The sequence below is a fragment of the Miscanthus floridulus genome, chromosome 8 (genome assembly GCF_019320115.1).
Source record: "Miscanthus floridulus cultivar M001 chromosome 8, ASM1932011v1, whole genome shotgun sequence".
Lineage (NCBI taxonomy): Eukaryota > Viridiplantae > Streptophyta > Magnoliopsida > Poales > Poaceae > Miscanthus > Miscanthus floridulus.
Genome location: NC_089587.1, coordinates 138,796,325 through 138,868,413, shown reverse-complemented (window position 1 = coordinate 138,868,413; position 72,089 = coordinate 138,796,325). Strand labels below are relative to the sequence as shown.

The 72,089-nt window shown below is 44.8% G+C and overlaps 1 protein-coding gene and 1 long non-coding RNA gene across 3 annotated transcripts; one reads left to right on the top strand and one right to left on the bottom strand.

The window, feature by feature from the left end:
* Positions 1 to 35,366: 35,366 nt before the first annotated feature.
* Positions 35,367 to 55,141, bottom strand: LOC136473580 (serine carboxypeptidase 1-like). 2 transcript variants are annotated; one of them, XM_066471233.1, is made up of 14 exons: positions 54,896 to 55,141; positions 54,295 to 54,443; positions 54,095 to 54,174; positions 53,742 to 53,864; positions 53,556 to 53,658; positions 53,362 to 53,399; positions 48,418 to 48,519; positions 48,243 to 48,323; positions 48,013 to 48,156; positions 47,541 to 47,609; positions 47,335 to 47,456; positions 37,826 to 37,939; positions 36,898 to 36,943; positions 35,367 to 35,502 (listed from the first exon to the last, which is right to left on the bottom strand). In XM_066471233.1, the coding sequence occupies exons 1-14, from the start codon at positions 55,069 to 55,071 to the stop codon at positions 35,416 to 35,418; spliced, it is 1,434 nt and encodes a 477-aa protein (XP_066327330.1). In that variant the 5' UTR covers positions 55,072 to 55,141; the 3' UTR covers positions 35,367 to 35,415. The 2 variants fall into 2 exon arrangements, with proteins under 2 accessions (XP_066327330.1, XP_066327331.1); XM_066471234.1 differs by having other exon boundaries at positions 48,246 to 48,323.
* LOC136473581 (uncharacterized) lies at positions 51,765 to 53,784 on the top strand. The gene is made up of 3 exons (XR_010762678.1): positions 51,765 to 51,850; positions 51,951 to 51,984; positions 53,583 to 53,784. It is a non-coding gene; the product is annotated as an uncharacterized lncRNA (long non-coding RNA).
* Positions 55,142 to 72,089: the final 16,948 nt, after the last annotated feature.

Sequence of the window (72,089 nt, the reverse complement as noted above, 5' to 3'; positions counted from 1 at the left end):
ATACATTCAGAGACAAATTCAGAAGACAATAGCATCCAATGCAAAATGCAAAGCTTACATCAAAAATATATATACTTACAGTTTTGACTTGCGGAAGGATGTGGCGAAGGAACGTCTCCTCGACCGCCCCTGCTCTGCTTGCTCGGCAGTTTCCATCGGGACTTGTTCAACCTCCGGTACGGGCGTCGGAGGATGATGCGGCACGTTCCCTTCGTCTGTGCTCTGTGTTGCCGTGGTCGGTGCTGTGACCACTGCTGGCACAGAGGAGCCACCCTGCTCCGACGGCCCCACCTGCCTTCTCCTCTTTCGGGGGACGAGCCGGAAGATGTCCGCATCCTCTGCTTCATCGTCCGACTGGGAGATGATGGCTTGGCATCGTTTGCTGGCAGCCGGACGCTTGCCGGCGACTCTGGTCGAGGCGTCCTCTATGGTCTCGAGTACCGCCCAGTGAACGCCGTCGGTCCTGGCGCTGGTCTGGGCGGTTGGCCCAGTAGCTTGCGGCCACTCTACACCGGGGGGAGGCGACACAAACACTCCTGCCCGGTCACGGCCATTATACTGAGACACAAAATGAAGGAAAAGACAGTTATTTTCTTGATACAACATGACTTTACAGTTAAAAGGAGGCGTCATTTACCTTTGGGGGAGGGCGAGCCAGCTTGAAGGCGCGTTCAATGGCGTTCAGTGCAACATAATTGGGATCGGCCAGGTTGAATAGCTCTCCAATCCTGGCCTTGATCTCCATCTTGTCGAGCGGCTCCTTTCTGGTCCTCGTCGGATCAGCGCCTCCTTGGTACTCGAAGCCGGGGTGAATCCTTTTCTGGCAAGGCTGAATTCTTCGGCTGATGAAGTTGCCGACAACGCTCGGGCCATCAAGCCTTCCCCACGGGATCATCCCGAGCAGTTCGGCGATCTGCTCCAAGTTCTCGGGCCTCTCCGACCAGCTGCTTTTCTTCTCTGGAATCAGTCCCACATCGCACAGAGTGATGGTGTTCGGCTCTTCACGGATGTAGAACCACTTCTTGTACCACTCGTCCAATGAGGTGTTCCAGGGGCAGTGCAGGTATTGAGCCTTCATGCCGTCGCGCAGGTTCAGGTAAACGCCTCCGGCGATCTTCGAGCCACCGCTCCCTTTCTTCCGAAGACAGAATAGGTGGCGAAAGAGGTCGAAATGGGGTTGGAAGCCGCCATAAGCCTCGCAGAGATGGATGAAGGTGGAGACAAGAAGAATCGAGTTGGGATGCAGATTGCAAATCCCAATCTCGTAGTACAAACAGAGACCCTGAAGGAAAGGGTGCACTGGAATCCCAAAACCCCTTTTGAAGAAATCTTCAAAGACCACAATCTCACCTGGTTGTGGATCGGGGAAGCTTTCTCCTTCCGGTGCACGCCATCCCGCAAGTGCCTTGTTGTGGAGCACTCCCATGGCGACGAGGTCCTCGATGGTCTGCTCGTTGCTCCGCGACTTCCACCATTCCTTCGCCATGACCCCGCCCTTCTTCTGGGCGTCTCTCTTCGCCATTGGTTCGTCCTTACTAAGTGGATGGATGCGGGAGACCGAGGGGATTGGTGATGATTTTTGGGGAATAGGGTTCGGCAGGAGGAAGAAGAAGGTTGCGGCGGTGGATGACAATGATGAATGGTATGAGCAACTTACCAGATCTGCATTATATAAAACAAAGAGCACCGTCGTTTCGTCCGCCCGAGAATATTGGGAGTCGTGCGCACGCGCCGCAGACGGTTGTTCACACAACCTCGAAATCTGCGCCAATAAACGCGCTCCTTCGTTAACAGTGTACGCGCCTCTTCGTTGATGGTGTAAGGGGGCCCACACTGACACACCTCAATACAGGTGTCAACCGGCTGTTTGCAAAAAAAAAAAAAAAAAAAAAAGGGGGGAAGACAGAACGACGTACTATACCTATTTACTTTTTTGACCAGACGTTTCAGACTGGCCTTGGCAGAGAATAGAGAAAAATATACAAAATAATAGTACAAGCAGCGCAAGTGATCGTGGATTTGCCTTGACCACTACTGTGCTTGGATACTGCCCAGACCACTAATGTGCTCGGGGACTGCACAGACCACTACAGTGCTTGGATACTGCCCAGACCACTAATGTGCTCGGGGACTGCACAGACCACTACGGTGCTTGGATACTGCCCAGACCACTTTTGTGCTCGGGGATCGCTCCGACCACGGCCGTGCTCGGGGACTGCCCCGACCACTGCTTGAATAATGGTTCTCCTTGGCTACATGTGATCTGTACTCACATACAGTTAAGAGACTTTTCTTTGGACCTCGCTACAAGGCTCATACTTCGCCTTCCAGCAAGCTCGGGGACTACGTCGATACGATGCACCTGCCGGTGTATTTTGTTTTGCTTGTACGGCAATTGGATTCTTAACCTCAGCGGAATTTCTTTTTTAGACCCTGGCACCACGTGCCTGCGTCACCTACTACCAGGCTCAGGGACTAAGTGGGCACACTTCACCTTGCGGTGAATGTGTTTGTTTAAATCGACCCCTGTGTTTTGGATGGTTATGAGGATTATTAGTATGCTCGGGGACTGCTCAGACCACTGCTTGAATGATGGTTCTCCTTAGCTACATGTGATTTGTACTCACATACAGTTAAGAGACTTTTCTTTTAGACCTTGCTACAAGGCTCATACTTTGCCTTCCAGCAAGCTCGGGGACTAAGTGGGCACACTTCACCTTGCGGTGAATGTGTTTGTTTTTCGACCCCTACGCTTCTGATGTTTAAGGGTGTTATGCTTCAAGAACACTTACATTTCTTTTCAGAAATACAAGTGGGCACACTTCTTAGGACGGAAATCTTTTTCTTTTTTCTTAAGAGCACCATACATTCTTCGGACAACCTACTTCTCCGGTGATGACGGTGGTCGGAGGCGTCAAGAATTCAAGCCTCGCTTGTCGGAGAAGGTTAAAATGGCGTGTCGCAGCATAATACATGATGCTCAGGGACTAGCTGTGGGGGTATTAACCCCTATACCCTTACGGCTAAGCTTGGGCTGGCCCGGATCGATGGGTTCAGTCCACTCGAAAGATGACGTGCGGCCCAGTTAACCTGATCGGAGTCCCGCACAAGGAATCAAGACGGATTTGGCGATCAAGCAGGATCCTGGTCGGTTAGAATAGGAATCCTTATCCGGCCACATATGGCAATTGTAACTGACTAGGATTAGTTTCCAGATCTGTAACCCTGCTCCCCGGACTATATAAGGCGGGCAGGGGACCCCTCTAAAAGATATCTCTCATTGACATACAGCAATACAAATCAGACGCAGGACGTAGGTATTACGCCTTATTGGCGGCCGAACCTGGATAAAACCTCGTGTCTGTCTTGCGTCACCGTCTTGTTTGGGGCTTGCGCATCTGTCTGCCGATAATCTACTACCTTGGGCATACCCCTAGGTAGACTGCCGACCATATTTCGTCGACACTCTGCTTATTTGAGTTCGTAGCCCCCATACTACTTTTGGTAATTCTTCGATCCATTTGGACCCATAGTCCACTAGTTCTTCGTATAACCTTGGTTTTAATCCGGCTAGTATGAGTCCATTAGCCCTTTCTACTTGTCCGTTGGCTTTTGGATGTGCAACAGATGCATAGTCTATACTGAAACCATAGTCTTGTGCCCAGCTCTTGAATTCTGTAGCTGTGAAGGGGGAGCCTAGATCTGTGATGATTCGATTGGGCATGCCGAAGCGGTGCATAATGTCTTGGATGAACTCGACTGCTTTGGTTGCGCTGTATTTCGCGAGTGGTTTGTATTCAATCCACTTGGTGAACTTGTTGATTGCTACAAAGATGTACTCGAAACCGCCTTTTGCTTTCTTTAGGGGTCCTACTTGATCCAGCCCCCAGCAGGAAAAAGGCCAAGCGGGTGGGATGCAGATAAGATTGTGAGCTGGCACATGGGCTTGTCTTGCAAACATTTGGCAACCTTTGCATTTTCTGACAAGTTCTTCTACATCTTTCAAAGTGGTCGGCCAGTAGAATCCGGTGCGAAATGCTTTGCCAACTAGTGTTCTTGAAGCGGCATGATTTCCACAGCAACCTGAGTGTATTTCATCTAGGATCTCTTTTCCTTCTTCAAATGAGACACATTTTAGGAGTACTCCTGATGATGCTGCTCTTCTATAAAGTCTATCTCCTACTAGAATGTAGTTTTTGCTTCTGCGAACCACTTGGGTGGCTTCTACTTTATCTGCTGGTAATTTATTTTCTTTGATGTAGTCGATGAAAACTTGGCTCCATGAAGTGTTGATTACCAAGATCTGAACGCCTTTAGCCTGAATTTCATGGGTTGTTTCACCGGATTGTTTGATAGAGGGAACTGATAGCTCTTCTATGAATACGCCGGGTGGAACCTTCGCTCTATCTGATCCGAGCTTGGCGAGGACGTCTGCTGCAATGTTGGAATCACGCAGGACGTGTAGAATTTCTAATCCTTCAAAATGTTTTTCGAGTTTCCGTATTTTAGCACAGTAAGCACTCATGTTTTCTTTGGTGCAATCCCAATCTTTGTTGACTTGGTTGATGACTACTGCTGAATCACCATATATGAGTAATCTCTTTATTCTGAGAGTAATTGCCACTCGTAACCTGTGGATGAGGGCTTCATATTCTGCTTCATTATTTGTAGCTTGCCATAATATCTGAAGGACGTACTTGAGTTGTTTTCCTTCTGGAGAAATGAGGAGAACGCCTGCACTGGCCCCGCCTAGTTTGAGTGATCCGTCAAAGTACATCTTCCAGTGGTCAAGGATTGTATCTGATGAAGGCTGTTGAATCTCTGTCCATTCGGCCACAAAATCGGCGAGGGCTTGATATTTGATTGCTTTTCGTGGGCTAAAATTGATGTCAAGAGCTCCGATTTCAACTGCCCACTTGGATATGCGCCCCGTGGCATCTTTATTATGTAGGATGTCTCCGAGTGGAAAATCTGTCACCACGGTAATCTTGTGGCTTTCGAAATAGTGGTAAAGCTTGCGTGAGGTGATGAGTAGAGCGTAGAGTAGTTTTTGTACATGCGGGTACCGGATTTTGGATTCTGACAGTACTTCGCTGATGTAGTAGTTGGGACGTTGCACTTTATACACGCGCCCTTGTTCTTCTCTTTCTATGACTATTGCCGTGCTGATTACGGTAGGAGTTGCCGCAATATATAGCATCATATCTTCATCTTTCTTTGGAGGGGTTAGGACAGGCGACGAGGTGAGGTATTCTTTAAGTTTTTTGAAAGCTTCGTCGGCCTCTATTGTCCACTCGAACTTGTCTGTCTTCTTTAGTAGTTTAAAGAAAGGTAACCCCTTTTCGCCGAGTCTTGATATGAAGCGGTTGAGGGCCACCATGCATCCTGTTAGTTTCTGCACATCTTTGACACTTCTAGGTGGGCCCATTTGTGTTATAGCTCGAATTTGCTTGGTACTGGCTTTGATCCCGCGCTGACTGACCAAAAATCCGAGTAGTTGTCCTGAGGGAACTCCAAATACATATTTGTTTGGGTTCAATTTCCATCTCCATCTCTTCAAGTTTTCGAAGGTTTGCTTTAAATCTTCAATTAGGGTGTCTGGGTTCTTTGTTTTTACCACTACATCGTCCATGTATGCCTCCACATTTTCACCGATTTGATTCCCAAGGCAAGTTTGGATAGCTCTTTGGTACGTGGCGCCAGCGTTTTTTAGTCCAAACGACATGGTCTTGTAGCAGTAGGCACCAAACGGGGTGATGAAAGATGTCTTGCTCTGGTCTTGTTCTTTTAGTGTGATCTGGTCATACCCTGAATAGCACTCGAGAAAAGATAATAGTGCAGATCCTGCTGTTGAGTCAACTATCTGGTCAATGCGTGGTAGCCCGAATGGATCTTTTGGGCAATGTTTGTTGAGATCTGTGTAGTCGACGCACATGCACCACTCATCCGTGTTTTTCTTCTGCACAAGGACCGAGTTTGCTAGCCAGTCTGGATGAAGGATTTCCCTGATGAATCCGGCTGCCATTAGTTTTGTTATTTCCTTTTTAATTGATGCCTTTTTGTCGGGTGAGAATCATCGTAGTCGTTGCTTTACAAGCTTGGAGCTTTCATTAACATCAATTCTGTGCTTAGCCAACTCCCTTGGGACTCCTGGCATGTCAGCCGGCTTCCAAGCAAAGATATCTTTATTGTCCCAAAGAAAATTAGTGAGCATGAGTTCCTATTTTGTCGAGAGGTGAGCACTGATGGTTGCTGTCTTGGAGGTATCGCCTGTGCCTAAGTCGATTTGCTTGACGTCGGCTTCTTTTGGTGGTGCGATGATGCTGGGCTTTTTAGCCGATATTTCTAATTCTTCTTGACTTGTCTCTGCAACGATTGTAGCTATTTCTTTTCTTCCCTTGTCGGCTTGTGCCTTAGCTACAATTTGGATCGCCTGAACGTCACAGTCAAAAGCACGCTTCAAATCGCTTCGAAGAGAAAGGATACCGTTGGGTCCTGGCATCTTAAGCAGTAAGTACGGATAATGTGGTATTGCCATGAATTTGGCTAGTGCTGGATGTCCGAGGATTGCATGATATGACGAATCGAAGTCAGCGACCTCAAATTTGATAAACTCTATTCGGTAATTTGAAGGAGTTCCAAAAGTAATGGGTAAAGTAATTTGTCTGAGTGGCATGGCTGCTTTGACGGGTACTATTCCGTAAAAAGGTGTGCTTGTTGGTGTGATCATCCCGGCGAGTTGTAGTCCTATTTTCCTTAGAGTTTCTGAAAAGATGATGTTGAGTCCAGCTCCTCCATCGATTAGTACTTTGGTGACGGTCATACCAGCAATAGTTGGATCTAAAACCAGTGGATAATGGCCTGCGTTTCCCACGCTAGTCCATTGGTCTTCTCTGGTAAATTGGATAGGATATTGTGACCAATTGAGGTATCTTGGTGTAGCCGGTTCTGCTGTCATAATGGTCCGTAGTGCTAGTTTTTCTTGATGTTTGCTTCTGCAATCCGGAGCCCCTAAGAAGATCACTACTACCATTCCTCTGGGTTTTTGGAATCCTTTGTCCTCGTGGTTGTCTTCATCTCTTTTCTGATTGTCCTCTTTGGTGTTTTCCTTACTATCTTTTCTTGTGTATCGATCATTGAAAGTGTAGCAATTTCCGATGGTGTGCCTCCCATTAGGGTGCAATGGGCAACGTATGTTTTTAATGTCATCATATCTTCTGGGTTTGGAAAACTTCTTTAATTTGTCAGCCATTGCCACAGTATTGTCTGGTCTGTGTTTTCTTTCTTGATGTCTGCTATTTCGGTGATTTTGCCTATCCGAGTTGTCCTGGTTGCTTCTGTCCAGGAACCTCTCTCATGTTTTTTCTTCTACGGTAATCATCTTTTCTACTGTTCATCTGAATTCTTCATTGTTTCTCGGATTTTCTTTGCAGAAGTCTTGAAATTGCCACCTAGCCATGATTCCGTGAGAGAAAGCTTCAATTACTTCTCGTTCGGTTATGTCATGCACTTGAGCTCGTAGTTCGCCGAATCATCGATAGTAATTTCTAAGGCTTTCACCTCCCTTTTGCTTGAGTCCTTTCAGTTCTGCAAGAGTGATTGGATGTGTAATGATTCCTGTGAAATTCTCACAAAAAGCTCTTTGCAAATCTTCCCAATTTCTGATGGATCCTAGATTCAGTTTGTCGAACCATTGGAGGGGCATGGCTTCCAGTGCCATGGGAAAGAACAGGGTTTTGATATCATCGTCTCCTCCGGCTAGTTCAATTGATTGTGAATATATTCTAAGCCATTGCCTTGGTTCAGTTTTGCCATCATACTTGGAGTGGTTAGATGGTTTGAATTTATGAGGTAATCGTACCAATGCAAGCCTGTTCACGAAACAGGGGAATCTGTTGTGTGTCCTAGTTTCTTTGAATTCGGATTCGGCACCTTCTTCTGGCCAACTGTCGTTTTGATGGGAATAATCTTGCAAGGTTGTCTGGGTAGACACCCTACTCTTGGTCTTCCTTGGTTGTTCAAATCAGTGGCCTTGGTTATGTTCCTTCCTACTTCCTCCGTCATGGCTTCCACCTAGCCCAAGTCTTTCAAAAGCAGATTTCCTTTGATTTTGATCTTCTTGCCGGTGGGTTGTTGATCTGGCGGGTAGTCTTGATCGAGCTCTCTCTTCATGCGTTCTCGGGATCGTCGAACGGAGCAAGTTCTGGAGCTGTTCATACTTCTCTCCGGGGTGTGAAGTTGCTCTGAGTTCTTCTAATGCTTCTCGAATCTTATCATAAGGCGTATTTGCCGTGCGTCTTCCTTCGACTTCTCGTTGCGATTTTCTTTTGTCGTACTCAGCCAAATCTGACTCATATCTGATCCAAGCTTCCCTGCGCTGCCTAGCACGATGTTGGCACCCTTGCTTCAACTTGTTTTTTCTTTCTCTAGCTTGTTTCTGACTCTCGGTTTCTCCATCGTAGCCCTGGGCAAAGGGTGATATGTTAGATTCTGATTCATCTAATGACCTGACATCGGGTGCTTCTGGGAGATTTAATGGTGATCGAGGATGTCGAACCATGAGCACTTCTCGTGCGTGAGCCGTTCTGTTATTGGCATTAGTTTTCATGCTGTCGGAGTCGCTGATAACTTTAGTAGATGCCTCGATGTCGTAGATCGAGTCTCCTTCTTGGTAAGGTAGAATAGCTGTTGTTGTTGTGCCGACTAGTTGAGTTCCACTATCTTCAGGAATGGAACCTGGCCAGTGGATGATACAGTCTTGTGATGTTATCGTAAGCACGAGACCCTCCTGGGCTCCTGTCAGTGGTATCCCGAACATTGGATTAAAGGATCTTTCAAACTGTCCCTGATAGGATTTTGCCATGTTGTCGAGCCCAAATGGAAAAGGACTCAACTTCTTGAAGGAACTCTGAGGGTAATCCGAGTTGTTTTGGGTTGTGCTCTGGAATCTTGCCAAAAAAGAACTCGGTTTCTTGAAAGCACTCGGATGACACTTCACCTTGGAACTTGAATTCGAATCGGATACGCGCGACCGTGAAATCTGATTTGAATCGGATACTATGAGCTGTGCGAATCTTCTGGTGAGCTAATCCGTCGTAGTTGTTGAAATAGAAAACTCTTTATGATGATCTGGATCTTTGAAAAGATGGCTCTGGAGCTTGTCGTTGTTGTCTGCCTCGTAGACCCACGAGCCAAAGATGAAAGTTGATCCCGTTGGGAAGATTATGTTGTCAAGGTCCATCGAGCTCTTGGATGCAAAATCGCCGAAAGCCCCTACCTGGCGCGCCAGCTATCAATGTTTTACCACCGATAGCCTGCCACGGGAGTACCCGGGGCAGTATGTTCGAGCTTCGGCGTATGCTGAACTCAATGGTTAACGTAAGAGACAGTCGATTTATCCTGGTTTAGGCCCTCGATCGTAGATCGAGTAATAACCTTACGTCCAGTCGGCGCTAGCCTTTGCGTTGGATTGATCGTGATATGTTGTGTTGTACAATTGTCGTCCTCTTCTCTCAGGAGCCCTACCCTCCTTTATATAGTCAGGAGGCCAGAGTCCTAGTCGGTTTACAATGAGATTTCCTAGTAGGATTACTTAATAATTCTACTACTAAGATTACATGGGAAGAATCTTAGTTGGACTAGATCTTCTCTCTCCCTTGCAGGGTATCCTGTGGGTCCCGCATCGACAGAGTCGGTGCTCGCTACCTTCGCCGAGAAGCGGTTTCTGTCACCGAAGGAGGTGGCGCACTAGAGGGCTCCTGCGGGGGAGGATTTCCCACAACCTCAGGCTAGTAAGGTTGTTTCCTTCCTTGCCTTTCATGAGTGTGGGTTAGGATACCCCGTGCACTGGTTCCTGCATGGGCTCCTCAATGAGTGGGGCTTGGAGCTACAACACCTCAATCCAACTGGGGTGCTGCATATCACCGGCTTCATCACTGTGTGTGAGGCCTTCCTTGGGATGGAGGTGCATGTGGATTTCTTCTAGCAGATGTTCTCCAGGCAAGCTTTGTCGGTGGGGAAGCCGCACATGATCGCATTGGTGGGGGGTTTCATGCTGCAAAAGAAACCGAGCGCATTGGGCTCGTACCCCATGTACACCCCCTACCATTCCAATCGAGGGTGGCATGGGGAATGGTTCTACATCAGAAACCCGGTGGAGGCGTTGTTCCCGCCTTTCACCAGCAGGAGGCCGGAGAGGCAGGAGAGCTGGTCGTGGGGCCCCACCAGTCGGTAGAAGAAGAAGGTGGAGATTATCGAGGTGGAGATCTAGAAGCTCGTGCAGCGTGGCCTTGTCGGGGTGCGGGTGTTCCACACCCTCTTCCACTGTCGGGTCGCTCCGCTGGCGAAGAGGACGTGGCTGATGTGGAAGTACAATGGCCCGATGGACCCCGACTGTGCGTCGCTGGACGAGTTGTTGAATGATGAGGTCTAGAGTTGCGTTGACTAGGTGCTGCAGCTGAGGCCTAAAGAGACCCTCGATGGAAAGCTTGGACCCTCAACATCGCGATGGTGTCCAAACTGGTAAGCTCCCCTCTCCTTGCTCCATGTTTTTCCCCTTTTGCTCTCCCATGTCCTGACTTTGAGTCATCCGTTCCATAGGGACTTGGAGTTTATAAGTCCCGACTGCACCTTCTGAAGGGGCCAGAGGGCGTAGCTTGACAAGCTGCCCTGATGGAGGCGGTGGTTGAGAGGAAGAATAAGAGAGCCGAGGAGGCTTAGTGGAAGCATGAGAAGGAGATGGAGATCGCTCGGCCTGTGTGGGCCAGGGAAAATAGGAGCGATGTTGAGTTAGAGCTTGAGTCGGAGGACCCCATAGAGGTGGGCGATGATGTGATCTTCTCCGAGGAGGAGGAAGGCCAGGAGGTCATTGCGACCTCAGTGGAGCGTCGTGATCCTATGACCATGTTCGCTTGCGATGAGCAGGAGGTAGAGAGGCACGATGATGTTCCCACGCTGAGGAAGCGGGCTGCGAGCGTGGACGTCATCGGTGAACGGGAGGCGAAGCAGACGCGGTCACTGCACCCTTCTGAGGTGTCACCGGCCTTGTTCCCACCTGCTCCGGGCGCGGCAGAGCAAGCTAGGTGGTCAGAGGAGTGGGTTCACACCTGTGCGTCATCAAGGCCGGCGCCAGCGCATGACCCATAATGGGAGGATGCCCTGCCAGCTGCTCCGGTCGGTGTGCCCCAAGCCAAAGGTCGTGGTGATTTGCGGGTTAAGCAAGAGCCGCTTGGGTCGACTCCCCCTGATTGAAGTGAGGGGGCATGGGTCATGGCCCAAGAGCGGTCCACACCTGGCTGGCCCATTGATGTCGGATCGGGGCTTTAGAGCCCTACTACTTCCGTCTCGGTATGCCTTCTTTGTTTCTTTTTGATCTCGCTGTTGAGTTTTTTGGAGTATGACTGACCTATACTTTTTTGATAGCGGTTGGATGCTGCTGCCATGTGCGAGGATTAGAGGCCCACCTTGTAGGGCGTCATGGCGAGTGGTGGGGAGAGCAAGGTGGTGGTGGTGGGTCCTTCCCTTCTAGGGGTGGCACCCCTCGGGTCTGTTGCCAGTACGGTAGCAGCAACGATGATGGTGTTGGTGGCGATCCCAGTGGTGACGGCAGAAGCCACGTCGAAGGTAACCTTTGTGGCCCCTCCTCTACCGGCTGTGGTAGAAGAGGAGAGGGAGACCGGGCTCCCTGCCTCGCCGGGCGGAGGGTCACATGGCTCACTGTCCTAGTCAGAGTTGGAGGTGCCGGGGGGAGATGCGGCCGGGCCAGAGCCGGAACGCCTACCATTGGCCCATGAAATCGAGGTGGTGGAGATCCCCTTCGACGGTGAAGCAGGTGATGAGGTGGAGCTACCAGCGCCATCGCAGGAGCTGACTATGGTCTGGTCGTCAACTGGGCCTTCTAGCGGGTTCAAAGTGAGCCATAATCTAGTGTGGCCCTGCCCCAGCAACCCGAGGAAGGCTCGGTTCATCCTCTGCAATGACAAGGAGGTGGCGCTCTAGCACTTCCTGGGGGAGAGTGGAGTGACGATGGAGTTCGATCTCACCCAAACTAGGGTGACGCTTGTGGACGCCTTAGAGCGGGTCAAGTCCGTCCATCGGGCGGTTACGGTTGACCTACCCCATGCTGTAGAGGTAAGTTCTCTGCGATTTGTTCTTGATTCCTTGGTTCCTTGCTGGTTGCTTCAGTGTGTTAGCTCCTTGCTTTGTAGGGCTTGGAGGGGATGTCATGCCGCTAGTCTCGTTTCCTCTAGGAGGAGCACGCCCAGATGGCCGAGCTCAAGCGTGAGCTAGAGTCCACTCGCCGTGAGTCCCAAGACCGAGTGGCAGAGGTGACCGGGGCATGGGTGGTGGAGCAGCTCATGACAGAGCGGGCGACTACCACCAAGCGAGGGCTTAAGGCGGTGAAGGTGTGCTAGGCAGAGACTGAGGCGACACTACAGAAGTCCCTGGCAGACACTGAGGTGGCGCTCCAAAGTGCCCTGAAGACCCTAGAGATGGAGTGGAAGGCCCTAGAGTCAGAGCGAAAGGCCTGGTCAGAGGCCAACCAGGAAGTGCTCGTGCTTCGGGGTCAGGTGATGGGGACAGGGGAGCCGAATGCATGGCTACGTGAGCAGGTGACTCGGTAGGAGGAGGGACTCTCCATCCTCAAGAACACTCACCTCGGTATGTACCTTTTCTGCTTTCAACGTGTTGGTTTCTTCCTTTAGCTTGCTTCTAAGCTTGTCGCCCTTCTTCCAGAGCTAGGTAGAAAGGTGGAGTCATTGGAGCGGGACCTAGAGATGGCCAAGGCGACGATTGGCTGGAATGCTGAGGCGCTGGCCAAGTCCCTTGAAGAACGATGTGCTTTCGGGGGGAACTTGACCAGATACACAATGTTGCCTAGCTCATCGTCTCAAAGGTCTTTGGGTCAGCGCCAAGTACCAGTGCGCCCGCCATCCGGCTGGCGGAGGTTCCGAATGAGGTTTGGGCCCTCATCACCGATGGGCTATTCTACAGGACATCGGGGGTGTTGCTTCGGTGGTGACGTACCACCTAGACCTAGACTTTGCCGCCATCTACAGCGGGTATGCCAATGGCTGGAGCATGGAGGACATCCACTCGCTCGGGGAGAGCTTGCTGCCACACGCCAAGTTGGTGGCCAAGCAAGTCTCCGCGCAGTGGGTGATGGATGCTCACCGTTCAGACATGACCAAAGGCGCACATTAGGAGAACGTCGCCTAGCCTGTGGATGGCGTGGAGCCTGGGTCAGAAGTGGACATCGCCCCACCTCAGATCGAGCCGAATGTTGCCCAGTCAGAGGACGAGCAACCCCTACCCTCACCGATCGAGCCGGTAGCCGATGCCGCTGGGGAGCCGCAGTAGAGTTTTTAGAGTATAAATACTTTAGCAGATGTAAAAGATAATGTAGTGGGGAGCCCCATGTGTGAAGTGCTTTTGTGTTTTCATGAATATAGTAACTTTGCTTTTCTGATGGAACTACTTCGTTCGGGGAAGCTTGTCCCGTCCGTTCCTTGTTTTTATCTTAGCATAACTTTGTTTTTTATTCTTTTCTTTTTTGCACCTGCCCGTTTGAACAATAGGCTGCAACCTTAAGAGCCCAAACATGGCTCGCGAGGCTCAGTTGCTCGTAACCGTAGGTAGAGGTGGGATGCGATCGGTCGGAATATTTAAAGCAAAGTTACGTAAGGTAATTAAAGGAACGGACTACCCTTTCATTCCGGGAAAAATGTATTTGTCATATGATAGTAAAAAGAGAGGTGACATTGCACCCCCCGTGGAGTCCCCGAGCGACCCAGGCTGAAAGTGTTTGGGTTGGGGTGCTTTATAAGAACAAACGTTAAGTAAAAATGGTAAGACTGAATTTTAGGGGAAGAAACGACAGTCCCCTTTCTTGGCTGCTGCCTCCTTGCCTTTTCCTTCCTTCAGCCCGTCAGCCTATCACAGAAAGCGCTTTGAGGAGCTCATAGTCCTTGTAGAGGTGTTTGATGGGGTAGGCATGGTTGGTGCATGGGCTCTCCATGAGCTCGTTGAAGTGGTCCGAGAGGCCCTGCTAGGGCTGCTTGCCCGTGTGATCAGCCACGGCGACCAACACGGAGTTGGTCGATCGACGATGATCTTTCTTGTTCTTTTTACCCCTCTACGTGGAGGGGCCCTCGTCCTGATTCTCGCGCTTGGCCTTGCCTTTGTCTCGGCCTTCGTTGAAGACCACTCCGACCACCTCCTCACTGGAGGCATGGTTCGTGGCGATGTCGAGCAGGTCGTGGGTGGTACGGGGCTTCAGGTAGCCTAGCTTGTGGATCAAGGACTCACAGGTTGTCCTGGAGAGGAATGCGCTGATGACGTCCACGTCGACGACATCAGGAAGGGAGTTGCACCGCTTTGAGAACCTGTGGACGTAATCCCACAGGGACTCGTTGGGCTCCTGTTGGCAGCTCTTGAAGTCCTAGGAGTTCCCAGGGCGGACATACGTCCCCTGGAAGTTCCTGATGAAGACCCTCTTGAGGACCGCCCAGTCGTGGATGCTATCACGTGGGAGAATTCAAGCCAAGCTTGAACATGTTCCCCTACGAAGATAGGGAGGTACTAAATGATGAAGTGGTCATCATCCACTCCACTGGCTCGGTAGGCGAGCCAGAAGTCTTCAAGCCATATATCGGGGATCGTCTCCCCGGTATACTTGGTGATGTTGGTAGGTGGTCGGAAGCGCTGTGGGAACGGCGCTCTTTGGATGCGTCAGCCAAAGGCCCGTGGTCCGGGCCATTCGGGCTAGGACTCCGGTCGTCCGGCCAGCGACCGCGCCTAGGGCATGTTTCACCACTCCCCGCGATGGTCCGGCCAGGGTCTATGTCGCCTACCCTCACTGCCGCTCGATGGACATCATCATCATGCTAGGACCGACGCTGGTTGCTGATGATGCTGCGAGCATCTTGGTTCGGCCCGAGCCGCTCGCGCACAGGCGATCGGTGCGGAGCGGGCACCAGGTCAGACCATGGCGTGGCTGTGGCCTCCTACGCCGCGCTTAGTGGCCGTAGCGGTGAGCGGATGGAGCAATTCATCTGGTGCATCCCCACTCCCCTGGTGGGGAGAGAGGCCACGAGTTGGTGTCGTGATACGGAGCTCTCTGCCTGTTGAACGATGGTGGTTTCCACCAGTGCCTGGAGGTTCCGGTGGATCGCCTGTTCCTAGTGGTCGTTTGGCTCGGGAGGGCCACGCAAAAGCATTGCCGCAGCGGCGATGTTCTGGCCAGCCCGAGCAAACTATGGGGGATCATTCCCCTCATCCATAATGTTGCGCTGGACCAGACGGGCGCGATCCCAGGCGCCAACTGTCGGTGCAGAAAGTGACCAACACGTAAATATTTGTAGTTTTGTTGTACGTTGTGATCGGATGTGGCCAAGCACTCAATGACACATGGTTTATACTAGTTCAGGCAACGTGCCCTATGTCTAGTTTGAGTTAGTCGGTGACTTTATTCCTGAGCCCAGGTGCTCGAAGTTTGCTGTGGGGTTACAAACGGAAGGGAGAAAGATGGGGGGTACAAGAGGTCCGATCGGACTCTAGTCTGAAGAGCTGAGAGTGACGGGAGCTCCGCTATGTGCTAAGTGTTCGAACATTTGTTGTTTGTTGGGATCCTTGGTTGTTCGGATCGTGTGTGTTGTTCGAATTGTTGTGGACTGATCCTCCCTCTTTGGGAGAGAGCGCATCCTCTTTTATAGATGAAGAGGATGGCCTTACAAGAGAGAGAGAGTGTGTACGTATGCTAAGTCTTGTTGCCCACGCCATCGGGTACAAGATATTTGTAGGCGCCCATAACACTGTTAATGTTAGATGAATGTGGGAGGTTGCGTCGTCTTCTTCTGGTATGGCAGACGTCGGTGCCCGTCATACTGTTGATGCCCAGAGTCATGTAAGGGGTTTTACTGTGTTTGTTTGGTATGGGAGTTTGCGGGTGCCCACAACACTGTAGGGCAAATGTTGGCACCCACAACACTGCTTGGGTTCTGACAAGCCTGGAAGGTTGCAGGGCACTCTTCTAACATGTCCTGTTGGTACTATCCTGCAGGTGTGCAGGGTACAGTCCTCGGTATTGCTGTTGACTTTGAGCATCCTGTTTTACTTGCTCCGCTCGTTTCCTGGTCCTCACAGAGCGAGCGTCCCCGGTCGGTTGGTCCCAGTCGAGTCCGACTGTGCTAGTCGAAGAAGAGCTGTAAGAAGAGGTTCGGTGTATCCCTGGTCGGAGACGCGGGTCGGAGTCGAAAGCAGTGTTTGGCCAGACCTTCTGGTTGGAGAGGCGGGCTGGAGTCGAAGGCGAGTGTTGTTCCTCTTTGGCTAGGCCTTCTGGTCGGAGAGGCGGGCCAGATTCAGAAGCGAGCGCTATTCCTCCTTGGCCAGGCCTTCCGGCCGGAGACTGGATCGTCCTTCTGGCCTGTCGTTTAGGTATTTGGGCTGGCCTAGGAGTTGCGCGTCGTTCACAATGTTGTCTGATGGGCCAAACATTTGTTGGGAAGCTGGTCCATGAGGGACCCCGGGTTTATGAACCGACAACTAGTGTGTTGTGTTCATTAATTTTTTTTCAACCTTAATGTCTTCCCCTAAAACAATGTTCTAAACTTTCAAGGATGATTTTCTTTTTCTTTAAAATATCAAACCCACCCACCCCCCATCCCCCCCCCCCCCGCCCCTGGGTCATCAGCACGTGCCCTAGTACTTGGTATAAATTTGTTGACCAAGCAAAAGAGAGTGATCATGGAGACTAGGACCTCGTGACACAGTTCCGCTTCACTGCTGGAGCTGTTTTTTTCTCCTTTAGCTCCACGAGCAGTTTTATTGAAAGAGTTCAAAGCTGTTTTGGTAAACCATTTGCCAAAACATCTCGTGGTAGAAAAAAACGATAAAATAACCAAAATGACATCTCGTGGTGTAGAAGAAAACTATAAAATAACTAAAATGCCTTTCTTTTTTTTGTTTTTTTTTTCATCTCTCCTAGTTTTTCTTCTTCCTTGTCACTTCGGTGCTTCACACCTACATCAGGCCCAGGCCTCCCAAACCACGTGCTCTCAGCAGCTGGTGCCCCTCAACGACCTGCCCCAGCGGCTCGCGCCTAGGTGGCTCATGCCCCCAGCGGTCGTGCCTCGGCAGCCCACGCCACCGATGACAATGGCCCCAACCTGAAGAAGTGTAGCTAGATCGCGTCGAGGCCACCATGATGCAGTGTTGCAAGCTCCCCACATGAGACCTTAGTCTGCTTGATCCGCTCTTTGTGTAACCATCCACGATCCGAGGTCGAGAGCGCACAATTGTCTTCAACGTCGAGATCATCACCAACCGACAAAGTGCTCCTCTTCAACTCCCCTCAATCATCGTGCTCCATATCCATCCTGACTGCGTCTCTGCCGACTGTTGCCATCCATTTGTCGTCCGCACGCAGAGGGGGCGTTTTGGGATGGGCCCACAAGTATGGAGGTTATTAGGCTATCCGCATTCGTCCACCTCTATTTTCATCTCTAAAAAGGAATATTCTATCCTAGTCATCGAGATTCTCTACTCTATACCCATTTCTCCCGCACCCGTGTTATCTCTATCCCATACTCTATACCCATTATTCCATATTTTATTCCCCTCCCTCTCTCTTTCTCTCTCCCACCAACTCTCTCTCTCGCAGCTACAGTGTTGCTACAGTGTTTAGTGTGGTCTCTCGCGTGCGCTGGGTTTAGCGGTTTACTGTGCAGCCGGTACCGTACCAGGGGCTTTGCAGGTGAGCGGTGCAGGAGCGCGGCACGCTATCGCTGGCGTACCGGCCCCTTTGCAGGTCAGCGGTGCGGTCAGTCTTAGAGCTGGATGCATAAAGCTAGTTTTTTCAACTCCACCTCCTCCGTGTGGCTATATATATATATATATATATATATATATATATATATATATATATATATATATATATATATATAGTAACATAGTCAACTTGATTTAAGAAGCTCCATGCCTAGAGTTATTTTTAAAAGACTGTTTAGCAAAAACCTACTCCTCGAGCTGCTGGTGGAGCTTCGAATGGAAGGACCACTGCTGCTGTACATGCTATCGTGCAACACACGCAGTGGATATTTGGATCGGTGTCTCCAAGAGTACCCAATTTGTTCTATCTAAAAACATGAAGTTTTAAGATTCCTAAAAAAAGTATTGAAAGGGATAGAGAAAGTTATCTCCAAGAGTTTCTAATAATCCACTGCTAAAATATAGTTGACAATTTTACATCAGTAATCATATACTATTTCTAAATTATTCTAACCACTTTTATATATTCTCTCTCTGGTACATTTGCATCTGAAACCCTTTCCTACTCTTTATTCTTTTCACGCGCTTCCACCTTTAGATTGGCAGACAAACACATGCGGGAGAGAGAAGATACGTGCGACTCGGAAGCGCGTAACTTTACGCGGAATATAGTGAATTTTCTCAAGTTCTAAAAGATTAGGAGGATGAATTATGAGTTGTTGGAGAGGGGTTTTTTCTCGTCTTGCTAAAAAATAAGGATTAGGAAGGGATTTAGGGAATTCATGGAGATCTCTTAGTCAGTACACGCCATTTTCCATGCTGTATCGCGTACCGGAACATTTATTATATTTGTTTTGTTTATTAGATAGCTAGTATTAAGCAATGCTGATGTGGCAATGAAGTTAATCAGAAAATAGAAAATCTAGAATTCATTTTATTAAGTAGAAAACGAAGTCAGCAGTGACACATCATCCCAGCTGAGACCAAGAAACGATGGTTTGCGCTGTTGGGGAGAAATCTCGCTACGCCTTGGCAACCACTACTACAGAATTGAACATTACTTCGGATTTTGATGAACCGACAGTGATGTACTACCTTCATGCTGGTTCTGAGCTTGAAAAACAGAAAATGATTGGGGCACAGCGAAAACCGACAGTGAAAGGCCACATCACCGTCGATTTGTGATTGACACCGACAGTGAGTTGACGGCCTCATATCACTGCCGGTTCTAACAAGAACCGACAGTGATTTGGTGCTATCACTGTCGGTTTTTGCCAAGAACCGACAGTGATAAAATGATAGTATAAAAAAGCTGCCGCTGTCCTCTCCTCCCTCCTCTCTTCCATTCCAAGCACAGAGGCGCGCGTTTGGCCCCTTCCCTCCATTGTTGCGGCTGCTCTTCACCATGAAGCTAGCTCTTGAATTTTGAAGAATGGCTTGATTTTTTTGCTTTAAGATTAGTGACAAGCATCCACTCCTTTGATTTTGTTGCTTAATTACCGTTGTTTTGATGGCTACATTGCTTGATTCTCATCATAGTTCTTTCTTCATTCTAGAGAGCACTTTTCAATTGGACTTTGTGCAATGCATCCAAGCAAATTGTGGAGAATCCATCATCCAAAAGGTTGATGTCTATGAACCCATTTAAATTCCTAACTAATTACATGGTGGTCAAGATGATTGTTAGTATGTGATGTTATAATTAGTTCTTGTTACGAGTAGAGTAGATTCTTTTATAATTTTGATGAGCAAATTAATCCACTTGTCACCTACAAACACATTGTTTGGAGCTACATTATTGTTCATGATCAAGTCTCCAATTTTAGTCTTTTTTTTAAATTAGTGCCTACATTTTTACGTGGCAAGGAGTAGAATAATTATTCTTGATTATTGTGCAATAATTGTTTTTATGGGGCTTCAATTTATATGGCCCGGGCTACCAATTTCAATTTTTCAATAATTAGTGTAGAATATTTTTTCCTAAAATGGGTTGACTAAATTATATAAGTGTAGAATAAATTGTACTTTTGAGCTACAATTGTTGTTCATGAAGCTCCACTTATTATTAATTTCTCTGTAATTACTGTCTCAATATTTTTTGTGCAGAGACGGATCGAGAGTGGATGCATCTGTCCCGATCGAACGGACAAATGGTACATGCTTGGCGTCAGCAAGTTTATCACCGATGCCAAAGCCGATGCTGGGGATGAAAACCCTATATTCTGCCCATGCAAAGATTGCATGAATCATAAGAAATGGGAGAGAATTGAGTTTGTACGAATGCACTTGATTACCAGGGGGTTCATGCCAAACTATACGTTATAGAGTATGCATGGGTAGGTTGGTGTGAATGTTCCGTAGGAAAACAATGATGATGTGGCCATGCCTGACATAACCCTCCACGAGGCTGTTACTAATGAGTAACGAGGAACCTATGGCCACCGTTAATGATGTGTTTATGAATATGCTTGTTGATGACACCGAGGATGACAATGGCATTTCTCAGCTGGTACGTAATATAGAGAGCGGATTTCTTAGTGATAGACAATTGAGAAAGTTAGAGAAAATGAGACAAGATGGTAAACCACCATTGTATAAGGATTGTCCAGTGAGCAAACGGGAAGCCGACATCATGTTGTTAGAGTTCAAATTTACAAACGGATTGAGTGTGTGGGACTCGAAGAAGAAACCACTTTGTCATATCGATCCTCTGTGCGCAGTGCTAAATGAGTACGTGAACCTAATAACATATTTTTTTAATCACATAGCAGATTCTAATATCTTTATTTTACACTTTATATGACAGTGTCAAGACAAAATTGGATGCGCCCTTGACGCTCCCATTCGAGGTTTTTCATACGAAAATGGATACCCTAGATCAGCCGATGGCGAACAACGAATGTGGGTTCTATGTAATGTGGGCAATGTACCATTACATCGGCGGGAAAACAAAAACCTCAGATGAACTGGTGTGTTTGCTTCCCATCTCATGTATTTCAATAAAACGATCTACTGTTTTGACTTACATTTGTTTATTTCGATATCATCTTGCTTGAACGACAGCGGAATAAAATTGGGCGCCGCTGGCTGTTAGAACCTGAGATCCGACGATTCCAGGATGCGCTAGCAGGCTTCATCTTGGATGAGGTGTGTAGTAAAAATGGGATGTTCTCACTTTATCGGGCCTAGAACAAGGACAACAAGTTATATGCAAAAGCTGCTGCCGATAGATTACTGTGATAGGTATCTTGATGGACTTGTGATAATGCCATCCTCTTTTATAAGTACTTTTTCATTATAACCGTGTCATTTGTAATATAAATCGCGTGGGATTTATAATGTTTAATGTTGATGGATTTGTTGATTTACGTAGCAAATATAAAGCGAAACCAACTCCACAAAAAAAATTACAAAATAATAAAATACGACAAATAGATCACTGCCCGGTTAGCTAAAAACTGGCAGTGATAATAAAGAAAGCACTGTCGGGTTGAGCTATAAACCGACAGTGTTGTTGAAGACATCATTGCCGGCTTCCAATACTATCGGCTGGTGACACAAACCGACAGTGTTGCATAAGGCAACACTACCGGTTAGAACCACAACCAGTAGTGATGCATAAGGCAACATAGCCGACTCTAGCCACAAACTGACAGTGTTGATCAAGACAACACCATCGGTTCAGGCCACAAACTGGCAGTGTTTCTTGGAAGAACACTACTGGATTGAGCAACAAACCGACAGTGTTGTTTGAAAGAACACTGCCAGGTTGAGCCACAAACCGATAGTGTTAACTCAAGCCGACACTGTTGGGTGGCACTAGGAACCGATGATGACATTAGATATCAAAGCGGTTCAAAGTTACCGACAGTGATATGAGTCCCCCATCGCTACCGGTTTGTCACCCGTTCAAATCCGATAGTGATGAGGGTTTTGAACCGACAGTGGTGTCCTGATTTATCTGGGGCAGTGAACGCAGTCGTGGCACCGCCCTATGCACTCACGGGTGCTTGCATGACGTGCCTGGGGCCGTGTCGCCTCGGCTGCTCGCACGAAGCTATTTGCATACGAATCTAAAAAAAATTCACTATTCGTCCATCGCCTAAGCGAGCACTCCTCTCTCAAGCAGTAACGTGCGCCATGAATTTGGGACTTGGGAGGAGGCTAGGAGAGGGGAACGGGGGAAGAGAGACGATGGAAAGGACGAAGAGAGCGTTCAATCTAGATTGGTTAGATGTGGGTAATACGAAAACTAGTAGATGATTTTTGGGTTAGGACTGCCTTAAACAGTGTTTTTGGGTCAGAACAACACAAACATTTCCTCGCGCACGGGACAAAACAAGCAATTATTTCTAAGCTATGAGATAAAACGGGGATAAGATGGAGTCTCTCGCTCCTCCCGACCCAGGCCAGGCGACGGCAACTCCGGGCCACTACTGCCACCACCTCCCCTTCCACCACCACCGCCGTCCCACCTAGACACCGTGCGGCAAGGCTATTTTTGCAAAGAATCAACAATTACTATAACATCAACGTTATTTTAATAGGCTCTTCTACTAATTTACTGTTTTCTATAACCGATTTTTGAACAACAGGAACTAGATGCACACTATCCGCTTCATCAAAGCATAGAATCGATAGCGTCGGATAGAGGAGCAGATAGAGTACCTGAAGATTGCATCTCTTTAATACATCGATAAAACTGGGTGGCTGCCACTCCTGTATCTGAATGATACATTGCTCTGTTTTTTTATAACAAGATAGAAGGGATTTTTCATATACTCACCTAGATTCTTCCATATACTCCTCGCGTAATTCTTCTTCAAATATGCAATGTGACTAGCTCATGTTGTGCCATTGTAGACTTCTTCAAATAAGGCCATGTTTGGTTGAGCTGTGGCTGTGGGAAAAAGCTGCTGTGGGCTGTGAGCTGTGGAAAAGCTGCTGTGGGCTGTGAGCTGTAGAAAAGCTGAAAGCTGTTTGGTTAAACAAGTATAAAATATACCTTTTATCTTTATTTCTCTTGAAACAACTATGGAAGAGCTTTTTATTCCACCAATTTCGAAAAGCAGAAAGCCAAAAGCCAAAAGCAGGGTCAACCCAGCTTTCAAAAATGAACTACGGAAAAGCAGCTGCTTCTGAAAAAGCACCCTCCAAAAGCAGCCCCTTTGGTTGGGCTTTTGGCTTTTGGGGCCAAAAGCCAAAGCCAAAAGTCCAACCAAACATGGCCTAAGTATCCTTGCAGCTCAGAACTTTGCCAACCGTCGTGGCAGCAATACGCAGCAGGTGGAGCCACACCACTAGTACGGTGGCTGAATGTGTAGCAATATCCGCGCAGTGGTTGTAACATCATAAGTGTTAAAAAGCAATTAAAAACTGTCATGTTCATTATGAAGCATAATCACCAAGTATCATGTTATAAATGCACTCCATGTTTCAATTATAGCATTTATATATTGCATATATGGTGTTTTACATGTTACATGAAATGATATCAATAATAGTGTTTAATGTTCTTTGTGATTTTATATATGTGAATTTGCCTCAACAAATAAAATTTTGTTAAAATAAATTTTGTAATATAAAGTGTGCTTTGTAATATAGAACAAAAGTTTGTTTGAGTTTTCAAGTCAAACATGTTTAAATTGGGGCCCAAAGATTGGATTTAGGGCTGATTTTCAACTTAGCCATTTTTGCCTAAGTTCATGAAAATCAGTATTTGATTCAAATTTTGGTGAATTATTAAATGAACTTTTATAAATAAAACTTATGCAACTTTTTGTTCCATGTTTTGATGTGAAGTATGAAATTTGATAATGAGTAATTGGTTGTGATGTTTAATTAAGGTTTAACCTTTAATTAATTAACCAAAGTAGTTAAGCAATGTTGTTTTTAATTTCTGAAACTGAATCCTGTTTGCAGTTCTTTTTTGAAATTCCAAAATTCAAAATACATTAATATTTTGATGTTGAACCTTAAAACAAAGTTGTAGATCACTAATCAAATAATAAGTTTTATGAAAACAGTTTTTCAAGTTGTTTTGAAAAATTGAGAGAAAAAGGGAGAGGAAACCGTTCGGTCAGACGTGCACAATGTTCACCGGTGACCTGCTTACCTGCTCGCCGCCGCCGTCTTACAGCGCCGCTCTTGTGCACACGGCACGCAGCTGCTTCGGTGGCGCGCGCAAGCAGCTCCTGGCCACGCCTGGATGCTTCGCCCAAGCGCTCCCCTCGCCGTTTTTAAGCACAGCGCCGCCGGCCACCCTTTCTTTCGCCCCTCTGCTCGCCGCCGAACTCCTTGGCCGCCGGCGAAATTCGCCATGCCTGCTCACCCTCTGCTCGATTGCTCGCGCACGTAGACTCTCCTAGCCGTTTCCCGTCTCCTGATCCGCTCGCCTCGCCCCTCGCCGCTGCAATCGTCCTCGGCGTCAGTTGCCGCCGCGGCGGCCCGCCATGGCCACCGCGCACCACCTCGCCATGGCCAGCCATCACTGGATCCTCACTCGACCTTTATCTTTGTGTTTTAGCTTCCTTGAGACTCCTCCATGATCATAGTCCTCTCGGTTTTGTCAGACGCAATCCGTACACGCCGGAACGCGAGCCCACCGCCCGGTTCACGCCACCGCCACCGCCACCGTCACCATCCGCATCGACGGCAGCGCAGCTCGGCCTCGTATTCGCCTCTACCGCTAGGTCGCGCGAGTCAGGGTGAGATCCTCCGTGGAAAAATATAACCCCTTATGGTCCCGGATGGGCCTTTATCTGCCGGAGTACAACCGCACCGCCGTGTTTCGCGCCGCCGTGCCGCCATGGCCGCGGTCGAGCACGTACGAAACCCTAAATCGATCAACCATCACATTAGATGCGTGCGCATGAGAGTGGGGAGCTCGAGGGTGCTTTCCCCATCACCGTTCGACTCACCGCCGGCGACTTCCGCGGCTTACCCGCCAGTGGTGTCGTGGTCAAGGCCGGGCAGGGCCGATTTGACCACGGGACCCGCGCGTCAGTCACGGTGGGTAGGAAAGGGGTGGGTGAGAAAAGTCACTGGCGCTGAAAATGATTTTATGTTTTCCAGAAAAGATTAAATGATGTTATTTTTTGTAAAATGCATAACTAAATATTTGAGTGTGATAAAAATATTAAATTTTATGTGTAGCCTTGGTATGATATGCTCTATCTATGAAAAATATTAGTTAGTCATTTTCAGTAGTTTTGGTATGCTTAAAAATTACCTCTTTTAATTATAAAATGGACCTTGAATAATTTTTGTAGACAAAAATATTAATTCTGTGATCATAAAACTTTTTGTGTAAATGTCATGTGTTAATATCTGCCTTCAAAAAAAGTTTGGTACTGTTTTGATAATTTTAACTTGGTAAATTAATTTTGTGTGTTTAAATGCCTTTTCTTTAATTAATAAATGCTAAAATGATTTAGATAAATACTTAAATGGCTTTGGTGAATTTTGGACATTGTTTGTGGACCTTGGAACACCCAAACCCTTGATGTTTGTTGGCAACTTAATTATTTTCTTGATGTGCTTATGATCAACTTGTTTATATAATAATTAAAATGGTTTAATTAAATAATTTGTTTTATTAGTTTCTTATAATGAGCATGAGTTAAGGAAGATGTTAATCACCTGTTGGTCCATGTTAAGTTAATCTTTTCATGATAACAACTAATTAATTTATTAGTTAAATAACTAAAATGCCTTTATAATAATAACCCTAGTTTCTTGGTGAAGGAAAGTTGTAATAAACTTTCTTAACTTTATTTAACTTTTGTTATGCACTTGTATGTCTTTTATCATGCATCATGGCATGCATTCCATCATGTTAAGCAAAGCATCATTTGTTACGTGTAGTACCTACAAGAGTGAGAAGACTCGTGTTGATCAAATTTTAGAGAAGGTCTATCTGCCGGTGGTGTTGGTGCCAATGTCTAATTCAGTGGCCCTTCTATAGAATCTAACCTTCTCTACAATGCAGGCAAGCCCTGGAGCATAAACCCTTCTTTAGTATTTATAAATCTTTATTACACTTTAAGTCTTGTGAAATGTGCATTAAGTAATTAGGAGTTGGTCGAATATCGTTGCTGTATGATTACCTTGATATCTAGGTATCCCTATTGTTACCCCACTAATATGTGTTGGTAGATATCTCTAATGCTTGGTAATGCTTAGACTTCGATAGAAGCCGAATGATGATTTCATCTTTTGCGAGAAATAGGTTTACCTCGGCTCTACTTTTTGGGTCGTGAGAATACCATATGTATGATAATGTTTAAATTGAGACCGGGCGGGACTTGATGTATGGAAAGTGTCCTTAGGCAGACAAGTTCGCCTGGTCGTGCTTGCCCCACCTGTATCGATTAACAACCGTACCGTTGTAGACCTGTTGTGAGTCGAGACTTTACAGTACTGGCCACATACTCCGTTAAACATGATACCTCGGCTATTCCATTATGTGAAAAGACAACTGCGCACTGGGCGTGGGAGATGGTGAGAGTAGAGTGTACACATCCTGTGAATCTGCCAAGAGCGACGCAGGGAAGTGAAGTACTATGCTCTCGAGTAGCGCAGACCGGTTCATATTTTGGAGTATCCGAGTGAAGGTTGATATACGTAGGTCTAGGCCCTACGTATGTCGTGTGGTAAGGAAACCCTAGTTGGGCCCAATCAATTCGAATCGCCGCTGCTTCTCAGAGAAGAAGACTCGATTCTCTGCTCTATATCGTAGTTAATCAATGATACATGGTTACTTTATGGATATGAGATAAAGATGAGATGAGATGGTTAAAGAAGTGAATGATTTAGAACAGGTGCAAACGGATACCGATAAAGATTTAATACGAAGCTAAAATATTGAAAATAAGGATTCACTTGTAGTAAGCTTTTCTATAAAAGTTATTTTTGCTTCTAACTTTTCTTTAAGCCTGCATGTCCTTGGAGTCTTTTCTTTTAGTCAGGTAAGAATTGTTGAGTACCCTCAATTACTCAGGGTTTGTTAACCTTGTTGTAGGTTCTGACTTGTGCTGCTAATCGAGGTTATGTCGGTGGGCTCGACATGATCTAGCCGTCTCTCCTACCTTAGGTGCTTCACCTAAGTTGCTTCTATAGCTTTATTCACCTTTTGATCTCAAGTTAAGTTTTTACTTGAACATGTTTTGTAAACTAGTACCGTAAATCTTCCGCACTCCGATGTATGATATTTTTGTACCAAATGTTGTAATGTTGTGGTAACTCCATGGTTGATCCTGTATGAGTTATAAAATATGGATGATTCAGGGTTCCTCGAGGACACCCGACGGACTACCGGAGTTATCTGGCTCTCGTGTGCAGTAGTCAGAGGTCTTTAGGACAATAACAGGTGCATGTGGGTCATATAATTTGGGTGGTTCTGCCACAGTGGCACAGTAACAACTTGGGACCAGGTGCAGCGGAGATGGAATTTGATAGATCAATTTGAACTAGGGAAGAAAAATTCGGCCGCACAAAAGCCAAAACAATCTCCCCAGCGGAGTCGCCAAAAAATGTGTTGACACCGATTCGGGTCACACACCGGTAGAGGCTAGATCGCCTAGAGGCCGCACACAGCCTAGTACACAGCAGAGGGAGGTTCTAACGGCGAGGCCGACCAACAGGTCGACGAGGCCGATTAAACGCTCGTTCTTCGCCCGATAAGCCCGCGAACACCTTACGGGAAGACCCATCGGGGAGACGCACGGTGGGGGTGTTTTAGGATCGGCAAGGCCACCTAGAACACCAACATATCTCGTCGAGAGATGTGTTGGGCTGCAAGGGGTTGGAAGAGATTGAGGTAAAAGATAAAAAGTAAGGTAGATTGATTTTGAAAATTGAGTGTTAGATCTGTCAATCAGCCGTCACCCCTCGCGTATATAGTGCGGCAGGTCTTTCCCATAAAAGCAACCCGGGACAAGAGTCCTAATCAAGTTCGGCTGCCTGACGCGTTTTAAGATGTACGGGCTTACAACATCTGGAGTCTACGTTGCCGTATCCATCAATCAGACAGGCTTACTCCAGGGTCGATCAATTTCTAAAACTTTTGTCTATGCTGTTGAGGTGATAGAAGATTGCAACAAAAGAAAGTTACCAGCTCTGGCGTTGAAACTAGACTTTGCTAAGGCATTTGACACCGTCAATTGGGAGGGCCTAGATTGTATTCTGCATGCTCACAGCTTTAATGAAACTTGGCACAATTGGATGCAGTCGACTCTCTTCTTCTAGATCGGCTCTGCTGGTGAATGGTTGCTCTAGCAGATGGATTTCTTGCAAGCGAGGGCTTAGACAGGGTGCTCTGATCAAGCAGTCAGCCCAACACATTGGCCACCCAATCGATAAGGATGCTGTTTGTGTCATTCTGCAGTATGCAGACGACACACTAATTTTGATGAAAGGAGAACTATGTGCAGCCCAGGAACTGAAGAACATCCTTGATCAGTTTACTGCGGCAACTGGCTCACAGATTAACTTTGCAAAGAGCACCATGGTCCCTACACACATGGACAATGATTTGATCCAACAAAGCACTGCTATTCTAGGGTGCAGGCAGAAGCATTCCCACAGAACTATTTGGGGCTGCCTTCATCTTGCTCAATGCTGCCTGCCTTTGGGACATATGTGGATAGAACTGACAAATTCCTCTCATCATGGTAGGCATCCCTTCTGAATAATATGGGAAGGGTGGTACTCATTTAGATATTTAGTCTATGCAGGTTCCTCCAGAGGTGATCAAACAAATTGAAAAAAGAAGGGTAGCTTTCCTTTGGGCTGGCAACAAGGAGACATCTCTACAAAGTGTCTGGTTGCTTGGCACAATGCTTGCACAACCAAGGATCTAGGAGGATTGGGTATCAAATATTTTGGTACTCAAAACATTTGCCTGCTGCTAAACCTCCTCCACCGTCTTCACTCTACGGATGCATAAGCCTAGGCTAATTGGATATGACAGAGAGCAAACTTGGCCTCGCTTCAGGATGATCTTGCAGGCAACCACTGGGAAATGCTCCGCTCCATTCTACCACTTTATCAGGCAATAACCATAGTTCAGCTGGGAGATGGACACTAAACTCTTTTCTGGACGGATGTGTGGATCGGGGAGTATGCCCTTGCAGATCGTTTCACGCGGCTGTTCAGCCACTGCACAAAAAAGGAGGCAACAGTCCACAAGGTCCTGACTTCGGATCTTCACTGGAATTTTGTGAATCGACTGTCCAACAAAGCTCAACAGGAACTGCAGGAACTCAGTCTCCTAACTGCCCAAACTACACTCTCTGATGAACCGGACAAAAGACAGACACCGTTCAGTCGGGGACCGGCAAAGCTTGATTCGTCAGCGATCTACAAATTGCTGAAAGCTAGCGAGAGGGCAATCAGCTGATCCAACGTCCTCTTTCATCCTGAACAATGCTACTCCTCCAAGAGTATAGCCCTTCGTTTGGCTTCTTTTCAAGGGTCGAATCCAGTGTCGATCCAAGTTATTCCGAAAGAAAATCGTCGACACACCGGCTTGCGTGATCTACTGGGCGACTGAAGAGGCTCCGGAACACATATTCCTAGACTGCCCCTTCACAGTGAACTTCTGGGCAGCTGCTGGCCTTCAACTTTAACTGGGTTAGCGAGTCCATAGTCTACACTTAATGACGAGGATCAACTCAATCCCTGATGCTCAGCTCTTTCATTGCTTAGTGCTGCTGGTCGCTGTGGAAGCGGAGGAATGGGGTCATCTTTGGCAATGAAACCATTTCCCTCAGACAACTCATGCTTTCATGCAAAACGGAGGCGTGACAATGCCAGGCTAGAATGCCAAAGCGGGACAAAGCGCAGTAACTGAAGACTAGTGTAAGTTATTTGACCAAATAACGGCGACTCTCTCTCTCTCTCATTTTTTCTAATAAAATTAGGTGGGGATCAATCCCCCTAGAATTCTAAAAAAAACTAAGATAAAAATAGTGCAGCGGCATGAATGCAAACAAACACAATATATTAACTTGTAAAAGTTTTAAAACCATATTTTGACTCTTTATATCGACAACAAACTAAATAAATCTTTAAAAAATTAGAAAAATATTTGATTTATTTAGTATTTTTCTATTCACAATCTAAAATGGAAGATTTAGGGTATAACACAACTGTATTATCACAGTCAGTTTTATCAACCATAGGCAATGAAAACTCATTACCTCTGTTGTTTGATTTAAAAACCGACAACCATGTCTTTTTCCCCCTTCTAAATCGATAGTGATAGGTTATCATTGTCAGTTTTTAAACACTCCATAATGGCCCAACAGAAATAGTGTGTTTTGTAGTAGTGATAGGACATTGTCATATTGTTGACAAGATTAACTTATATTATGGATGTCATGTTTATCATAAAACAAATTATAGCTTTTCAATTTATAGAAAGAGTAAAACATAAATAGATATGTATTATTCTTATTTTTTATTTCTCATAAATGTTTGATAGTTTTTTCTCTCCCATTGAAATGTATGGGCTTATTTTTTAGTAATAGACAAATAAAAGGAAAACATGCAAGATAGTCATCAGTTTGTATTTCGAATAACCTGAAAACGTGGATGTACGTGATCTACGTATATGTGTTTGGTATAGATTTGATTTTTTTTTAATTTTAACACTTTTTGATAACTAATTTTAAATCTAACACTGTAAGTTTTTTTTTAAAAAAAAAACTAACACTTTTTGCCGCGCCTATTGCCCTGGCGTGGCCAAATGTCTGTTTCGCGTCATGCATGATGACGCGGCAGAGGTCTGACGTGGCGACGACCGGTTTCGGTGACCGTTGACATGGCAGCTCTTGCCACGCCACCGATCTTAGCGTGGCAGTGCCGCGCCCTGATCCATGGCGTGGCAGAGCCGAATAAATACCGCGTGGCCGGCCGCCCGCCCGCACACACCCTACCCGCCCGCCTACCGCCAACGCCCACCCTCGCCCATCCGCCGCCAGCGCCGCCAGCCACCGCGCAGCGCCCGGCGCCAGCGTCCGCCCGGCCTCGCCCGCCCGACCACGCTGCGCCCGACCACTCCCGACGCGCAGCGCCCGCGCTGGCTGCGCCACGAACGCCAGCGCATCAAGGCCGCCCGCTCCTAAGGTACCTCCTCTCGATTTCATATTTTTTTGCTTATTATTGATTTAGGATAATTAGTGATTTAGGATAGTTAGTAATTTAGGATAGTTAGAGTTGATTTCATATTTTTGATTATTATTGATTTAGGATAATTAGTGATTTAGGATAGTTAGTAATTTAGGATAATTAGGGTTTTACGATTGGTATTGATCTATGATAGTTAGCGATTTAGGATAGTTATGTTAGTGAATTTGTTTGTGATTTACGTAGGTTTGAGGTTGTGTGTTCTAGTATAGTTAGGATTTTAGGTTTAGGGATTCTTTATGTATTTATAATTTAGTTTATAGTTAGTTATTTAGTTAGGAATTTTGGGTATAGATACTAGTTTACTCTAAACCCAAAAGGGTTTAGGTATTTTAGGGATTGATTATGTATTTATAATCTAGTATAGTTAGGATTTTGGGTTTAGGGATTTAGGATAGTTAGGTTAGTGATTTGTTTGTGAACTTACTAATGTTAATTTAAATTTTGTTAATTTAAATACTCTAACGCTTTGTTTATCAATTCGTAACAGGATAGCTCCTCCCACGGAGCACCCGTTGTACCCCATTTTTGAGGTGGAGTACGACGACCAGCACCGAGCACACATCTTGAGTGACAATGATGCAGAGGTGTCCTTGCCTCCTTTAAGGCCCCGCACGCACACCAGGATGCACCAGTGGGATGAGCGTTATGCGCCATACATACGGCGTGCCGGCTTCCTCGAGCTTGTCCGTGTTGTCAACCACGGTCTTCCGCCCCTTGACCCGGCACTACTTACTGTAGCTGTAGATAGGTGCGAGTGCATTCTTTGTACTTAAACTTTCTTCTAACAAATTTGAGGCAACTAACAGTCGTTCTATTCTTATAACAGGTGAAGGCCTGAGACCCACATGTTCCACCTACCTTGTGGCGAGATGACCTTGACGTTGCAGGACATGAAGGCTATTTTAGGCCTTCGGTTGGGGGGACTTCCAGTGACAGATATAGTTGACAACGATCACTGGAGGAAGCTGGTGGCTCAGTTTACTAGCTTTCTTCCACCGGATGATGATGCTTCCAAGAAAAATAAGTGAGAATTCAAGCCTATTTAATACTTGCATTGCTTTCCTGCAGCCATGGGGTCTCATTTTCTTTGGTCAATTTTAGGAAAAGTTCTGAGATTTCGTTGTCCTGGATCATGGAGCGCTTTGATTACTTGGACCCACAAGCTGAGGAGGCTCTGATCGACACGTTCGCTCATGTGTGGCTCTAGCACTTTCTTGGTGCTTTTCTCTTCCCAGACGCCTCGGGCAACACGATCAGCTGGATGTTCCTTAACATACTACGATAGCCATGGGAGAACATAGTGGCATACAGCTAGGGCAGCGCAGTCCTGGCAATGACGTATCGGCAGCTATGCGTTGCCTACTGTCGCACCTCAGGATATGCGAACCTTAGGGGTTGCTTGTACCTACTTCAGGTGTGGTGTTGGGAACGATGGCCCGTTGGAAGGCCCCTTAACAATGGTTTACCGGTAAGTACTTCAGTTCACTATATTCTTGGAGGCAGTTACATATGAATTCATTATTAATGGCTAATTCATTATCGTGTTCAATGCAGCGATGGAACGGGCAGGATACACTCCCTACAGCTCTGTATATCTAGACGGAAGCAGAGTTAGTTAGAGGGAATGCGAGGCGTAAGTACAGAGAGTATACGGATGGTCTCGACGTCCTGACATAGCACCAGGTTACGCTCTCTTTACTATCATACCTATGTCTTGTTCGATATACACTATATCACAACCTAACTCAATTATAAAATTTCAGGTGCATTGGTGTCCTTGGGATTCTCCGGAGCTCTAGGACTATCTCAGTCCTATCACTAGGGACGAGTCAGACGAGTATCGCTGCGACGTCTCTTTTATTTTCTTCCATGTGGTCGAGATTCACTTGCCCATCCGGGTCTGCAGACAGTTTGGGAGAATGATAGACTGCCCACCACCGCTTTACTCCACCAACCAAGAATTGCACGGGTGCGTTATCGATTAATAACAATGCTACAATCTAGAGGTGTGTGGTATAACTATAACATCGTTTTGTTGCAGGTATGACAGCAGGAAGAGGTACAAGACCAAGGATTGGCGCGTGACACACAGCTCGCACATCCATTTGTGGCAGAACAGGGTACGACATCCGGTCCATGCGGGTCCTCCACACGACCAGCACACCTTCGACGAGTACCTGCAGTGGCTTCACAGGTCTACGAGGACACATATCAAGCCCCCGTACACTGACGTGGTGATTGACGAGGACTCAGAGGAAGATGTCATCGAAGATGTGTACAACGTTACCACTAGGGAGGACGCACAGCTGGAGAGAGCCTCGCTTCAAAGATATGTGGTAATATACTTGAATGGTACAATTTGTTATCCTTTTGGTATTAAGTATGTGTACTAAAACTGTCCAACCGCATTTCTGTATCCAGGCGACACAATTGTTAAGGTTGTCCAACGAAGCAGCGTTCCGGCTTCACGAGTCTAGAGGTCAGAGGCCAGGCGTTCTCGTGGCTTTTGTGGAGGTAACATAAACGTGTTCGTTCCAAAAATGTTTCTTTAGTGTATATGCGTTTAGGTAATGCACTAACTTTAATGTCTATTTATGCAGAAGGTGAAGAAGAGCTGTAGGAAGCTAGCTCAGAAGCTGAGCTGCATGGACACTCCTTATGAGGAATCGCCACTCCCAACGCGGTCGAGTGGCACGTCTTCAGCCTCTTTGAAGACACAAGCCGGCTCTTCTCAGCCAATGACTTCGGCGCGGTCGGGTGCCACTTCCGCGGTGCGTACACCACCACATCATAGCGCTGGGAAGGACCTTACAACCGAGGACGACGAGGACGACAATGACGACGACCCCCCGGGCTTCCACAAACAGCACGACCAGTGGGACGATTGGCCGTAGCACGAGATCGGCATGTCTCAGCTAGGTGGTGCCCCACTTGGTACCCAAGGAGCCTCACAGGTACTATCAAAGATAGTTTATTTAAATACGTAGGCTCTATGAACTAACGATCACAAAGAATTATAAGTAATCGTGTATATCATATACTTGCAGGGTACGAGCCGTACGCACCGTCGATGCGACCATACCGACATTGGCTACACTCCCAATGTGTTGCCAACAAATCCGAAGAGACAGAGGCGTCCGAGGGATCCTTACACTCCTGGGTCTTAGTTTGTTAGGTCAAACGAATATTGGCGTCTGAAACTTGCGGGGTTATTTGGTTATGTTATGTCAAACTTATGTCAAAACAATGAAAATGTTATGTGGTAGCTTGTCAACTTGCGCACGGACTTCATTTATCTGTTTTATATTCATTTCTTTGCGTCGCGGCAGCACTGCCGGCGAGATTAAGTACCAACTAGTTCGGGAATCGACTGTCCCGGCGTATCTCGACGTCAGTGGCAATTTTTCATAATCGATTAGTTAAATTGGTGGTTAACCGAATTATGAAAGACAGAAAATAAATCATTGGCTTATCAAATTCTCTATTCGGCCGTGAAAAAAATTCAACAAAAGACAGAAACAAATCTACTATTGATTTTACGTCAAACAATACTTAGAATAACTCCCACTATCGGCAAGACACGTTCGGATTAAACCATTCAGGTACCGCCGGCGGGGCGGCGGGCGCAGCGGCCAGGCGGGCTTGCTGCTTGGACAGGCGGGACTGAGCGCGGTATTTATTCGGCTCTGCCGCGCCACGGATCAGGGTGCGGCACTGTTGCGCCAAGGTCGGTGGCGCGGCAAGACCTGCCACGTCAACGGTCACCGAAACCGGTCGTCGCCACGTCAGACCTCTACCGCGCCACCATGCATGGCGCGGCACAGGCATTTGGCCGCGCCAGGGCAATAGACGCGGCAAAAAGTGTTAGTTTTAAAAAAACTTGCAGTGTTAGATTTAAAATTAGTTATCAAAAAGTGTTAAAAAATCTAGATTTGTGGACTGAACAAAAGAGGGCTTAGAGAGCTCTGTCTCTTCGTGATTATGGAGATATAGACTATACTTACGGTTTGGACTTTTATTTTGTGTAAACAAAGACCAGAGACCTGGCTATAAAAGTACATAGAGAAGTCCGATTGAGATCACCCATGACCGATGTAAAACAAATATATATATTAGTATGGTCCTTCTACTTGATTCTAGTTTCTCGCATCTAGGTCAGTAATCATGCTTTGCTAGTTCTGATCTACAAATCAGCCGCGAGCTCCGGTGAGATTGGAGTATCATCATTTGTTGTTCTTGCTCCTGAAACAGTCAGGATTTTTGCTGTATTCAAACAATTAGTCTTTTACTGGATTGTTCAAAAATTAGTCACAGTGCTTGTATGAAAGTGAAACAATCTAGTCATTAACAATTCCTATATTGATTTTTCAATGTCAGCAACGGAGAGGATCTCACAGTTGGCCTTGGTACTTAATTCAGATTTATTATGCAAAATTTGCAGTAACAGTCAAGCTATTACAGAGAAGCAGCCCCATCTATCCACCTTTGATAGGCAACAAACACTTCAAATGGCAAATAGTCCGATGGAACATGACCAGCCCCCTAAAGTGAATGTACAAAATTCAACCCATTAGTACACAGTGGTAGGGTCCTATAAAACTTGATTGGATGATGTTTGCTAATGAATACATATTCTATAGAGTAAAATACACCACTGGCTCTTGAACTTAGCTCGATGTAACATCTAGGTCCCCAAACTTCAATACAGATTCAGGTCAATAAACTTGCCAATTGCATCATGTGAGGTCATAATCTCCGTAACTTGTGTTAGTTCATTGTTGACTATCTAGAGAAGTGGGCCCAGATATCATGTCCCTTCTTGTTCTCTCCCTACGTACTCCTCTCTCTCTCTCTCTCTCTCTCTCTCTCTCCCTCCCTCTCATTCATCCCGCTCTTAACCCATGCCTACTTGCCACACGTCCTTGCCCGTCCCTCCGGCAAGCTTCGTCACCCCACCTCCTCCCGTGCGTGCCCGGTAGTTTGGCCTACGCCCGCATAGGCATTATTGGCCCTGGTGTGGAACACCATTCATCATCACCAAATTCTTCCATAGCATTGACCAATTCATCCTCATCCCCGCCCAATTTGTCATCTAACCAATTCTTCCTCATCGATGACCGGTTCATCCACACTAGGCGCTCTATGCCCCTTACACCGAGGACTAGCTCGTCACACTTGACTGGCTGGGAGTGCATGCGTGTCGAGCGCTATGTGGCAAACTACCACACCCCCGGCCTTCACATCGAGTAGCCAGAATATTTGTCGCTTGGCTCCACCGGGACATGTCAGTGTGGCACACGATGACCATGGCCATCGTGTCCCTATGCTCGTCGACCACATCCACCGCATATGCCCTAGTGGGGCCCTGTCCTCGAGGCCTGCCTCGTGGTGGCACTCCATGAACCTATATCCCCGACAACCCGCATTGTGTAGACGGTGTACATTTAATTTGCATGGGAGGCAAATACGTTGGCGTGGTGGCCAGCGGGTGCTACATAAGGGTATGCCCTATCAGTGACGTGGTAGCATTCTAGATGCTGGCAACACGATTTAGGACTTTGATAGAGGGATGATGGCTTCATTCCAACCCAAGGACCTGTAGTCACTATACTTGGCAGCCAGGAAAGAGGCCACCAGGGGGAATTTGGGTTGGAGGGCGAAGAGGTAGGGGAGGATGTGCGACAGCGGAAGATGATATCTGCTCTAGCAGGGAGGACACAATACAAGGAGTGAGAGATAAAAAAAAGAGAGTGAAGATAGGGCTAGGGCTATCATGTGGACCCCACCTCTCTGGTCCAGTCCAAGCTATTGCGTAGTTAGTAGGCAAGTTTAATGACCCAAATGTTTTGGATGTTTAGGGACCACCTCCGAGCCAAGTTGGAGAATCAATTGTGGCAGTGCATTTTACCCTATTTTACATGAAGTAGACATGCGTACCTTTATTGTCGCAAACAGTATATTGTTCTCATACCTAATTGAGTACCTATTAAAACAATCAAAGCAAAAGGTTATGTTTTTTTAAATAATAATTATATAAAACTAATTACCATATAAATTCTTTAAGAGATGGCAGATTTGGATGTGGTTTAAGTGTAATTTGAGTTTAGCACCACCATTGATGTGCGCCTATATATGCATGTTCAACCTGCACACATTGTTTGGCTTTGGCGCTTCTGTTAATAATTTTAAGTCAAATTACTATCTTAACTACCCAATGATCGATTCCATATCACTTCGCTGCTAAGCATCCCACTAAGGCCTTATTTGCATGTAGTAGGATTGACATCAATCCATATGTATTGGGGTGGATTGGAATGGAATTTGAACTAAATTCCACCCCAACACATGTGGATTGAGGTGGATCCGACAACATGCAAACAAGGCCGAAATAACTTTTTTTTTGTCAAAGTGATCGCTTTCAGTAGTTGTATTTTGAGAATCCAGCGATCCTCTAGTTCATAGGTCGCTCAATTTGAAAAGTTGTATATCATGCTTTTACCACAAAGTTGTATCGTGCTTTTACTACACTTATGGCAGAACTACAATTGTATTCGGACCCAAATGACTAATGAGATTGAAAGAATAAGACGTTGATTGGTACTAACATATTTAAGTAATATATATTTCAGAATTAGAATATGAAATATAACAAAGTCACTTAAACTAGTTATTATGTTTTTCGTAAAGAAATTTAATTAAGATAAAGAAACTACATGCGAGATATTATTGAGTAGGTTCCAAGTTTATGGATCCATTTTTCAAACGAGATGTAGAATAAAAATATTATTAGTTTTATCTCTCTACAGTTCATGGAGCAAAAATTATTTGGATCTATCTCATTGTCTAGCAAGTGGATGTTACTTACCCAGCAATCTGATTCTCCACAAACCAAGGGTGCCATTTCTCGATTTCCTTGTAGTTTAGTTTCTTTAGCCACTCCATAGTTGAAGTAAAAGGAACGAGCAAAGAATGGTCTCCACTGCATTGCAGTAATAAATAGCATTACACAGTAGATAAATGGAAGTTACTCTAGAATAAAACAATGTTAGTTGCATCACCTTCATGTTGTTGCAGGGGGCTAATCATTCCTCAAATGGGTTTTAGTAGTGTTGTCAATTTCTTATATTCTTGAAACTAAACACATGCTAAAGTTGTTTTAATTAGTTATTTTAGACGGTCATTTACTGGAATACTTACATTCCTTATTATTCTAATAGCTTTGTAGTTATCGGAAGATAACCAATACTATTACATCAATATTTTCACGATATTAATATAGTTCAAACAATGAGCTACATAAATATTTGTGGATGTTCATCGATACTGATCTACTTGGAATCTATTTAACTGAAGAATACACATGTTATATTATTGTTTAGTGTAGCAGAATGCATGAAGCATAATTATTTATCTAGGGCCATAGTTGATTTTGGTGACGTAATAACATGATCATTTGGACTAATTTTCTTTGCTATTATACAAGGTATTTAGTTCAAATGGATGCATGGATGGACTTGGACAAGCAGGCAACATGAGGATCAAGTGATTAACACCTCAAGTATGACCAAGGAGCTCAGTTGAAGACAATAGAATACTTGCATATAGCCTAAGACATCAATCAAAGCCTGAACGAGACGCGAAGAAAACAAGTTAATAGTGTTGCACCGTGATCACCAGAAAGCCCCGGTCCTTCATGCAGGACAGCACTGGAGAAAAAGTCATGCAATACATAGCAACAGCCAAGTGCTAGAGTACTCACTGGAAAACTCTGGTGAGCATCCGAGACCGGGCACTGTAGAAAAGGGTTGCACTATCCATGGGCTGAAAAAAGAGAAGAAAGAACCTTACCTTCTGGTAGTCACTGCAGACCACACACCGGAGGTTTGGTTGGAGGCTCGGTGCAGTGAAGATTGAAGCACCGAAAAGCTCCAGTGAAGCGCAACGGACTTTTATGGTGCACTCCATAGAAGGTTCATAGACTCACTAGAATCCTCAGTGGTCATTGGAGAAGCAGCATCGGAGAATACGCTCTCCAACAATTGCAATGGCAAGTCCGCGTGCTATCACCAGAAACCTTGGGTGGGGGCACCAGGAATTTCGGCGCTTACTGCAAAAGTGCAGTTTAGCCACACCGGCTATATTTCACGGAGAGGCTATATGTATCCCACCCCAAGCCAGCCATTTGAGGGTTGTTGGAGTTGAGGATTGTTGCTAGTGTGATGAGACTCATCTCTAGCGCTCTAGCCACCAAAAGTGTTTAAGAAATTATTAGGTGATTAGCGTACTACTTTGCAAAGTGCTTAGGCTAGTTAGACCTCTATATATTTTGGCGCTTTGCTCTAGGCTTAGGCTATTGAGGTTTGCATATCTCTTTGGCATTCGTTGCTTGAGCGCACCATTGTTGTACACTAGGGGCCTGTAATCTTGTGAGATCACACCAACTGTGTTTGCGGTATTGCCACCTAGTTTGTACTAGAGGGAACGAGGCTCGCAACATTTGATCTAAAAACTCAATAGTGAAGGGAGTGGTTTGATAGAAGACCCTACGAAGACCCACTTGTGCATGGGGAAGGCCCGTGGACTCCATAGAGTTACCTAACCGGGAGGTTGGCCCGTACGAGGGCATCGTTGGGAGAGGCTCCAACGATGACTAGGGGGAAACATGACCTTCTCAACACCTCGAGAAAAATACCGTTGTTAAAGGGACTTTGCATCTCTAACTCATCTAAGCTTTCGCACTTACTTAGTTTTCTAGGTTGTGTGCTTACCTTCCCTAGTTTAGCTTGCTAGGTTTGTCGGTAGAATTGGAACCTAGGTTGCATAACTTTTTTGTGTTAGAGATAGCAACAGTTTGCAAAAACGTAGTGCACATTTAGATAGAAATCTTACATAGGTTTTGATAAGTAGAAAATAGAAATCAAGCTGTTTTTAGAAGCGTAATTCACCACACTTCTTAGACATCACAGTTCATTCAGAACATTTGAGTTCGCATGTTATAAAGTACCACCCAAGTGCTCATACCCATTCCCTTCTAAGAACATGGCTGCTAAGACCCCGCCCTGATGGCGTCTCAACCGCCACTATCTCCATGTGGCGACCATCTGCCTCCCCCACCAAAAAAAACTCCCTTCTATAGTTGCCGATGAGTGAATCCCCCAACCTTGAGCCCAGCCCTTCTTCTTCTCTGTTGGTGGCACCACTACCGGAGACGACTTCTTTGCCAAGTGTCTCAGACTTTGCCGAGTGTTTTTTATCGGGCACTCGGTAAAGAGGCTGTTTGCCGAGTGCCATATAGAAAGCACTCGGCAAACAAATAGCACAGCAAAAAGGTGGTTTGCCGAGTGCCGAACACTCGGCAAAGAATAACACTCGGCAAAGACCAGTTTTGACGAGTGTCAAACAATAACACTCGGAAAAGGGCCGCCGCCGTTAACGGCCGGCAGCCGCCGTTAATCCTTTGCCGAGTGTCTTATCCTGACACTCGGCAAAGAGGCTCCTTTGCCGAGTGCCATTTTTTTTGACACTCGACAAACCATATTTTTTCACTTTTGACCTCCAAACTTTTTATGCAGTCCTCAGACAATACCTGGTACTCCATGTTCCAATGTGGCACATTTCTCGGACTTTTTCTATATTTCTTTAATTTATTTCATTTAATTGAATTTTCTTGTATAATTCAAATTATAACTGCTAGTCATTCGAATAGTGAAAAAAATGAATGGAAAAATGATATTCATGTTATTTAGTATAATGTGAGGCTGTATCCAAGAACAGACCACCAATTTCGAACATCTTGTTCACGAAATATGACCACGAACTTGTGGTCGAGTTGTTTTTAAATTCTATAAAAAAGCAAACGAAGTCCGAAAATCATGAAACTTGTTAAGATGTCAAGATATCATATGTGGAGGCTATGATAAAAAATTAAGTAGGTTTCACGCAAGTTGTCACGTACGATGCTTGCAAACCGAAGTCGGCCAACTTTGGTTTGCAAGCATCGTACGTGACAACTTGCGCAAAACCTCCTCAATTTTTTTTATCACAGCCTCCACATATAATATCTTAACATCTTGACAAGTTTCATGATTTTTGGACTTTGTTTGCTTTTTATAGAATTTAAAAACAACTCGACCACAAGTTCGTGATCATGTTTCATGAACAAGATGTTCGAAATTGGTGGTCTGTTCCTGGATACGGCCTCACATTATACTAAATAACATGAATATCCTTTTTCCATTCATTTTTTCACTATTCGAATGACTAGCAGTTATAATTTGAATTATACAAGAAAATTCAATTAAATAAAATAAATTAAAGAAATATAGAAAAAGTTTGAGAAATGTGCCACATTGGAACATGGAGTACCAGGTATTGTTTGAGGACTGCAGAAAAAGTTTGAAGGTCAAAAGTGAAAAAAATATGGTTTGCCGAGTGTCAAAAATGAACTCGGCAAAGGAGCCTCTTTGCCGAGTGTCAGGATAAGACACTCGTCAAAGGAGTCTCTTTGTCGAGTGTCAGGACCTATGACACTCGGCAAATATTTTTAAAAAAAATTTATAAAAAAACTCCTCTTTGCCGAGTGCCTGGCCAGGTGGCACTCGGCAAAGAATTAAAAAAAATAAAAAAAACTTTGCCAAGTGCCAGATCGGGGGCACTCGGCAAAGAAGGCATTTAACCTCCTGGCCTAGCCGGCCCACACACCGCACGCAGGGGACGTGCTGCCGAAATTTTGTATTGACAGTTTTATGTTTTCTTTTTTTGTAGAGAAGAGCCCATCGGAGCGGAGCCGAAGTACCTCGGTGACCCCGATCGCCTTCCTCGCCGCTGCGGGTCTGCCTGCACCGCGTCGTCTCGCCACTGCACCGACCCGCCATGGCCCCACTAGCCTGACTCCACCGCCACCCTAGGTATAACCCCTCTTTCCGTATCATGGTCGTAGATCACGTAACCCAGTTAGGCATCTCCCATTCGAAAGAGATACGGTTGGAAATATACAGATATTTCCATATCTAAAACCGTATCTGTTTTGAATTGTCCACGTTTTTTGGACAACCCGCGGATGCGTAGGCGGGATTAGTTTCCATGGTCTGCTCTGATCCGAGATAGAGTTTCGGCATCATCTCCCTATTGTTCTTCGGATACACACTCTCCCTGGTAGGACGCGTATTTGGAGAACAACGGGGAGGTGCTGCTGAAATTCTATCTCGGATAGGAGTAGAGCATGGAAACTAACCCTACCTACGCATCCTCGCGTGGGATTAGGACCTATCCTCACCTATTAGAGAGTAGGAATGTCGTGTAGATGCAATTGATGTTTGTATTACTTGTCGCTATATATGTTAGAGGATGGAGGACCGTGAGTGGATGTACATGGGCCGAGCAAGTTAGGGTCAGGTCACCAATGAATGGATCGACAAGACCGATGCTTTCTTGGAACGGGCATTTGGCATGGCCGCTAAAGGAGCGAGTAAAATTTGTTGTCCCTACAGCAAATGTGCAAACAGGAAAAGACAAACGAAGAAGGTCATGGGAGAACATCTTTGGAAGAATGGATTTACGGCAGACTATACCCGGTGGGTCTACCATGGTGAAGCCAATCGTATGAGAGAGGAGGTGGTGAGACCACGCGTCGAGGATTATGATGCTGATGTCGGGGTAGTAGACATGTTAAATAACTATCACGAGGCACAGTTCGCTGAAGGATATACGGAGGAGGAGCTAGAGGCAACCACAAAGGCGTTCTACGACATGTTTGCCATAGCACAGAAACCCCTTCATGGCCAGACAAAGGTTTCTCAACTAGATGTCATTGGACACATAATGGCGTTAAAGTCCTAGTATAGCCTGAGTCGAGACGCCTTTGATGGTATGTTGACAGTTATTGGCAGCCTGCTTCCGAAGGGTCACCTTCTATCAAAGAGCATGCACGAGTCACAGAAATTCCTTTGTGCACTTAAGATGCCGTATGAGCAGATACATGCTTGCCCGAAGGGGTGCGTCCTATTTAGGAAAGAATACGTGGAAGCAAAGTACTGTCCAAAGTGTAAATCCTCTAGGTTCCTAGAGGTAGATTCTAGTGATGGCTAGAAGAGGCAGCTTGACATTCCTATGACAATCCTACGGCACCTTCCATTCATACCGAGGATCCAACGGCTATACATGACCGAGGAATCCGCGAAACAGATGACATGGCACAAAAATGGCAAACGATACAATCCTAACAGGATGGTACATGCATCCGATGGTGAAGCATGGACCCACTTTGATGGCATTCATCATGAGAAAGCTAAAGAGGCTCGTAATGTACGTGTTGGACTGGCAACAGATGGGTTCAATCCTTATGGAATGATGGCTGCCCCATACACATGTTGGCCCGTGTTTGTTATCCCCCTCAATCTCCCCCCAGCGTATGCTTTCAACGACATAACGCATTCTTGTCGTTGATAATTCCTAGACACCCGGGGAATAATATGGGTGTGTTCATGGAGCCTGTGATTGATGAATTGGTCCGTGCTTGGGAGGAAGGGGTATGGACATACGACCGAGCTACAAAGAAAAACTTCAAAATGCATGTTTGGTACCACTACTCCCTGCATGACTTCCTGGTGTATGGGATATTCTGCGCCTGGTGTGTTCACGGGAAGTTTCCATGTCCAGTATGCAAGGAAGGTCTGAGGTTCATTTGGTTGCAGAAGGGTGGTAAGTATTCATCGTTTGACAAACATCGGCAATTCCTCCCTCTTGACCATGCATTCAGACGAGACATTAAGAACTTTATGAAAGGTGTCGTAGTGATAGACCCTGCACCACCGATAATGACTGATGCCACGGTTCGTGAACAGATAGATGATCTCGTGGTCAATCTAGAAGGTGGTTTTGTGGGATATGGAGAGCAACATATGTGGACTCATAAGTCAGGCTTGACTCGGCTCCCCTATTTTGATGACCTTCTCCTTCCACACAACATTGATGTCATGCATACTAAAAAAGAATGTCGCCGAGGCACTTTGGGCAACAATCATGGACATTCCTGACAAGTCAAAGGACAACGTTAAGGCTAGAGTGGATCTGGCAACGTTATGCGATAGACCAAACCAACATATGAAGCCTCCTAGTCGTGACAAGACATGGAGAAGGCCTAAGGCCGATTTTGTCTTGAGCAAGCCCCAAAGGAGGGAAGTACTAGAATGGATGTAGACGTTAATGTTCCCTGATGGGTATGCAGCTAATCTGAGGAGGGGAGTGAACTTATCTACTATGCGAGCCTTAGGGATGAAGAGTCATGATTACCACATATGGATTGAGCGGCTTCTTCCGGCGATTGTTCAAGGCTATGTCCCTGAGCATGTCTGGCTAGTGCTGGCAGAGTTGAGCTTTTTCTTTTGTCAGCTTTGTGCCAAGGAGTTATCTCAGACCATGATTGCTGACTTGGAAAGAATGGCACCTATGTTGCTCTGTAAGTTGGAGAAGATCTTTCCACCCGGCTTCTTCAATCCGATGCAGCATTTGATTTTGCACCTCCCATATGAGGCACGAATGGAGGGGCCCGTGTAGGGCCGTTGGTGCTATCCAATCGAGAGATGTCTAAAGGTTCTTCGAATGAAATGTAGAAATAAATGCAAAATCGAGGCTTCCATTGCAGAGGCATACATTTTAGAGGAGGTGGCAAACTTTACAACAACATACTATGGTGACAACCTCCCTAGCGTGCATAATCCACCCCCTCGTTACAATGCTGGCGAAAATGAATCGAACCTTAGCCTTTTCCGAGGGTAACTCGGAAGCACAAGTGCATCGACCCCCAAGACCTTGAATCATGAAGAGTGGCGCCATATCATGCTATACGTGTTGACCAACCTTGATGAAGTGGCGCCGTACATGCAGCAAGTTCTCAACGAACTTGTTAAATATGCCATCACTATTCTGCATCCAACCCCCTTGTTTCTCGTTGGTATAGGGAATTTCTTTATGAATTCTGGTGTCAATCAAGGGATCCTACCCCGCAGCAGGTAGATACCCTTCTTAGACAGGGTGCGGGAAATGGAATGCCCGATTTCATTTCTTGGTTCAAACGGAAGGTACCATCCAATTTAGCTCGTACTTAGTTTGACATTCCAAGTTAATTGTACGTGCGAATAATATAATGATGTATCCTGCTTGAGCTTGCAGGGCCAAAGGGATGCGTCTATGCATGCCGAGTTGAGACAGGTTGCCGATGGCTTTGCCTATAGGGTTAGGTCATTTTCTAGTTATGACGTGAATGGATATCGCTTTCACACAACAAGCTATGAGCAGAGTCGGCCCAATCGAAGAACCACAAGTTCTGGAGTTTTTACACCCGGCGTTGATGAGGTCGAGTATTATGGAAGAATTGAAGAAATATACGAACTCAAGTTTCATGGTTCCAAACCTTTTAATCCTGTCATATTCAAATGCCATTGGTTTGATCCTAAAGTAACGAGACAGACATATTCTAATCTTGGGCTAGTCGAAATTCGACATGATTCTGTCTTACCAGGAGACGATGTCTATATTGTAGCCCAACAGGCCACACAAGTTTATTATCTCCCATATGCGTGTCAAACCATAAGACATCTTAAGGGTTGGGATATTGTGCACAGGGTATCGCCACACGGTAAAGTGCCTATCCCAAACGATGAAGATTATAACTTAGACCCAAACACATATGATGGAGAGTTCTTTCAAGAAGAGGGACTAGAAGGGAGGTTTGAGATAGACTTAACCAAAACGATCCGAATGGAAGTAGACAATGAAACGGTTATTGAAGAGGACGCTCGAGATGAGGTGCAAAATGTGAAGGACTTACAAATGCTTGAGCGATTACATTTAGACAATGACAATGACAACATTGCTCATTCGGATAGTGTAGATTATTTTGACATGATTGATAGTGATGATGAGACTTATGATCCAGCTAATCCCGATCATGAAGATTATTTCTAATACATGTAATACTATGTTATTTTGTAATTATGTTTTGTTTATTTTGCATCTATTTCTAAGTACTTCTTGTTTATCTGTGCTTATTGGTTTACTCTTTTTAATTGCAGGTGATTGAACAAAGATGGTGGACAGTGGGATGAGGAAGCTAACATCCTTGTACTGAAGGACAAGGACCGCTGCACTGGGGGACAGTGGGAGGAGGAGCAGCAGCAGGAGGGAGTCGTCGCCTGCCGCCCCGTCGCGTGAGGAGGAGGAGGGGGAGCAGGTGCCCCAGGAGGACGCCGAGGAGGCGCAGGAGGATGCCGAGGAGGCGCAGGAGGACGCGCAGGAGGACGACGAGGAGGCACAGGAGGACGACGAAGTGGCCACCTTTGCCGAGTGTCTAAGTCAATGGCGCTCAGCAAATCGGGTATCTTTGCCGAGTGCTTGACCTTGACACTCGGCAAAGCCGCCGTCATGGTGGCGCTCATCGTCATGGCTACTTTTCTTTACCGAGTGCCCAATAAAGTGCACTCAGCAAAGAGGTCTTTGCCGCTAAACTGTTTACCGAGCGCCCTTTGCCGAGTGTAACACTTATCGGCCTTTGCCGAGTGCCTCAGGCACTCGGCAAAGAAGTTGGATCCGGTAGTGCACATCAATGGGTCGTGCGTTTGAGTTTGCACATTTTGTATTCAACATTAAAGGCTGTTGCATACAATAATAGAATTTGAAGGATGTGTGAACGTTGCTCACCTATATTTTCCCATTAGTAATAATTTGAAGCCATTAGTTTTCTAGGGCCAGCCACTACTTGTTGCTCCCTATGGTTAAGCAAATGCCATTATTTTTGAAAAGAAGAATTATGTTTCTCATGTGCAGCTTATATACTCATTAATTATCCACTGGCTTTGTACTTAGTCCATTCTCAAGAAGCCGGATTTGCAGGGTATGGTTCCGGCAGCATCTTAACAATTGGGACAGGCGGTCAAGGATATTTTTTTCTCTTAGTCACATGGGTGACAATCTAGTTTACGGATTGATAATCACTAGAATGTGTTGGGCTACTCTTTTTTGTTGGTTGTGTGCTTGGCCATAGCTGTTTTCAGGATTTTGAATCATCTCAATGTAAAGTGCTTGAAATTTAATAAAACCTTCTTTTATCAAAAAAATATTTTCCGCATGTCTAGTTCTGTGCAATTAGTGGTTACATGTAAAATTAATGTTCCTCAGGAAAAATCATAAGAACAACAAAAACAAAAAAGCTATAGACGTTTTGTGTTGGTGAGCTAGGGGTTCTGTTGGACAAATATGATTTTTCCATGGAATGTTACGTAACAAAAGTTCATAATATGGATGTTAAGAACATTATATCAGGACAATATTAGTTCTAATATGAATAAGAATGAAATGTCACCTCACTAATTTGCTCACCTGTAAAGAAACACTCTGTAACCTTTGGATGTTATGTTCAAGTGATATTCTATCACTGTTAGAATATCCCTCGTGTATAGAACACGCTTGGGGCACCTCTTCCATGTTCCTGATACTTCAACCTAAATAAATGGACACGATGCTCAATTAAGTAGCCAAATTCACCTCATCAATTAACCAAAATTATTAGTAAAGACCTTACTAACCTTTTTTGCATGTAGTTTTTCTCTGCCCAATTCTGTATCAAAGAGTTTCTCAAGGGCCAACTCTTGATCCTGGAATGCAAATACATATAGAAACTTACGGTTCCCAAAAATACTTCATTTGTTGTTTAGATAAGGTATATACTAAATAGTAAATACTACTCCCTCAATCCTGAAATATAATAGACTTGCAGTTGTCCTAAGTCAAATCATCCTAAATTTCACTAAGTTTATAGACAAGAGTAGTAACGTCTACCACATCAAACAGATAAACTACAAAAGTACATTTCATAATGTATCTAATGAAACTCATTTGATATTGTAAATAATATTGTTCTTTTTCCTACTACAAACTTTGTCAAACTTAGCATGGTCTGACTTAGGACAACGAAAAGGCCATTATATTTTAGGACGGAGGGAGTACATACATGACTCAACAAAGGGAAAAGAGGCCATTAGTAGATCAATTACTGACATGGCATTCTAAACCATGCTTGGAGGTTTTAGAAAGGCGCTCAAACATTTTACCAGAATCATATTCCACAAATTCATTGGTTATCCCCATCTTGTATCGACACGGGGGGCATAGAATATGCTCCATGTTAATACCTTTGATTTGCTGCATCTCACATTTTGAATTGTTAGACATGATCAATAATAGAGCTTATAGGTAAATTGGATAAAATAAGAAGATATCTAAATTACGACATAAAATTGCTCCATGTCCCCTTGGCATGATGGATTGGAGTTATTCCAATACTTTCCATTACATGTAGTAACCAAACTCTGGTTACAAGAATCAAAATGTTACCACAGAAAGAAATTTCTAATATTAGATAAGAAAAATAAGACAACAATGCTATGTTTGAAATAATAGTACCTGAAACAATTCATCTGAAATTAAACCCATTCGAAATGCATATGGAACATGTGCATTGTTCTCTATGTCTACATCAATAGCTGGATTGCACAATGAATAGCCCTGTAAAAATAAAGCACGGAATTGAATTATTTGAATTGAAACGATACTTAGAATTTTATTAAGTATGTACTTTGGAGAAAAAGTGTAATACAAATATTGTAAGTAGAATGGCATAGGAAAAGTTGATCAAAGGAAATTAGTGTTTGGATGGAGAAAATGAAATAACCACAAATTGAGTGGTCCATGGAGTCATGGAGGCTTAGTTTTAGGCAATCAAATATTTATAAGTTTTTTAACACACTTCAAACTCTAATTTGACACTATATACAAAAAAAAATAATACAAAACTTAAGAATTAGACCTACACTGGTTAGTATACTTTCATATTAATGTGTACTTACCACTAACACAATAAAATATTTGTATAATATGATTATACTATTGAACGCATTAAGGACCCTAGTTTGTATTTGGATGATTGATGAACACAAGGATATGTGGCTAACTTTGTCACGGGTTAATGAGAAATAGTTAGTCACATTGATACCAACATGGTTTTCCTAGACCTCGATGATTGGATTGGACATATGGTGCAAGGATACCCGTGAAGGCTAAGGATACGAGAGTGCCTAAGTGCATTATTCATGTTGGGAGCAGGATTTTGTTTATCTTTGGTTGTACTATTAAGGGGGTCAATAGCAGTAGCTTTCTCAAATAGTTGTATTCGAGAGCAATTTGATGCACACATGGGAATTACACTGAGCAAAATTGATCAAGAGTGACCAATGGTAGTTGGAAGAGATAAGGGGTAAAAAGTGAGTATATTGAAAGTTCTATTGTGTAGTTGGATACCTTAAGCGGCCGTGTACCCCATATTTTATATGGAGTAGGGTGGTCTTATCCCGTTGGAAAACCAATGCAGTACTATTTTTAGGTCATTTCGTAGAGTTTTTCTTAGACTAGTGAAAGCTCTAGTTTGATTTTGGTGAATTGATGAAACCCTAAGTGCTAACCTAGTTTATCAAAGTGATTATAAGATAGGTCGCACTACTCCAAGTGATGAAGAAATTGTGAAGATCATGATGATGGTGATGCCATGGTGATGATCAAGCGCTTGGACTTGAAAAGAAGAAAGAGAAAAATAAAAGGCTCAAGGCAAAGGTATAAATGGTAGGAGCTATTTTGTTTTGGTGATCAAGATACTTAGAGAGTGTGATCATATTTAGGTTTGATAGCCGTACTATTAAGAGGGGTGAAACTCGTATCAAAATGCGGTTATCAAAGTGCCACTAGATGCTCTAACTCGTTGCATATGCATTTAGGATCTAGTGGAGTGCTAACACCCTTGAAAATGTTTGTGAAAATATGCTAACACATGTGCACAAGGTGATACACTTGGAGGTTGGCACATTTGAGCAAGGGTTAGGAATTTCACCGGCGGAGTGTCCGCCTGTAGAGTGCGGACAGTCTGACGGTGCCACCGACGCCCTATATAGAAAAGACGAAGGTCACTGTAAGTGACCGAACGCTGGCCTCGGTAGGACCGGCACGTCCGGTCAGTGGTAGTGTGAAGACGCTGATGTCGGTCTTCGATCGGACGCTGGGTCACTTAGTGACCAGACGTTGACGGGGTGCGTCCGGTCCCGCTGACATGGCAGTGCACAAAGGAGACGCCGAGTGACCGGACGCTGGGTGAGTCCGGTCGAGCATGACCGGACACGTCCGGTCATGATTTTTTGTTTCTAGATGCTTACTGGAAACGATCGGATGCTGAGGCTCAGCATCCGGTCACTTCGCAGCAGCGCGTCCGGTCATCACTTGACCATTGGAATCAGGCGCTCAGTGTTTGAAGAGAGGGGACACGTGGCGTACATCGCACGACCGGATGCTGGGGTCCTGTGTCCGGTCGATATGACTGGAGCGTCCGGTCACCCCGTGTTGTGCCTAGTGAAGGGGCACAACAGCTCTATTTTATGGGGGCTTCTATTTAAGCCCCATGGCCGGCTCTAGCTCACTCTCTTGGCCATTTGCATTGACATAGAAACCTTATGAGCTTAGCCAAAGCCCTCCCACTCATCTCTATCATTGATTCATCATCTTTATGAGATTGGGAGTGAATCCAAGTGCATTGCTTCAATGTTTGCATCTAGAGGCACTTAGTGTTCATGTTTCGCTGCGAGATTTGCTTGTTACTCTTGGTGGTTGCCGCTACCTAGACGGCTTGGAGAAGCAAGGATCATCGAGCAGAGGTTGGTAATTGTCTTCGGCTCCGATCGTGGTGATTGTGAGGGGTTCTTGACCTTTCCCCGACGGAGAGCCAAAAGGTACTCTAGTGGATTGCTCGTGGCTTGTGTGATCCTCATCTTGTGTTGGTTGTGCGGCACCCTATTGAGGGTTTGGCGTGTGATGCCAATTAGCGCGTGAACCTCCAAGTGAATGAATCGCCACAACGAGGACTAGCTTGCCGACAAGCAAGTGAACCTCAGTAAAAAATCATTGTGTCATCATTTGATTCTGAGGTGGTTGGTCTTCATTGTTATTCATTCTTGTGATTGATTGGCTCCTTCCTCGATACGACGGTATAACCTTCTTGCTCGCTCTCTTTACTTTACCGTAAACTAGTTGTCAAGCTCTTTAGTGTAGCTAGTTGTGAGAGCTTGTTAGTTTAGTTAGTGTGGCTCTTTAGTTAGCTTTTGAGAGCACACTAACTTAGTGTAGTGTCATAGCTATTGTGTGGATAGAAGCTATATAAACTAGAATTGTGGTAGGTGGCTTGCTTTTTTGTAGGCTAGCACAACACTTGCTTCGCCTCATAATTGTTTAACCGGTTTGTTAAATGTTGTTGTAGAAATTTTAATAGGCTATTCACCCCCCTCTAGCCATTAGGACCTTTCAACTAGGCCAAAACTGCATGGGCTGATTCTAAAACCGACCTAGGCCCACTTTAAGTGTCAGCGTATGCTCCCTGCTTTTAAGTGAAGCATATGCGAGGTTAAAAACATACAGTAAATAGCAATGGTGTTCCAACCCATCGGCTATTTTTGCTCTAAGCGTGATGCATGCATTGGCCATTATTGTTGTAAAGACAATACGTGTGTAGCGGCCATGTCTGAGTTTTTACACCCCTCGCTTATCTCGGATCTTTACTCGCTCAACATATTTCGGAGGTGACAGCTTCTTTTTTATGGACCAATCCTTCCAACCGGCCCTCTTTTTGCGCTTTTTGTCGGGGACCTTTGTAACCCCCTCGGGGACGGATTTGTTGGCCGGAGGAGACGTAGTTTATCTGCACTTTGAAAAAAATCACCTCGTCTGTCCCACGCAAAGCACAAGTCTAAGGTCAGTCCAGTCTCACAGGAGCTGCAGTGCCACAGTTTATCTGCGTGAGAAGGTCTTCTTTTTAAGCACAATGCTCGGGAGCTGTCTTACCCCCCGCGGGTCGATTTTTTTTAATCTTCCAACTCCTGATCTCTGTCTGTCTTGGTTTGTAGGTGCGCAGGGTTCTTCGTTCTACCTTTACTAGACGTAGGGTTCTTCGTTCTACCTTTACTAGACTGATTTGAGAAATCTACCGTGCTGTTTTTTGCTGTTTAATACCTTGGACATGAGCAATTTCATCTCCTTTATTTTTGCTCTACAGCATGAGTTTTCACTTGACCCCGAGAAGACTTGATGGAGATTTTAAGGCCGAACGGCATCCTATATTGAGGATGGCCAGCAATAATTTCATATTTCTTTTTCTCCTTGTTTTTATAGCTATGCATGAGTTTGTTAAATTTGTCAAATATAGGTATCGCAAAAAACTCACGGATCATCTTAGGAAACTCATCGCGCGTAACACCAGATGCAGGAGGAGACTGATCTATTTTTACCACAGATGTAGATGTAGCAGGCAGAGGATCAAAGTTGACACCTTTGATCTTCTTGAGAGTTTCCTGCTCATCCATCTCGGAGCATGTTAGAGCATACTCCATATCGGTAGCAGCTTGGGCCTTCGCCCTCTCCTCTAGCATCTTGCGAATCTCCTCAGGCAGTTGATTGGCCGAAGGCTTCCTGTCGACTATCTTAGTAGATTTGTTTTGCTTCGTCCCCATCGGAGTTGCCAAAAAGCGTGTTCACACTGATTCAGGTCACACACCGGTAGAGGCTAGATCGCCTAGAGGCCACAAATAGCCTAACATGCAGTGGAGGGAGGTCCCAACGGCCGACTAGCAGGTCAACGAGGCCAATTAGACACTCGTTCTTCGCCTGATAAACCCATGAACACCTCCTGGGAAGACCAGTCGGGGGGGGGGGGGGGGGGGGACATGATAGGGATGTTCTAGGATCGGCAAGGCCACCTAGAACGGCCACAAATCCCGCCGAGGAACAGTAGGACAGCCGGAGGTTGGAAGGGATAAGGGGTAAAAAGTAGGTATATTGATAAAAGTTCGATTATGTAGTTGGATACCTCAATCAGTCGTGTACCCCATATTTTATATGGAGTAGGGGTAGTCTTATCCCCTTAAAAAATCAATGCAGTACTATTTTTAGGTCATTTTATAGAGTTTTTCTTAGATTGGGCCAAAACTACATGGACCGATTCTAAAACTGGCCTAGAGTCAACATAAACAACTGGAGGCTTTTCCGTATGATGATCATCTGATAGAGTTGGTCGTTGGTGTACTAAATCTTGGCTTGATGTTAGGGTGTTCAAGCAGACCAAAAGACCAAAGTACTAGTGTACTAATAACATTAGGACAAAGATGTCGCTTTGTTGTTTTGATGACACCACTTAAATGTTGGCTTACATTACATTACACGTGCATTATAAGATAGAGAATTTTATAAGTTTCCACATAAGTAAAGCAAAAAATATGTAATTATGCTACAAATGAATTAAAATAGTTGTGCACACATTACCTTGAAGTTTATCTTCATCCCACCGGACTCTTCATTTCCTAAGTATTGCATTATGTCATATGAACAAATGAGAACTATACAAGATTGAGAGACGCGTATAGAAATACCACAATACTTATGTATTTTTAGTTAAAAAAACATCAGTATGTTGTATATAAATAATAAATGGATAAAACTATTGCATTGCAACTTACTATTTACAATTTCTTGTGCAAGTACAGGTACTATCACTCCACTGTAAGAGCATCCAGCTATGTAGAACGGATTCGACAGAAATTCAGTATATTGAGTAAACCACTGGAACAAGAACCACGTCATGAGAATAAGAGAAATTTGGTTGTGTTATATTCAGTATATTGTTGATCATAAACCATTCTAACCTTTGACAGAAAATCATACAAGTCCACTACTCTGCTTGTATCATTTGTTGTGTAGTCATCTTCATTATCAGCATAAGAGTAGCCCACACCTGCTGGCGAGTCAACCAAAAGGAGGCTAGCCATCTGTGATTGGTTGTACAACAAATGTGTCAGCTGCATATTTGGGATAGCAAAACTAATTCACCCAACACCCGCGGCAGGTCTTATGGAATGTAGGTATAAATGTACACAACTCCTTGTTGAGTCTTTAAATAAACATAAAAGAGATACCAACTTGGATTGGTCAGCCTTGTTTCATAACATTAACAGTGCAAAACTGAAAGGCAATGCTATACTAAATTTGGTATGTGTACCTTTGTCCATGAGTAAGGGTTTACGGTTACTCGTGGACCGTCATTGATATGAACTTGGGAGCCCTCCATTTTAAAAGGTCCTGTAAGAAAGATCGGTTGTACATACTGAGAAAGAGAAGAGCATAACCTTTTTTCTGTAACAAGAATAACTATACCAGAGACAACTGAGCAAATACCATCACTGGAAAGTACGTACTTACCAAATGAATGCAGAAATGCACTAAACCCTGAACATGCTGGACCACCATTTATCCAGATGACCACAGGATCTAAGCTTGGGTTCCTTTCAGAAATGGCAAAATAGTAATATAGGTGTCTCTTTTGTTGCTCATGACCAACTGTTATATACCTGCACACAGGAAGGAACGGAGGGGACGGTAGACAACGAACATCTTGTTGGTAAATTGTAGTACACAATTGCTATACATATAGTACCAAAAAAAAATTCACGAGTGGGTTTTAGCCTGTATTTCCATATAGCACTCAAAATGTATGCAATACTGACGAATTTTCTCAGAACTTTGTGTATCTGCAATTGAAGGTACTGAACCAGATACAAAATGTTTCAAAGAACTTGCAATTATTTATGGAATGTGCCTAGGAATTGAAGGCAGAACAGGATGTGATTGCCTATGAACCCTGCCGTAGTGCTAAGGAATTGAAGGCAGAACAGGAATTGAAGGCACTCTGAAATGTGCCTTGGAATTGAAGGCACTCAAAATGTTACAGTCCGACGGCCCCCTGGCGTCAGATCGACATGGTACTCTCTCAGATTTTTCATAGATAGACGACAGATCATACCCGGCGTAGTGCTTGGAGGGGAGGTTGCCTACGAACCCTGGGAACTCTGCAACCTTGGCGCCCAGCGGCGCCGCGCGCCCCGGACGCGTGGACAGGCACAGCAACACCGCCGCCGCCACCACAAGCAGCAGCCGCACGCCGGCCTCCACGGAGGCAAGGATCCTTGAGCGAAACATGGCGAGGCTAGCCAGATTATTGCCGGCCACTCACTCGCCAAGAGGAATTAGGACATGGACGAGCTCTCTGTGTCTGCGACAGGCTTGTGATGAGCGATGACGAAGGGAAGGGGAAAGGGAAAGGCAGAGAGATATAGCCGGCGGAAGGGATCGGAGAAACGTCCGCGTGCACCGTGCGCGTCACGCCGGCGGGCTAGCTGGTTGGCGTGCAGGCGTGCAGAGTGACGCTTGGCGCGGAGTCGGCTGTGCGGATGGTGTGTCACTAATTTGACTGACTCGAATCGAATGCTCGGCCTTGAACCGAAGTGCCCGGCCCATCTCGTGTTAGTTTATTTATGGAATTCCTTTACTTATTAGAATATGGGAAAAGTCCATATTACCTATCTCAACTTTTAAAAAATCTACTTTTCCTCCTTAAATTTTTAAAATCGTTTGTTTTACCTCCCTAACCGGTTATAAGTTGTTTTCAAAGGCGGTTTTCTCTTTTCCTTTTTTATTTATTTCGGCCGCATCTTTGAAAAATCATGTAAATCATAGAAAATTCATAAAATGAAAAAATCCAATTTTGTTGGACTCCACCTGAGTAGATCTACACAGTGAACATATAATATGGTATGCTTTAGTAATTTTTTTGCTGTAGCTTTAGATCTATGCTTTGTGTAATTAATTCATAGCTACAGTTCTATGGTCCAATTGTGGTGAAATTTTTATGGTGAGCTGATTATTGTATGCTTAAATTTTAGTAAAAATTTTATACTCATTGGATAATGTAGAACTTAGTTATAGATTTATAGTAAACAATAATTAGCCCATAATAAAAATTTCACCATAATTGGACCATAGAAACTATAGCTATTAATTAATTACAGAAAAGCATAAATCTAAAGCTACAGCAAAAAAATTGTATTGGAGCATACCATATTATATGTTCACTTTGTATAGATCTACTCACGTGGAGTCCAACAAAATTAAATTTTCTATTTTATAATTTTCTATGATTTACTATGATTTTTTAAAGATTCAGCCAAAATAAATAAAAAAGATATAGACAAAACCGCTTTTGAAAACTGTTTATAACCGGTTAAGGAGGTAGAAGTGGTTTACCCGATTTTAGAGTTCAGGAAGGAAAAATAAACTTTCGCAAAAGTTAAGGAGGTAAGGTGGATTTTTTCCTTAGAATATCTCCCGTTACTTATGTTTATTTGGGCCCTAACCAAATTCCAGCCCAACAAAAGCGGTGGCGTCCAAGAACAGGCAGAGAAATCGTGAACTCAAGACTAAAAGGACTTCCCTATAGCGAATGGGCATGTGGTCCAATGTCAAGTGGAACGCTATCCATCAGGGTTTAAACCTTGAGGATCGCATATTTTTCTTGATTTTTTTCAGAAATTTTAGGATACACATACGCGTCGGTTGTACTGCGCGTTTCCTGCGCACTGAAGGCGACGACGCCTCACAATATCTTCTTTGTATATGTACGGACGCGCACGCGTGTGTGTACGTGTGGTATGAGTATGAAGTGTGTGAGTTGTGTGCATCTAAGTTATACAGGATAAAAAAAAGACTTCCGGAAAAAAAAAAGGGGGACTTCACCAATGCTGCTGTATGTATTGAAACAGTCACGTCAGTTATCTGGGAGAGTTATTAATTTAGCAAAGGCAAGGAATTGATTTCAATCATTTTTTTTTTTTGCAAAACTATAACGTGCCAGATAACAAACCTTAATACATTAAAAACGAGGATAAGTCAAAAAATAATGGAGAAAAATTCAAAAAAAAAAACTTGTAGAGTGATTAACTGTCGTTTCAGTGAACCATGGTATGTCTCAATATGGTTATTGTATTTTATACTCATATAACAGTAGTCAAAGTAGAGTATAGGGACATGTCAATGCCCCAAACAACGCTCTTTCTATGATGGAATTGGAAATCGGAATCTCAAACTTTTTTAGAGTGTTCGCTACTAAAAAAAGATTTTAGGAGATAACATTTTTATTTTTAGAGGTGAACAAAAATTCTGTGTGTCCCCTAAAATAGTTTGGTAGGGGCATTTTACTCATTTACGAAGACAATTTGTCTCTAAAATGATCTTAACAGGGGCTGGCCCCTTAACGTCTTTATCTCTGAAAATATGAGTCATTTTTACAAGCGAACTCCTTACGAGGCTCGCATCTAGAAATACAGTTAGCCGATTTACCCATCGAGGCCCAAACCAATTTAGCATCATATATATAGGTGCCTTAGGGTTTGGGCTTCTCATTTCCGGCCGTCGCCTCTCTCTCCTTAGACTCCCTAGCTCTTCCCCCCTCGAATCTAGCCTGAGCTCGCAGAAGAGGTTGCCCCACCGATGATGGCGGCGCACAGAGATGGTGGCCCTAGTCGAGTTGGAGGCATGCGGATCAAGGCGTCGGGTCCCCGGCGGAGTTAACGGCAGAGAGGCACAGGCGGGAGATGGCATTAGAGGTGTCGGGTCCGCGGTAGATTCATGACAACGCAGGGCGATCTCGTCCTCGATGCCGCAGACTCTTGTGACCACGTCGAGCGATCTCATCCTCGACGCTGTCGAGCAGGTCGAACTCGTCGTCAACTCTATCGGGCAGGACCATCACCGTCGAGCTTGGATCTGCCATGGTTTGAGTAGCTCGAATGGATAGGACGACGTCGGGTGTCTATCACGGTGGAGAAACTTAGATCTGTCACTGCCCGAGGAGCTCGAAGGGAAGAGGATGACGATGGGCGGATCTCATGGTGAGAGCTCAGTGACAGGCGGATCTGATGGCAAAGATCTACTCAATGGACGATGATGGTGGGTGGATCTCCACCATGGCTTGGGTACAAGTGGTGCCATCACACAAGCTTCACATCAGCTTCATGGCAGTCGGCGAGCTTCTTGATGGGCTGGTGGTCGAGCTTCATTAGCGGGCTCAGTGTCAGGATCGCCTCCCTTTTAAGATGTTACTGAGAGATACAAGAGCTATACCAGACTCCTTGAGATTGCTTCTAGACTTTAAGCAAAGCTCCTCTCAATCTAACTCCTACTAGCTCCAACACCACTACTAATAAGAAGAGTAGAGAGCTTCTCTTGTGGTATGTGTTACAAGTGAGGAGAGAGGGTCCTATTTATAGTTCGAGGAGGAGTAGGAGATACTCCAAAGTGGGCCCATGAATTTGTGGGAGAGCATCTCACTGGCCTTGGATGAAACTGCCTCAAACCAACACATGGGATTGCTCCTTTTTGTGCTTGTGTACATGTTGTCCAAAGCTGAGTCGATGGAGCTTCTAGGGGCATCGTGCGACTTGGGGGGTCAGCCAAAGCCCTCCCCCCCCCTCGCTGAGGGTGGGCCTCCCTCTGTTGGTGTGGTGGCCCCTATAGGGTACTTGGGAGCACCAACACATCACTAGTGGGGTCCAAAGATCCATGTAATGCTTTATTTTAGCCTTTGATCTTCCACCGTCATTGGATCCACGATGGAGAAAGCTTGGGAGTGTATTTCCTTGGCATGGCATGGATTAGTGAGGTGGCGCAAGGCGGGGCCAAGTTGGACCCCACCAATTGGCCCCTGGTGGCCCTTCCTGTCCCACTTGCTTCTAGTGCTTGATTTTAGATGTTTTTTCGTATTTTTCCTGCATGAGCAAAGTTCTCCAAGTACAAGTGGAACCATATCAATTAGAACCAAAATACCACTATGGTGTTGATTATTCTATCACTTTTTGGTGCAATGTTGATGATCAAAATTGATGTTTATTGACCATCAACATCCACAAAAATAGCACATTTACCGAAAACAGAGAGGCTCCATTAAATATGCCACTTTGAGTGATGCTAGTACCAAATTCTTCCATGCTAATGCTACAATCAAGTTCAATGAAAAATATTATTACCACCTTCGAAGACTCAGATGGCCAAATTGTAATGGCTAATCAAGCCAAGGCTGATCTTATTTGGTCTTCTTTTAAAGAAAGATCGACTAGGTGACTCGACCTAACTGAAATAGTGATTGGAATGAGTGATTGTGTTCCATATTGTGCATAGGGTACATATATAGGCAGCCATGGTGGCATGCAAGCCAACCGCATAGGTGCACAAGTATAGGACAACCATTGCTATATTTACATCATGCTAACACTACCCTGCAGTCTTATCAGGAGCACATCGGACGTTAAGACTAGATCGAAACTCTTGAAATACAGATGTTGGGTGACCCTTGGTGAAGACATCGGCGTACTGGGATGTCATAGGGACATGGAGAATCTGAACTTGACCGAGCGCGACACGCTCCCGAACAAAGTGGAGATCAATCTCAATGTGCTTCATGCGCTGATGCTGGACCGGATTGGTGGAGAGGTAGACAACACTGATGTTGTCGCAATAAACTAGGGTGGCACGGCAAAGACGGTGGCAAAGCTTGGCAAGTAACAGGCGAAGCCATGAAGCTTTAGCGACACCATTGGCCATGGATCGATACTCGGCCTCTTCGCTAGATCGGGAGACTGTGTGCTGATGTTGAAAGTGCATCTAGCCCTTTAGTGGGTTTTGGATAATTAAATGACAACGTGATTAAAAGTCTAACCCGTTTGCTAATTGTGGACAGGTAATAGGTTATCTCACAGGTACTTAATGAAAGCCAAAATGATGTGTTGTTGTATTAACAATCTAGTTCAAGCATAAGACAACGATGCAAATGGAATTCATGCAAAGGCTTATTTATTGTGGGATTTCCATGTACTATGTGAAAGCAAGCCAGGTAAAAATTAGTTGATGAGACATGAGGGATTGCATATGGAATGGTCTCATAATTGAAGCTTGCTAAATTGAAATGAAAAAGATAACAATACAAATGAATGGATGATTCAACACAAGATGTGACTTGATGGCTTGAGATGGTGAATATAGCAAGGAAAGGCTTCGAGGTACTAAGCAAGGGTGAAGGGCAAGCGATGGCTTGGCGGCCGAAGAACCTAGCTAGGGTGAAGAAGAAAATACTTGCATTTAGTTGAGGTACTAATCAAGCTATGATGGTCATATTGATGTGGAGGATCAAATCTATATTGGACAAAGTGTTGCAAGTGACTTGATGCATTTGGAGTTATTCATATTTGATGAATGGAATCAAGTCACGTGCTCAAGATGGCTATGCTCAAGTGAAAAAGATCAAAGTTGATATGTTGGCACCCTCACTTGATGAAGATTGGAATACATAGCTTCGGTTGAAAGAGATCAACTCAAAAGGTTTAAATTTGTTATACTTTTAAATTTGAGTTAATAGGAATGCCGTACTATTAAGAGGAATGCATCATGTTGATAGATAATGTTTCATAAGTGCTCAAGCCAACCCATGTGAGTTTTGAGTGTTTGAGAGACAAAAGAGCTAACCTATTTTTGCTAGTCTAGCAATACCGGACGTGTCCGGTATTTGCCCAACAATGGTAAAGTTGTTGTTCTCGGGTTAGTTTGTCAGGAGTTCTGACGTGAGTCGAAAGTTCCAACGGTCGGGAGTTCCAATGGTCGGGAGTTTCGACAATGGTCAGGAGTTCCGATGTCTCGCGCGTAAACTGACTTGGAGAGTTCACTGTCCGGGTCATACCGGACGTGTCCGGTATGGACGGCTAGAGGCCAACGGCTAGTTTTCAAAAGCCTTGAGGGTCGGGAGTTCCGACACCTCACATACTTTAACTCAGTTACCGTGGTTTTCAAATGTGCTGAGGGTCAGGAGTTCCGACGGTCAGGAGTTCTGGCATTCATCGGGAGTTCCGATGCCTCACAACGTTACTGTAACTTAGTTACCGTTGGCGCAGTGTAAGTCATACCGGACGTGTCCGGTATGGCAACGGCTATAAAACGACTAGTTTTTCAAGGGGCCTATAAATACCCTCAAGCCTCAACCTTTGGAGGCTGCTGATTCTGCTGATCCTCTAGCATGTTTTTGAGCTTTGCCAACTCTCCCAAACTCTCTCTTAGTGAGTGATTCATCCAATTGCCAAATTCATTTGTGGGTTAAGAGAGAATTTGAAAAAGAGAGCAAGCCACCACTTGAGCACTTGTGCATATTGTCAATCTCGTGATTCACATTTGTTACTCTTAGACTCTTTGGTCCTAGATGGCTAGACGTCGTCGAAGAGCATCCAAGAGATTGTGGTGTGCCTCGCAAAGTTTGTAACGGTCGATTTCGCCGCCTCGGAATCAACTAGTGGAAGGAGGAAAAGGAGTTGGAAAAGACTCCGGCTAGAGTGACCTTCATGGTATCCTCTAGGGCTGACCTTCGCTGGGTCACCCACAGCCCCCTCAATAGAGAGTACGACTCAAACGAGACTGAACTTCGGTAAAACAAATATCGTGTCTCAATTCACATTTTATTCAATATTTATGTTGCTCTAGCTCTTGTATATTGTCATCTCTAGTAGATACCTGTAGTTTGGTTTGAAGATAGAAATTGAAAGGAGCAAGTTTGGGGCTGCTCTACAGAAACCGTGCATACCGGACATGTTCGGTATACATACCGGACACGTTCGGTATTTCCTACCTGTGCTGAATATATTCATTCTCTGTTCTAACTTTGTGTTATAGGGTTGTAGCTTCTAGATATATTCTTTATACCTTGTATACTCTGTGGCTAACTTATGAGGGGTGGTATTACTCTTATTTGGAGTTTCCATTTTGGAAACTCCCTTTACTAATTGTTTTCCGCAATTGAATGTGTTAATTTTTAGAAATGCCTATTCACCCCCCCCCTCTAGGCAGTATCCTAGGTCCTTTCAATTGGTATCAGAATGAGGTTCTCACCTAAAGCTTCACCATCGTGAGAAAAGGATGTCGACACCTATCGAGTTGGAGCCGGTGCTTCTCCAAAATGATGGTTCAAACTTTCTACCTTGGTCAATTCATGTACTCAATGCTTTTAGGGATATTAGTCCTCTTGTTGAGCATATTGTAGATACAAGCATACCTCTTCCTATAGTTGATTGGAGCAACTACAAAAAATTGTCAAAAGAGGAAGAGATATGCGTGCAACTCAATGCTCAAGCTATTAATGTCATGTTGAGTACATTGAGTGTAGAGGTTCAAGATGAGGCAATCTTCAATGGACGACCACCTCCGGAGAGTGCTCATCTCATTTGGACTAGACTTTTTGATTTATATGGAAAATCCAAATGTGATGATGCACTTGAGATTGAGTCAATGGAAAGTATGTCCATTGTGTCTTCATGCAGCGAAAAAGCCTCACAAGACCTCAAGAGTGCCGAGCCAGAGCAAGAAGTGCAAGCAGCGCATGACTTGTTGTCTGCCTACACATACCGAATGTGTCCGGTATGCCTACCGGACGTGTCCGGTATGGCCGAGGCAGCAGAGCAACAAGCAGCTATTTGCAATGATGCTCAAGCCTAGTGGTGACCAAGTGATGAGTCAACCTCAGTATCTCATGATACTCATCACTTGTGTCTCATGGCCAAGAAAAGGAGAAAGCACAAGTAGATGATCAAGATGAGAGTGATGTTGAAGTTAAAGACAACTACAACCTTGATCATCTCAACCGCAAGGACAAGTTCATCACCATAAAGATAGTTGAAAAGAATGATGAGCTTGAAGATGAAATTGAGAAGTAAGAGCAATCACTTCAAAAGCAAGAATTGTTTCTCATCTCCAAGATGGAAGAACTAAAGGCTCTAAGTGAAAGGTATGAAAAAATGTCAATTGAGCATGCTTTAGTTACTAACTCCTCTTCTAGTGTTTTACAACTAGAGAAGGAAAACTTGGATCTCAAGGCAAGGCTAGATGAACTATCAAGCAAGTATAATATACTACAAGCAAACTATGTTCATCTAAAGTGCTCTCATGATGAAGTAGTAGAATCAAGCATCATGCTTGAGGTGGCTCATGAGGTTGTGATCACATCAGTAAAATTTTCTCAACCTCTCACACATTCACTCACTAGTACACAATCTCAATTAAATATTTCTTGTACTAATGAATATGCTCCTCAAGCAAGCCAATCTTCGATCGAGCTAAATCTCATAGAAAACATAGAGCTCAAAGAAGAGGTGGAAAGATTAAAGAAAGATGTGATTTAGTTGAAGGGTAAGGAGAAAGCACAACCTTCTCAAGATAACCGTGATAACATGGAGAAGAAGCTTGAGAAGGGTTCAAACCTTGCTTCCTCCAAAACCCAATAAAAGAATCACATTTCAAGTAAGGCCAACACAACCAAGAGCAAGAAACATGGAAAAAGGTTATGCTATGGTTGTGATTATATGGACATGAGTGGGCCATGTGTCCACATAAGAGTTGGGCCGACAAGTGTGAAGTGGCTAAACACAAGGCCTCAAGCAAGTTGGCCAACCAAAAGAAAAGTGATGGACAAAGCGCTTGTCTCATGAGCAAGAAATTGGGGCATCCTACCAAGAAATGTCCAATGTACAAAGAGGCAAGAAAGGAAGCCCAAGTTGCAACAAGAAGGTGCTATGGATGCAATGAGATGGGCCACAAGGTTGATAGATGTCCATACAAGCAAAGCAAGCATAGAGCAACCAAAGGCTGCATATGCTATGCTTGTAGAAAGGGGCATTTAAGCTATGAATGCCCAAATGGTAACACACCTAAGCCGAACACATTTATTTATAATGATATGCTTAGGAAGACCACAAATGGAGTTAGCACTAGCAAGGTGATATGTTCACCACAAACTAGTGCTAAAGCCATTTGGGTGCCTAAGCACTTGTTGACTAACTCAAAAGGACCCTACAAGAGTTGGGTACCAAAGTGGGCTTAGGTTAATGATGTAGGTACTTGGTGATGTGATGAAGGCTTCGGGGTGGTTGAGCAAGTAAATTAAAAATATTCACTCAATCTATCAACTAATTCTTATCATAATCTCCTTTATGGTTGACCCAAAGGTAATTTAATGAATATATCATCTACTTCATCCTCACCATTGGTAACAAGTACCTAAACCTTATAGGATAGCCACTTTGTATATTTTGTGCTCAATGACTCACAAATAGGTCTATTTGTGAAATATTGAAAGTGACTAATTAGATTCAATTGAAAAAGTATTTTATTTTGCCATATGATGCTTTTAATGGCTCTCTAGCAGAGCAATTTATTTGTTGATATGTAGGGCATAAAATAAATACTATACCTAAAACGAAGAATCACAAGCAGCGGGTTATTTGTTTCTGTCCTACACCTATCAGACGTGTCCAGTATTACTATCGGACGTGTCCGGTATGGTTGGGGATAGAAAGAAAGTGTTTTTATTCTGCATATTCTGGACGTGTTTGGTATTGCAGGAACCAGAACACTAATAGGATTGCAACTGAGTCTTTGATTCATATATTTTCATATATCCTCAATTCACTTAGAAGCTTGTGATTCATGAAATCTTAATGGATTGTGAGCATCTCTTGAACTCAAATTTAAATACGGCAAATCATTTGGTTGTGGTTCAAAATAGAAAATTGACTCCCAAATTCTTAATAGAATAAAGTGCTAGATAAAAGTCATTCAAATTACTTAAAGCACTTATTTAGGGGGAGCTCAGTTTCTATTTTGCACCTTGTGGACTAACAAATTTATCTAGCATTCTTTGTAGTCCTTTGGATGAAAAATTGATTTCGTATCTAGCATGATTATTTGACAATTAAGGTCAACATAAAGATTATCATGCTATGTATCTTCTTAGTGGTATTCTTGTGGGCTCAAGGAAAAGGTATGTTTTTACATACATGTATTGTAAGTGCATCTAAGGCCCTTTATATGTTAGAATGTGCATTTGTGTGACATAGGAGAGATGTTTTTTAAAACCCATAACTAGCCTATGTAGGTGGTGTGAATTTGAAAAACTATTTAAATTTTGGTCTTTGTGACCTAGCCTTATCATGTGATAATTATAGCTCTCCTTGATTGTTTGATTGGCTAATTACACATGGCATGGATTTCTTAAGTCTACAATCTACTATGTCTCACAATCTCTCTCTCAAGTAATCAAAATCTATATATGCCAAATATTTGGAAAAGAGAAGTGATGCTCATGGCATTTGGATAAGAAAAGTAATTACACCATATTTGGATCAAGGACATACATGTTTTGGATCAAGAAATGATGGAGAAGGAAATTGTAATTAAGTGAATGAAATTTAGAACAAGAACAGCCAGCCTGCAAATTCTGGACGCGTCCGGTATGCTTACCGGACGTGTCCGGTATGAGCGAGGTTATAAAAACGGTCAGTACCCCTTCGGCCAAGGTAGTTTTTCCGCCTTCCAGCCAACCCAACCGCCTCTCCTCGACCTTCATTGGCAATTTCGAGTTTCCACCATGAAAAGGAAGAGAGGGAGATTGGATCGGAGGAGATTTGCATCAAGATCGAAGGCTTCGAGACTTGGATTTCCAATCGCATCTTCATTCACTCTCTCAAGGTACCCTAATCCCAAACCTCATCCGATCTAAGCGGTTAGGGCATGATTTTGAAATTCCTTCGGTAGAGTTGCTACATTACCTGTTTAGAAGCAATGCCCAAAGTTTGGATTGAATTGGAGAAGAGATTGAGCGTGAGCCCCTGGTTAGGGTTGCTGTGCATATATACCGGACATGTTCGGTATTCATACTGGATGTGTCCGATATGAGCCAGCAGTGCAGGTTCAGCTACAGCCTCAACACAATACTCATTAATTATTGTCCCTTTATGTATGATTGTTTGTCTAAATTAATTTTGCAAAGCTTGACCATGGTTGGGATAGGTGATTGCAAGATTTTGGATAAATAATTGTATATATATATGGATGATGATATAAGAAATACTATTTGGACATGTATCTAAGATTATTTGCAAATCATTTTGGATATAGGGCAGCAACCATGAGTAGAAGACAGGAGCCTAGATCCAAGCATAGGCATGATCCAACATTAGAGAAATACAAGAAGGCAAGACATGACATGCATCCTAGGTACAGTTAGTAGGAGCAGGGCAGCAGCAGGGGACTCTCCAGGGCTACTAGGGGTGCTCCATAATACAAAGAGGGAGACAACAGTTCTTCCTCTAACATGATACAGAAGAGTATAGAGTGGAGCCCAGTACCAGGAAGAGGAAGAACACTGACAGATGTTCAGATAGTGGTAGCTCAGATGATGAGCAGGAGATTGAGGAGGAGCAGGCAGTACCTCCTGCTCAGCACCAGGTAGCCTAGGGTATGCACTATGGATTACTTGAGACACATCCACCTAGTGTACCCTCTTATGTTTCTAGAGTTGACTATCAAGGGAAAGGCATAACCAGAAGGGCCAGAGATGAGAGGAGAATTGATCCAAGGGGCTTGCCTAGGATTCAGTTTGATCATCGATTTCAGATAGCCTTTCATATGGACTTCTACACTAGTGTGATCCTCACTAGGAACCCAGTAATTGCTAGGTCTCAATGGATTAACTGGCAGTACATTAGAGATTTACAGAAGGCCTCCATTGATCACGCTATTGACATTTGCCAGCATACAGGGGTTTATGAGATTATGGAGTTCCAGCATGACTAGAACACAAAGGTGGTAGCTTAGTTCTATGCCACCCTGTATGTTGAGGAGGATGAGAGGCGTATGTATTGGATGCTTGAGGGCCAATGGTACAGTGTGGATTATGATGCTTTCACCGCCCTGCTTGGTTTTTTCAGAGGAGGATCTTCAGAGAGATAGGATCCATACAGAGTAGGTACTCCCTCTAGAGTAGTTGGCCTACATGTACCCACTAGGGGGTGAGAGAGGAGCAGTGGGGAAGGTTCTAGGTCTTCACCCTACATATAGATACCTAGATAGGATGTTCAGGAAGACCATTTAATGGAGGGGGATCCCAATCTTCCGTCAGGTGATGGTAACTATCGTTGTGGCGGAGAATGACACACCGAACTGGCTTTAGATCGAAAGATCGAACCCTGCAATCTTAGTACCATAGCTCCTCTTGTTATCAACCGAGTCACGGACCAGGTTGACCTTGCCAAGAAGGTTAATCCCTACCTGCGCAACGAAGAACACAAGCAAGAACAAGAAAGAACGCAACCAAATTATAGATGAATGATTAAACTCATGAAGTTAGGGTCTCACAAACCGATGAATGGCGAAACTATTCTTGACAGATTAATCTAAGCAAAAACTGAACCCTAATGATGGCGGCGATGTATGATTATAAAGGTCTTAGGGTCGTCGCCTACCCTGGACGCGCCCCCTAATGGGTCCAAACATGATACATGGTCCAACAAACCAAAAGAAAGTGTCGCAGCACCCTGGCAGATTCTAGACGCTGACTTATTTCGATGATTCCCGTTGATTCCGAAGAGCTTTTGACGTGAAACCACTTGGATTGGCTTCCTTATCAAATTAATGGAGACAAAGATCCTGATCTTCCGTCAGGTGATGGTAACTATCATTGTGGCGGAGACATTGTCGTAATCTCTCTTGTCGAAAAGCTGCTCGACCTATGTTCCCATTGGCATCATACACCGTGTCTTGACCATCGGTGTTGCTACCGAAGACGTCGTTGTTGCCCGCCACAAAGGTTTCCAACTCAGTAACCTTGTCGGTTAGCGTGGAAATTTGCTTGTCCAATCTCTCCATGTTGTTGCCAATGTTGAGTTCAATGAGTGCATCAGTGACAGCCTTTCTGACGGCCTCATTCATCCTTTTTTTGGGCATTGAAAGGATCAAGATGCCCAAGAGGGGGTGAATTGGGCTAATTCTAAATTTTCATGCAATAATTAAATCCTACGGTTAGCCCAATTAACCCCTTGTTCCTAGAAAAGTGTTTCTATTAAACTAACGCACAACGGACTTGCAACCTATGTTCCAAACTTACTCTAGCATGGCAATTCTATGAATGTAAAGACAAGTATTGAATTGCTCAAAGTAAATGCTCAAAGTAAATAGAGAGAGAGGAACGCGGCGATGTTTTGCCAAGGTATCGGAGAGTCACCACTCCCCACTAGTCCTCGTTGGAGCACCCGCGCAAGGGTGTAGCTCCCCCTTGATCCGTGCAAGGATCAAGTGCTCTCTACGGGTTGATTCTTCGACACTCCATCGCGGCGAATCACCCAATACCGCTCACAACTTGAGTTGGGTCACCCACAAGCTCCACTGGGTGATCACCAAGCTCCCAATCACCACCAAGCCATCTAGGTGATGGCGATCACCAAGAGTAACAAGCATGAACTCTCACTTGACCACGCGAAGCCTAATGAGAAGATGGATGCACACTTGTCTACTCTTGATTCACTAATGAGGCTACTCTCTTGGATTCACGAATCTCAATCACCTCACTAGGACCTTGCTCTTCTTGGCACTTACAAACGTGTTTCTCAGCTGTTGGAATGAGCAAAAGTGATTCCACACACGAGTGGAGCTTCTATTTATAAGGCAGCCCGTTATGAGCTTCTGCGGGGTGACCGGACGCTCCGGTCATGTTGACCGGACGCTCCGGTCAGTTCAACCCACAATCTAGTGAAAATGTGTTGACTAGACGCTGGCAGGGTCCGATCACCACTGACCGGACACGTCCGGTCGCATTAAACCCTTACTGGAACCTTACTGTACTCGACCGGACGCTAAACCCCTAGGGTTCGGTCAGTACTGACTGGACGCGTCTAGTCATAGATTCCCTGCTCTGGAACCTTATTGGAGTCGACCCGATGCTGCCTCTTAGCGTCCGGTCACTTGACCTCTCCAGCATCCAGTCTCACCGAACACAATCACTTGATCAAATGAACTGACCGGACCCTGCGGCCAGCGTCCGGTCGCACCGGAGCTAGCGTCCGGTCAGCATTTGACCCTCCATTCACTTCCAACTCTCGAACATATGTGAATGAAGTTTGCTCCATAGGATCATAGGGCTGTTGTGGAGCTACCTAGTGCTAGTTTTAACAAGTGTGCACCACACCTAACTCACTAGACTCATCTAGGTCAAGCTACCCGTCCATACCCCCCTTAATAGTACGGCCAAAGGAAAAACAAAGTCCTAAACTACTCTAAGTGTCACTCCAACTCCAATCGACACTTAGAACTAGTCATCCTTAACCTTGTCGTCCATCCTTTGAAAACCGAAATGATTTCCATCATAGGGGCATGACCACCTTGATTGCCCAATCGATCTCCATTACCATGACCTAACTTAATTGCCTCTGCAAAACACACGTTAGTCATAGTAATCTTGTATTGTCATTAATCACTGAAACCCAACAAGGGGCCTAGATGCTTTCAGGCATCCTCTACAACAGCTTATAGTTGCTCCTGGCTGACACACTCGCTGAAACCTTAGGATTGTTATCTCCAGTCTGTTCACCTCCTACCATTGAAAACACAAAAATAGGAACAAACGGTGAAAGTTATCCCTACCAAATGACTACGTGGTTGTAGTGGTGTCACTTTTCACAGCAAGTGGAAGCATCTTACCAAGCTCTTACAAAGTTCTTACCAACACAAGCAGTGGGCGGTACAACCGGCGGCTGGTTCATGATACCTGTGAGGTAGTGGTACCGAGATTGCAAGGCCATTTTTCTGTACTGATCTGAAGAATTTGTGGAGCTTGGAAGGCAAACAAAGAGTAATATGTATATCTAGCACACAAGTCATTAACAGAAAGTAATGCTGAATTATAGTCCAAAGTACTTGTTCTCGTTGCTGGTCCAAAATGTTCCAAGTACCAGGTGTATGACAAAAGTATGAAGGATAGCAAGAAGACAAGTGTGTGAAAAACAAGTATGGTGGATGAAAATAGCAACACAAACAAGGAACCAGATAGCACACGCAAACTCAGCTCACTTTGGTCTTCTCTATGTGCTCCTCTAGATATTGTTCCTCTTTTGCCCCTCTCTTTTTTTCTATTTTTTGGGCTGACGTTGTTTTTTTGGGAAATTTCAACTTTTTTTTTGATATTTTTCCTTTACTTAGGAGCACAAAATAAGTAACCATAGAAAATATGAGCTCAAACAAATGAAAGTCATGGCCTATGGAATTTTCAGAAAACTTGCTCAAAATCGACAAAAACCTTGTGACCACGAAAAGAGGATCTTGTGACCACTTTTTGACCAATCTAAAATTTTTGAACCTCAATGCATCGGGGGATGGACGGATCCAAAAATTTTTTCTGATCGATTTTGATATATGGAACGTCAAAATCGGAGTCCGTATACGAAAACTAGACCAGTTTTAAGAATTGGCTCCGAATTAGAGGACAAAACGGGAACAATGTGCGCAAAATTGGTCACAACAGCAAAGATTTGATGGAAACGATAGGGGAAAACACACGAACTAGACTCTAACACGACCTAACCAGCAACAAGATCTTGACCAGGACACAAACTCAACACGACGGACTCTGAAACTGAAATATGCAAAGGCTATGGCGCGGAAGGTTTTAGGACAGGAAAAACGAGTATGGCACTGGACTATGGGACGAATGCGAAACACTCAAAACTAGGGAATAAAAGTGAACCTGACAGTATACCATGGCTCTGATTACCACTTAATAGAGATGGGGATCCCAATCTTCCATCAAGTGATGGTAACTATCGTTGTGGCGGAGAATGACACACCGATCCGGCTTCAGATCGAAAGATCGAACCCTGCAATCTTAGCACCATAGCTCCTTTGGTTATCAACCGAGTCATGGACCAGGTTGACCTCACCAAGAAGGCTAATCCCTGCCTGTGCAACGAAGAACACAAGTAAGAACAAGAAAGAACGCAACCAAATTGCAGATGAATGATTAAACTCACGAAGTTGGGGTCTCACAAACCGATGAACGGCGAAACTGTTCTTGTCAGATTAATCTAAGCAAAACCCAAACCCTAATGACGGTGGCGGCGTATGATTATAAAGGTCTTAGGGTCATCGCCTACCCTAGACGTGCCCCCTAATGGGCCCAAACACGATACACGGTCCAACGGACTAAAAGAAAGTGTCGCAGCACCCTGACAAATTCTAGATGCTGACTTGTTTCGATGATTCCCGTTGATTCCGAAGAGCTTTTTACATGAAACCACTTTGATTGGCTTTCTTATCAAATTATCTTTCCATCCATATGTGGATCATCAAAAATGGAGTCTAGATACGTCCTGGGTGACCAGTTTAAGGCAGACTAGTCCTGGAGACCGAGGTAGACTCGAATTCTTGTTGGACTGGGCCTCCGGCTTGTGTTGGACGTCCTTGCTGGTCATCATCACCTCCACCACTCCCTCTAAGTCCTTCATGACCCTCTCCAATGTTCCTAAGCAAGATAACATCATTAGGTAGTAGTCTATTCTCAAAAGTATGAAAAGTATCGCTTAAGAACGAGCTCACCTCTAAATTGAGTTGTCGCTTTCGAGTCCGGGTCATTGGACCTTGCATGACGGTTGGAGGATCAGCGGGTACCTCTAAAGAAGTGATGTCCTCATCACTATTGATTGCAAGGGTGGAGATAAGGGAAACATTGCAGATTATTCTAGGAACCTGCTCCATAGGATGACACCTGATGCATGACCATTCAATGTCTTTGACTTCATTTGGTGAAAGATCAGGAGTGTCGGAGAGAGGCCCCTCAAGGGCTGTGGTTTTGCTCCCTACATCATGCACATGATTGAGCAGGTCATAGGGCATACCTTTGAGTATGACAAGGTTCATAAGGCCCTGAAGATTATTGTAGACTTGCTTGAGATTGGGGTACCTCTAGTAGGACCAGGAGGAGCAGTAGTAGCACCAGAGGTAGATGCACCTGCAGGTGGTGCAGCAGTAGGAGGAACTTCCCCTCTACCACATGCTCCTTCATGTTCTTCTTGACATTGCTGTAGTCCTCCTTCACCTATTCATAAGATGTTTAGTGCTATCTTTGAGATGTGCAAGGACATACGGACCAGTCAGCAGAAGGAGAGGGAGGTTAGGAGGAAGGACACTCGGATTTTGAAGCAGATTGTTGCTAGACTTGAGCTTGATCCTCCTAGGTCTCCACTGTCAGATGAGGGAGCCAGTGAGCCTGAGACTAAGGAGCAGCAGTAGGCCAGGTACGACATAGAGTT

What these genes read in the sequence shown, in the direction of transcription:
- LOC136473580 (XM_066471233.1), bottom strand. Translation starts at nt 55,071, where the DNA reads ATGTTTCGCTCAAGGATCCTTGCCTCCGTGGAGGCCGGCGTGCGGCTG. An exon ending in TGCATTTCTGCATTCATTTG is followed by an intron (nt 54,175 to 54,294) that starts GTAAGTACGTAC and finishes TCTTTCTTACAG; the next exon opens with GACCTTTTAAAATGGAGGGC. An exon ending in ACCCTTACTCATGGACAAAG is followed by an intron (nt 53,865 to 54,094) that starts GTACACATACCA and finishes AACCAATCACAG; the next exon opens with ATGGCTAGCCTCCTTTTGGT.